Source organism: Dromaius novaehollandiae, chromosome 9 (assembly GCF_036370855.1).
Source record: "Dromaius novaehollandiae isolate bDroNov1 chromosome 9, bDroNov1.hap1, whole genome shotgun sequence".
NCBI lineage: Eukaryota > Metazoa > Chordata > Aves > Casuariiformes > Dromaiidae > Dromaius > Dromaius novaehollandiae.
Window position 1 is genome coordinate 25,383,981 of NC_088106.1, and position 69,695 is coordinate 25,453,675.

Here is a 69,695-nt window from a genome sequence, read left to right on the forward strand (position 1 = left end):
TTTGATTCTACTTCTATCAAGTTCCTATCTCACTGAGTGCATTTTCTTTAGAATTCTTTAGTACAATTACCTCTAACATTACTCCTGACAATGCTTAGTTTCAAGAAAACGTTATCCAGTCTCTAAAATAGAAATTTCAAGTATTCAGGTGGAGTGCCTGATTCTCAAATGTCTGATGTTTTCAATCATTCTGCGCCCCCCAAATTTTAATTTCACATTTTCAGTAATCTGAGGGCATTGTTCACAAACAGTCCACACAGAGTAATGTTTGCCCAAAATTATTTGAAGAATCATTTTCTTTAACAAATAAGCTTGCAGTCATTTAATAAGCATCATCTTTATCACATTGTCCAAGTTATTAACAGAAATACTGAAGATACTGAACCCCGAAAGAATGAACCTTTCCTGTATGACTGAGACTGATTAGTATCTCAGTGGGTACTGGTGTGTTGCTCAGTCATCATATAGAAGTTTCATATTGATTATGTCTCCTTAGCTTGCTTATGAGAATTTCTTTAGAGATAGCATTAGAAGTCTACTCCCCCCTCCTACATCCTGTCCCTAAGTACTGTCAGTCAGTCCCTGAAGAAAGTTGGATTACTGTGATTCCAGTCATTTTCAGACAAATCTGTGTGGGTTGTTACTTACCACTGCGTTGTCTTCTAGGTGCTTGAAAACAGATTTTTGATTGTTGATTCCAGTATTTTTCCAAGTATTGAAGCAAGTCTTAGTGCTCACAGTTTCCAAGCGCCTCTTTTTCCACTTCGCTTAGAGACAGGCACTGTGCTTTTCTTTTCCTGTCTTCTGAAGAAAATTCCTCTATTCTCCACAGGTTTTCTGAAGGAATTGCCAGCAGCTCTAGGACTGTTTCAGACAACTTCTGTAATTCAAAGGATAATGGAAGAGCCTGTCCTTAACACTGCTTAAGAGAGAGTGCCTTAGTCAGTCCAGACCCATTGTTGTCACTGCTCCACGTGCTCCCAGTTTCTCCTATTGAGTGAGGATTTTCCATTTCTTATGGACTAATTAAAGATTAATTGGGCTTAACGGTGAGCAGGAGCTTGTGGCTAAGCTGGTAGCAAAGTTACTGACCTATGAAACGGAGCATCAACGTTTTACAGTATTACCTTTGCTGATTTTTTTGCAACACGGCAGGCTGATGGGTTTCTTTTTGAAACTCAGATCTGAGCTTATCTGGTGCTAGTTGGTTTAGACAAGTCTGTGTGTTAGCACAGACTGGGGGGGGATGGATTAAGAACATGTTTATCCATGAAAGCTTCATAGGTAGGAACATTCTCATCAGAAAGTCTGTAACTTACTGTAAGTGTAGGTGTAGCTTTAATAGTGAGGAAATGATAGATGCCAGAACAGCAAACCAATCTTTTTAATTTAGCTACAGTACAAAAGAATGAGGCAAGTTCAGGTCCCTGTTTCAACAAGGACTTTTACAGCATTTATCACAGTTACTCTTCTAATCAATACGAACCAAATAATGTTACTGGTATGAAACCAATTTTGCTTATGTTTGTTTTCTAGATCATTATTCATGTTAGATATAAGTTACTGTTTTGTGGATGCATAAGAGAAGAGTAAGAAGGCTTAGTGCAATAAAGAGCAGTAGGTCCGACATCTGCCATATGTTTAATTTGTAGTTGGATAGTTTCTTGCCATTTTTTCCTAGATATTTTGATTGCAAGAGTAAATTTATGCATATCGCTAAAGCTGGAAATCTGTCTTGCAACACTAAACGTTTCATCTTACCTTTTGATCTTTACAAGAAATAATCATCAGGCTATGTTAAAAACAATGCTCTACAATCAATGCTTCTATCAAATTACTGAAAAGTTAAGAGAAAGATTAAAATATGAATTACTTTACCTGAATCCCAGCAGGCAGATCAGCAGTACTGCTTCAGTCAAGGTTAGTCTATAGAATTTGTCTACAGATGATACCCTACCAAGAACTCTTACTATATGGCATAAACTTTTACCACATCCTTTTTTTCTTCTTATTTTTTTTTCCTATTACAAAACACTCTGCCTGTGTTTCTTTATATAGACCAGTGAAGGTGAAAGAGTGTAAAGGTTTGAATCCTCAGCTGCTTCCAGTCAGTAGCTGATGTGGGGGGAGAGCAGTTTGTCTCCAAAGCCTGGGTTAGTTTTGGATTGGTCTTTACGTAGTGTGAAGCAGCTGAGAGCTTTTACTGGCTGGTAGTGGCTACTGTCACATTGCAGATTATTCCATGTGCTGGAGAGGAGCTGGGCAGGTGGAAAGTTTTAGGAGTGACTGTCATAGAAATAGGACTTCTTCCCCCCGTTTTTTCCCAATTTGCATACTGGAGATCAGCACTTTGGTACTCAGATGCTTCTGAAAGATGCAGATACTCACATGAGTGCAGCTGTTAAACTATTTAAAGGATGTGTCAGTTTTAGCCAGTTCAGGTGTTGGATTTTGTAGCTGCAAGTTGGCAAACAAAAGCTGATTGGCAAGAGGTATGAGGTGTCTGGAGCACAAAACTGTTGTCTTGTATCTTTGTACTGTGAGTCCCGTAGTAGCCAGGACACACTTCTTGAAATGAGCAAGCCCTCTAACTCACAAGATACACATTGCATTTTCAACAGTTTGCTGCCAATAGCTTTGTCCTAACAGAGCTTGATGCTCTTTCTCTGCTCTGGGAGGGACTGCCTAATGTACAGCATTTTGGAAAGATCATTATGCTTGCAAAGAGCGAACAGGAGGAACATGGAGAGTTAATTCACCATTGTCTTTGGTAGATGGTGGACAAGGGTGGAACATACAAAGGGATCGAAGCTGCTGACCTCTTCACATCCTGGCCAGTTGTGGCTTGGTGGGGACCGATGTCAAACAGATGCTCAAGATTACATAAATTAGCATAATTTTACTAAAAAAAAGTTAACTGCAGTTTGATGAGAATGTGACATTCTCTTAAATAATAATGCTATCTCCAAGCTACCAAACTGGCAGAAGGAAAAAACTAAGTTCAGGTTCATTTGTATATGCCACGTGGACACTTTGTATGAATGAGAGCAAACAAACTCTCTTCTGACCCTGGCTAGAGTGTGAAACTTGCCTCCTAGTGCTGAGAACCACTCTTTAATGTGGTGGTAAAAGCTGACTGCTCTTACCTTACACGCTGCAACCCTTCACTGAGGCAGTAAATACAGAAAAAAAACCCAAACCCCAACTCAATCTCTAAGTGATATTTTTCAAATTGCCACCTGGCTTTGGAGGTAAATTAGTCTTCAGAGAGAAGTTCTGCTCTTCTTGCAGAAGGCATAGTGCCAACATTCATACCGCAGGACTTGGAGAAGAGATGAAAAGAATCATAGTTTCTCAGCACATTTTTTTTCTACCTGTCTCATCTGAAAATGAGATTTGCCTAGAAAAAAAAGAAAAGCGGAACCCAAAGAAAGTTTAGGTGAGCCTTGTAACAAAATCACGTGGCAGAGGAAATGAAGCCACCATGATTCATATAATTTGGGAAACGGGTTATGGAATTGGGAGGTTTCAGGGGCTTTTTGACTTCTGTCTTAGAGCTGTGGGCTAGTTAGAGTCTCAGCAATGGATTTTAATGGTTCTGGGATCATGAAAGAAATCTGAGAGTATGACTAAATATTAGCAGAAAACAAATACCCTACGATTGTGTGTGACCTTTGAATGAATTATTCCTTATCACAGGACAGCTGAAATCAGGTTGCTTCTTTAGTCCTCTCTCCACAAGCGTATTTCAGATTTAGCTTAAAGATAAATTTTAATGTTCAGAACTGCCCTCATTCCTAACACTAGGGTTCATTGAGCCTATGCCATTCCTCATGACTGTGTGAACTTCCCACCTAGCGTCGCTTGGTGCAGCAGAGCTAAAAATCGGCACTTCTACAAGCATCAACCACATGTTTGCTAAGTTGGCAATTTGCATGTGAGTTGTGTTGGTTCACTGCTTGTAGGTAAGCATGAAATTTGCTGGTATGCAGATACGTTGCTCTTTTGCAGGCTGGCCCTTCACTGTTTCAAATTAGGACAGCTTTAGTCTAGGGCATAGTTAATGAGGCCAAGTTGAAAATGACTCACCACCCACCTGCAGAGAGATTATCGGCTGAGAAATTAGGGCTTGCTTCCCTCTCTTTGGTGGCTGCTTTTGTAATTTCTCACAGCAGGTGCTATGCGTGAATATGTTCAGCAGTAAATATTTCTGAGACCTTTGTGCTTCCAGTCCCTTTATCATCCAATACTCCTGCTTAATAAATGCTGAATTCCAGAGTATCAAACAGCTGCAATGCTCTGGGGTTTTTGGCGGAAGGAGATGGCATGGTTTTGTTTGTTTCAGTGTATCTTTTTAATTAACCACAGAAACATGCTTAATGTATATTGTTTGCCCTACCTAGAGACAACAGTCTGATCAGTACATTTGGTTTTCCTTTCACCATTATTGTGTGCCAGCTAGCAAACATATAGAGGGTGGTGGGAAAGGAAGAACTAAACTAAACTTTGAGTAACTAAAAGGAAGTATATGAGCAAACAACTTACAATGCTTTGGCAAAAATGAGGTATCCTTTGTATATGCCTGCTGAATTTTCTCCATCTTGAATCCTGTATGTGCAATAAATGCTGTTGGTCATTAAGTTAGGCAGCAGCAGTCAGCACTTGACATTTTCAAGGAATCAAAATCTGTTTCAGAGGAAACACACTCATACAGTGATAAACCACATTGATTTGCATTACAGCAGCATGAATTCTGCTGTTATTCTCTTTTACTGAAAAATATATCAAAGCAGCCCAGCAGTTCAGCTTTTACAAATGTCTAAAATATGTGTTTACTTGTATATAATGGCCAGAATGGAATAAGCTGGGTTTTGAATGTAGAATTAGGATACTCTAGTGCAAATGAATCAAATTTGAAAGACAGGATCTGATGTGATTTTCTGTCACTGTGAGGAATGTCTGACTTGTTATTCTCCCACACAGCTATAAAACATAATCTCAGATAATGAGACTTGATTATCCAGAGCGAGAAGAGTCAGGAAAAGACACTGCTCAGTCAAGAGCTAGGAGATGAGTGAAAAAAACTGCTGTCTTCATCCTTGTAAAGAGTGCTGGCTGCAGTGGACAAGTAGGGGGCTAATGAGGCCAGACCTGAGTCTGAGCCTACCTCAAAAATGCCTTCTATTTTATGCTCTGACTGGTTGCTCATTCTTTTGTGTGTCTTTAAAGGTTTCAAAAACTGGATGGTTGAACTCAGCTAAGCTAAGAAGTTGTCTTATTCTAAACAGGCTACTGCAACTTGCTACCACAAAAGGGATGGCCTCCCTTTTTTAAGAGGGCAGACTGCTAAGGACTTCTTGTAACACCAGCTTATCAGCAGTGTACTTCTGCAAAGGAGACCTACCCAAAGAGAGAGGGATGACACCACTTTCCCAGAAGACATACCTCAATGCTCTTTCTGTCCAAATAACAGGTAAATTAAGGAACAAGTTCAATTTTCAGTAGTGAGTTAGAAATTGTTGTTTGTACTTGGATTGGAATACAAACACTGTTTACTTTACCTGAAACCTTTTCAGTTCATGCTAGCACTATGTGGACTGCTCAGCACTGTATTCCTCGCCCTCATAAGCTGAATGCTCTTCAGCAAAGACTGGTCTACAGTGAGCTGTATTAACTGTGCAGTTGGGAATTTCATATGGGTAGAGAGATGTATTTTGGTTTATGTAGCTACTCTTCTGCAGTGACTGCAGGAGAACGCAAAACTGGAAATCAGGAAACCTGGCAACTGCAGTATTTTAAGGAGAACAGCCCCATGCAGCCTTTCTAGGATGAGACAGAGATCTTTAAAGACAGCCCAGTTACCCAGGAGAGTGAAACAAGTGCAGTTGTTCTTGGAGCTGGCCAGCTATGAGTGTAGATTTATTCCTGACTTCATCTAACAGATCTTACAAAGAAAATATTGCACGCTGAGAGACAAGGTAATTGTCAATCTGTTAAGCAGCCATTCTGGCACCTGGTTTGGTTGGGTGAGCAGAACTCTGGGAGCAATATTTTTAGGGTATAGAATATCTTCAGCTGCATCTCCTCTGGAAAATTCACCAATGGGACACAAAGCATGCAGTATGGCATCTCTCTTGTAACTTCAGAGGCCTACAAGCCTCAGCTGAGCTGAAATGATCTCATTCACCATAGTTCATCTCATCCAAAGGTAAGCATCTAAAATATGTGCAATGAATTGCACTCCAGAGGTACTTGTTCTTCTCGGTTGCCTATAAAGGGCTCTAGATGACTAGCTTTACCCTTCAACGCTGCCAATAGGAAGACCCTGTCCTAAACTACTGAAAGAGCTCTTGGTAATGATGGAGATTACTAAGGTGCTGTAAGGGAGGACCCTGCTCGCTTTTATGTGTTGCTACAGTCAAACATATTCTGTGGGCAACAGTAGCTGGGATCTTAGCAACTGGAGAAAAATTTCTTTTCTGGAAATCATTTACTGTGATGGGGGAAAGACTCAACTGATGGGCCCAGTTGATAGTGGATGCCACCTGATTTAGCGTGATGGACTTTCTTTGCCCATGACATGCTGCTCTTCCTACCTACCCTTCAGACCCAGCACCGGTCTTCCAGAAGCCAGAGGGCTGGATAGACACTTGTTTGTCTGGTGCCCATGAGGACGTGGGTTGGGGGGCTAGTCTCTCCCTGCTCCGAGGCAGTGCTGTGCAAAGCTAGCACAGAAGAGGACCTTGTGCCTAGTCAAGAGCATGTCTGTTCATGGACAGACCGTAGGCTATTTCTTTCCTTGTGTGTTCCTATGCAGGGGTAGCAAGCCGAACTCTGAGTTCAGTTTTAATGAAACTACATAAGAATAGACATAGAGCTTCCTGCATGATTATGTCTAGCAGTCTGCCACCGTTGCATTCGCTGTTTGAACTGAAGAGGGTGACTGGTCAGTTTACAGGGTTTGTGGTTGCTCTGTGCAGAGGGAGTGATGCTGGTGAAACACAGCCCACTGCAGATGCAGTCTACCAAAACTCATGCAATTCTTACAGGTGTTTCCATGTGGTGTGTCAGGACTTTGTCTCTCAGGAGCCTCCTGGAAAGGGAAAAATGTGAAGCTGCTGAGTTGCTCTCTGTAAATAGAGAAAAGATTTCATTTAATACAGAAGTCATGCTCACTAAACAGTGTGACTACCAAAGGAAATGGTAGGTGTGTGCAGTGAACTGACGTTTCAAAGGAAACCACCAGCTTAATTTCACAGCCATCCAGAAAAGAGATTTAATGGTTACTAGCATGAGGATACAAACCTGGGACCTAAGCAGAGAGACCCCACAGTTCCTTAGCAGGCTTCCGAGCCATTCAGGCTTCTGTTGGTTATAGTGTCATACTGCAAAGAAATAGGATATTTCTTTGCTCGGTCATGCCACTCCAGTGGCAATGTATGGTTATTGCACGATATTCTTTTTCCTTACGTGTGGAGTGGTCAGATCCTGGAGTAATGTTATGTTCTCCTGTTCACACCATATACCAAATACTCTGACAAATGGTGCATCTAGAGTATTTTTTTCTTGGAGAACCTTTTTTTCCTATCCTTTGCATTGCATTTGGTAATAAAACACCTAATGAAAATTATATCCTTTGCATTTTCATTTTACCAAATATTACCTCAGCACTGTTGACTCAAACATCGCTGACAGAAGTCAACAGCCATCCATGCAGTCCAGTAATTACTGCTAATTATTCCTATCCCTAGTTGAGTGTCAGGCCCAAGCCATCATTCATTTTGTTCTGTCATTTCTCGAAGCCAAATCTTACTTTTGTTTCCCCTATGGCAGAGGGCCGACTTGTGTCTTCTAAGCTATTCTGTCCACGAGTATAGAAAATTGGTCTTGAAAAAAATTAAAAAGAATAGAAAAGAAATAATAGAATAGTAAAGAATAAAAGCTGATAAAATCTTCTTCCTTCTCTAGTGTCATGAAGAAATCCACCTCCCCAATCCTGTTCAGCTCTTGCGGGTGTCTAGATAAGGACTTTTAGCAGACTGCTGCATCTATAGGAAGCCTGGAACAAGCATGTTGTGTGGTGCCATGTGGTGGCAGCTGGTTAGAAATGGGTTCGTGGCTAATCCTGGGGCTGCAGCTGGAGCAGGGTGATAGATCCCATAGCCCCAGGTCGCGCACTGGAAGGCACCATGGTGCCAGTGCAGATGTAGCTTTTGGGGGTTGCTAGGGCTCACTTTGGTGCAGCGCTACAGCCTGGCTCCTGCTGCGGGACACCACACACCCTGCCAGGCAGGGGAACACTGTGCAGGAAAGAGGCAGCAGCCGCGCTGCACTCTCAGGCCCTGTACAGTCATTCCTGTACCTTCTCGCAGACAGTCCTGCACAAAGGAGTGGGAGCTGCCTCGTCTGCAGGGTTTATGCACTCTTAACGCTATGTCTTTCTGAATAGCCCATTTCTGTCAAATGGCTTGCACTGAAGAAGAGCTGACTTTTATGGAAAATTGCCTTTTATTCCGTTTCCTTTAGCCTTTCCTCATCCTTCTCTCCTCAGTGTAGGGACTGATTAGAGTCAAATGAAAACCACAGGCTGGCCTAAAAATAGCACTTCCAAGAGCTGAGATGTGCCCTAGGTGATTGCAGGCAAGGTGAAGGTTCCTGTTTCACACTTCTGAAGTTTCTTGCAGGGAGGCCGCCTGGGCGTTTTGCTTTTCAGCATTTTAGAAGTATGTTAATGTTTACTGACAGCCAGCTAGAATTTGAGGATAGAGATAAAATTCACAGAATCACAGAATGGTTGAGGTTGGAAGGGACCTGTGGAGATCATTCAGTCCAACCTCCCTGCTCAAGCAAGCTCACCTACAGCACATTGCCCAGGATTGGGTCCAGATGGCTTTTGAATATCTCCAAGGAAGGAGACTCCACAACCTCTCTGGGCAACCTGTTCCAGTGCTCTGTCACCTGCACAGTAAAGAAGTTTTTCCTCATGTTTAGACAGAACTTCCTGTGTTTCAGTTTGTACCCGTTGCCTCTCGTCAAATCACGGCACCACTGGAAAGAGTCTGGCCCCGTCCTCTTTACACCCTCCCTTCAGATACTTATATGCGTTGATAAGATCCCCCCTCAGTCTTCTCTTCTCCAGGCTGAAGAGTCCCAGCTCTCTCAGCCTTACCTCATATGAGAGATGCTGTAGTCCCTTCATCATCTTAGTAGCCCTTCGCTGGACTCGTTCCGGTAGCTCTGTGTCTCTCTTGTACTGGGGAGCCCAGAACTGGACACAGTCCTCCAGATGCAGCCTCACCAGGGCTGAGTAGAGGGGGAGGATCACCTCCCTTGTCCTGCTGGCAACGCTCCACCTAATGCAGCCCAGGATACCATCAGCCTTCTTGGCCGCAAGGGCACATTGCTGGCTCATGGTCAACTTGTTGTCCACCAGGACCCCCAGGCCCTTCTCTGCAGAGCTGCTTTCCAGCAGGTCAGCCCCCAGCCTGTCCTGGTGCAGGGAGTTATTCTTCCCTTGGTGCAGGACCCTGCACCTCCTCTGTTGAACTTCATGAGGTTCCTCTCTAACCATTTCTTCAGCCTGTCGAGGTCCCTCTGAATGGCAGCACAGCTCTGGTGTATCAGCCACTCCTCCCAGTTTTGTATCATCAGCAGACTTGCTGAGGTTGCACTCTGTCCCTTCATCCAAGTCATTGATGAGTAAGTTCAACAATACTGGGCCCAGTATTGACCCCTGGGGGACCCTGCTAGCTACTGGCCTCCAACCAGACTTTGCACCACTGATCACAACCCTCTGAGCTCTGCCTTTCAGCCAGTTCTCAGTGCACCTCAGTGTCTGCTCATCTAGCCTGTGCTGCCTGAGCTTGCGTATGAGGATGTTATGGGAGACAGTGTCAAAAACCTTACTGAAGTCAAGGTAGACAACATGCACTGCTCAGTTTGTGGCATCAGCTTTTGCCCTGCTGGAGGGAAACATGCAGGAACATTTAATTTCCAGTCTCTGAAGAAACTCTATTAGAAATGCAGAGATAGTACCGAACATTCTTCTAAGCCTCTATCCCATATAAAAGAGCTGCCACTGAAACAACCCGCAGTCACTTTGCAATTGTTGTGAAGGTGGTGGGATCTGTCACTGTCTGTACCTCAAGTCTGGAGGGACTTAATGGTCAAATATTACTTTTCAGATCCTGAGGAAATACAGTTGTCACGTTTTCAGACATACTGACCGCTCCATCCAGTGTGGGAGGGGAACCAAATGAAACCCATGCGCTGAGGCAGTGGCTGATAGCTGTTATCTCCTGAAACCTACAGAAGTGCTGTGGCATGCTCCACTGCACTTCTCATGAATTATAGCCTAGAGATGTCCAGAGTGAAAAGGGTGTAAAAGCATGAGAGATCAAGCCCACCTTGTGATTAATAGTACTGCTGTGGGTCTCTCAGTAGTAATCAGATAGCAGATGGGGACAAGTCTGAGGCATTCAATAGAGTGAAGATTAAAGATAACTTTGTTCTTTGTTATTGTTTGATTGCAGGATCTCATGGCTTCAAGCTGAATGGTGAGTAGAGGAAATGGAAGAGAAAAATACCTTTCTTCTGACAGCAATGCAGGAAAATTTTAACTAATTTAATGGAAGCCTTTATTTCATCTGTCCTCTTCTGTCATTAATTGTGTGTTTTGGAAGTCTAAAATTCCTTATATCTAGAAAGTGGGTATTTATCCCTTTCCTTTCAGGACCACTGAGTGGAACTGGTTGGCTGATTTCAGCACAACAGCAGTGGGTTAAATAGATGTTTGTGTCCTGTCAAGAATATCACTTAGTCTACCTGCATTACTGCAGAATATGCTGCCCTCATTATGCTTAAAAAAAAAAAAAACAAACCCAAGCCCCATGTTATTAACATCCCTTCTTTGGTGTATCCTGTCTGGGGCAATTTGGTCCCTGTAGCAGAGCCAAAGAGTAAGGTCTGAAGCTTCTGACACAGAGCAGCAAGCCTCAAGGGGAAGCCACAACTTGCCACCTCTGTCCTCTCCAGAGGCAAAATGTGCTTTCTGAGGCAGCGCCGCTGCTTGTCACTAGGTCGAAGCACCATGCGGTGTGGCCCGTTGCGTTCAAGTCCGTTCGCTCACAGAGTTCCTACCATGCCTGGCTCCGTCCTTTGGGCATGTTTAATCTGCTGGCTCCAAGGAGAAAGAAGCAGCAAGAGCAGGTGGCTCCCCACACAGCACATCTCCTGTGTTCCTGTGCTTTTGAGAGATGAACAAAAAGGCTTATGAAAGAAGCAAACAATAAATAAGAGGTAAATGGTTTTCCCCAAAGTCTCAGTGGGCCTTAAATGAAAGCTATTGTGGGACTCTTTGGGAAAGAAACAGTAACATAAAATGATGCGAAATGCTTCAGGAATGCATCTGTCATCTTTGCACTCTGAGTCTTTCCCATTTTAGCTTATGTGTTGCCTAAGTTTATGCTACATTTTTATTGTTTTCAGACCAGTGTCTGTTCAGCTGTGCATTCATCAGGCTGCTCCAGCATGTCCCAAAGGGTTGCAAAGGGGCAGGACCAGCTCTGTTTTGGCAGTATGGCCAAAATGAATGTTGCTAACCCAGGGACAAGGGCATTATAGACATTTGAGATGGGGCTTGTTTATCGTACTGATATTGTCTTACCTGGGCCACTGTGGTTAGCATGTCCATGGCTCAAAGGTTTACTTAGCTCTGTATTTTCTTGAGGTTTCTGAGGCATGTAGCATGAAGAGCTCTGCCATAGCCTGAGTGATGGGAGTGCATTTTTTAATGCAAACTCTCCAACCTCTATCCTTTGGTCCTGTGGCTGTAGCTTTGAGAGAACTAGAATTGCTCTCAGCCTTGCTGCTGCTGTTGTGTCTCCTGAGAGGTCCCAGAGTGTGAAAATCCCAATTTTAATCACCAAGTGACTAATGTGGAGATGCAGTGAGTGCTGCTGAGAAATAGAAAGTGTCCAGGAAAAGCTAGTCAAACAAGAAAAAAAAAAATTATCGAATTGCTTACAAGGATCCCTGCATTTGCTTCAAAGACAGGTAGTTTTGAGGTGTTGCCTGTGCTGGTAGAGAAAACACAACCCAACAGTGCCATCTTGGGGTAGTTTATGTATATGCATTGGACAAGAAGCACCATGCTGAGACTTCTCCTTTGTGTGGTTGTCCCTCTCTCTATAAGTATATATTTGTGTGTGTGTATCTGTGTTGTAATGACTTACTAACATTAGTCACTCCTGTTCAGGCAGGTCGCATGCAAGCTTACTCGTTGAGCTTTATTTTGCTCCCATCCCGTCTAATCTGACCTTGCCTACCACTCTTAATTTTAATAAGATAGCCAGACTTTGAGAGAGAAAACTCTGTTTATGTTGCTCAAAAGATGGCTCTTGGACAAACATGCACGAGCTTGAGGCACAGGTGGCACGAGGGCTGTGCTGGGCAGCCTCCCTTCCTGCTGCTGCTATGAGCGCCTTGGGCAGCATGGGTCCAGGTCTCTGCTCAAGCACTTGGCATAGGAGGGAGGCAGGGTCTTAGTCTAACCCCCTCATATACCCATAGCCTGGATCTGTGGGTGAGCCTTTAAAAGCTCTTCTGCAGCTGCCTTTCAGTGGGAGCTGAGTGGCTAGGTAAGGCGTGGGCCATCTTGAATCTGGATTCGAACTGGCGTCCGAAGAGGAAAATTAAGGAGGTGACTTCACTCAGGCTGTAGCTTGTTTCTTCTTTGCACTTATGCAACTGATTATGTGTCCTTCCTATCAACCCGTCATTAGAACTTAAAAAATAACTGGTGGCTCATGGTCTCAAGCTCCTCGATGCTTTGAGATTCGCCCCTGTCTAGATACTCCGGTGTGGCAGAACCTGGGGCAACAGGAGCTGCTGCAGTGTCCTGCTAGTCCAGTCACCTGGTCATGAGCAAATGCACTCCGGTGTGATTTGTTTTACTGAGAGTGGAAATTCATCCTCGTTTGTGCAGAGAGAGGTTGTGGTGTTTGAGCCTAATGGTAGCTAGCTACTTGTTTCCCTGTGGTGTATAATGTTAGTTTAGCTGAATCGATACGGTTGTCTTTGCTCTGGCTGTGTGCTGCAGTTGAGTGTCTTTGCACACCCGTTAGAATGAATGAAAGGCTTCAGAAATAAAGCCAGAGTTCATCTGAGTATAAGCATGCCACTTACAGTGATAGACTTCCAGCTTTCAGCTGCAAACCAAGCACTAGAGATTTATTTGAAGTGCTGAAAAGGTCTGTTACCTTTAGCACAGGTGCATTCCTATAAGCAGGCTGATAGAAAAACCTCATACCATGAAAGGGATCAAGAAGGCAATTTGCAGGAAAGTGCAAAACCCCTAACAAACGAAAAGAACCTTTCAAATTATCTGATGCTAGAATGGCAGAAGCTATCACAGAATCAGGCATAGACTTTTCTGAACAAAGCACAAAGCTTAGATTTTCAAAAGAACTTAGAGAACAGAAGTTTTGGCAGCCAGCTTCACCAAGTTGTTGAAGTATCAGTCTGAGATGAGAACTTTTAAATTTCCTTGGGCAGGATCTCTTGTGGGTCTGACAGGCAGTCTTTGAAAGATCCAGCAATTATCTAAAGCCCAGGTTGTTCCAGCCTGCTCGCTGGTGAGGGCTGCTTGCTGTGTTTGTGTGTGTGTGTGTGTGTGTGTGTGCACGTGCGCATGCGCACGCCAGCCAGGATGTTTTGCACTGTGAAATGTATTTTTATTTCTTTGTGTCCAGCTGCAGGAGCACTGGTCTGCGTTAGGCACGGGAGTCTGAACACGAGACTGGCTGCTCCTGGGGATGACTCTTGCCATAGGTAAGGCCTTGTTATGCTGCACTCCTGGGGATGAGGGCCTCTGAGGAGTCTGATAAAGGCCCTAATTTATCATGACAGCTAGTCATCTCCACAAACGACTGCCCCTGGTTTTGGTCCTGCAAACCAGGCTTGTCCTAAGGGCCTGTTTTGTCTGTGAAGGGCTGATCTGGCTGTTTGTGGTAGGAGGGGAATGTGAACTGAATGCAAGTGCCATCCTCTGCTTAAAACCTACCACACTATTATGGTAGGCTGCTCCAAATAAACACTTTCTTCCTATGTCAGGTGGGAAGGATGATTGCGAAAGGCTGTTGTATAGTGTCTTTACTGAGGTGGCCAAGAAACTTATGAAGGTAGGTCATCAGGTAGGAATTTACTTATATCGTTGCCCTGAGTCTTCAAAAATCTTGGGCTCCATTGGGCCTCCTCACTGACCCCAGGGACTACCTTGTTTCCATGCACTATGAATGAAATCTTCTGGTCTTAGCAAAAAGAGACTGTAGATTTTTAGGGTGGTCCTTGATGGACCTATGCTCATCAGCCGTCGATCTACTCAGTAGAAGTCACCCAGCCAAAAATGCCTTCTCCAGCACTTTTGTTGTGATACTGAGCTTAGATTTTCTAGGCCAGATGGAGAAGTTCCTAAGCAAATCATTTCTTTAAATCTAAATCTACAATTCCGGTTGTCCTGGGGCACCCTGATGTAGACTGGCAGCTGGCCAGATTCACAGCTATTTCTCCGATTCCAGTTGGTGGTCAGCCTGTCGTGTCTCCAGCCTTCGCGGTTTGGGCCAAGGTGACTTGTTACCCAGTCGCTAATTAAAGAGAAAAGCATAATTTGATCGTTGTCACATCTAGACACAGGCTTACATGTCATAAGCGTGTGTGATGTACATGCATTTTCACTTGTCTGGCAGCTTCTGACTGGCATGTTTCTTATTTCTGAGTGGTTTTAGCCCTGCCAGATTAGGTCCTGTCAGGCGTCGGGTGAAATGGCAGCCTCTTGCAGGTCTCAGGGTGCCTGGTTCGTGGTGTTACACTGAGCCCATGCGTGGCTCATGGCATTCTGAATTGTTTAATAAAAAATTTCTGAATTGAGGTTAATTTAAAAACAAACTGGGTCGCCTCACAGCTTTGATATTCTGAAGTGCAGCAGCAGTTTTGTTTGTGTTCGCCTAATGCACAGCTCCTCGTTGTGGAGCGTTTTTTGTGTCTCTCTGATCTCATCACAGCTTGAGGTTAGAAACATCTAGATTTTGCAGCCTGTGGGAAGGGGCTTTATCTTTTCACTGCCTTTCAAAGATCTCTGACAATTTACATGGTCCAGAAATTGGTGCCTAAAATAGAGTTCTTGAAAATGTAACAATTACATTGGTATTTTTACACTTCCATGTAGGCTGAACCAAAGACATATTTACTGTTGTCTAGGGAATAGAATAATTCATTGTGCTGCAAAACAAATGGATTTAGTTGATGACTGAATGAACATACTGTTTTCTAACAATATTTCCCTATACTTTGAGTGTTATGAAAATTACGTTCTCTGTTTGCAGCCTCCTATCCTAAGATTTACCTCTATTTACAACATGTTTAGTAGTTGCAGGAATGAGAGAGCCTGCAAGACAATTGAAGTCACATGTAGAATTTGAAACAGTGCTGACAAATTGAAGATATGTCTTGGAAAAGAAAGTTTGCAATAAGGTGTAGGAACATATGCAAAGTTTTACACATATGTAGGAAGAGTCTTTAACACAAATGTGAGATGTGGGTGAACTTGACAGGCTGCAGACCTGAAAAAAGGCATCTGGGGCTTGCAGTAGATTGCAAATGGAAAGTGCCTTAACATTATGCTTTTGTAGAAAAAAGCCAACATGATTATGGGATATGCAAATGTTTAAGGCTTTAGAGTATTCAGTCTTGAGCCTGTATTCAATCATCTCTTAAAAAAAAAAAAAAAAAAAAAAGCAGCAACCCAATCCAAGAGAGGGCTTGGAAAAGCAAGGGCTTGATAGAGAAAGGCAGGTAGCTGGGTTTATTTAGAGTGCAGATGCTGAATTGTGGATGGCATATAACAGATTTTCAAATACATAAATAGCAGCTATGAAGGGGAAGAGAATAAATAGTTTGTTATATCCACTGTAGTTGGGAAAAGAAATAATGGACTGGCACTGCAGTTTGAGATACTCTAGTTAGAAATTAGAATAAACCTTTCTAATACTGAGGGTAGTTAATCCCTACACTGTGGGGTATTATTAAAAGCAGGTTAGACAAACTTCTGCTAGGAATAACATGGGAATACTTGAGCTGGCCTTTCTTTAGATGACTTCTTAAGGTCTCTTCCTGCCTTTTATGCAAGTCTGTGCCTTCACATGCAACAGACTGGGCTGAATTGTAAAGATTTCCTTGAATAATGTAACAGCTGCTTGTGTATCAGCACTGAGGGGTACAGAGATGACACTGAGTAGACAATTAGAGTGTGAATCGTAATCCCAGAGTGGCATGAGCTCTTACCTCTCTGTTGGTCTTCCTTACTTTACTGCAAGTTGACAGTGGCCAGTACGAGTTGATATAATCACTAGATTGCTTTAAACTGTATCTTTAAAGTTTAAACCTAATCTAGCACAATCTTCTCAGCAGTGGCTACAGCTGACTGGAAATCAGCAGTCCTGTAGCCCGTTATACTATATAAAAAGAAACCCAGCAGCAGAGATTTTTAAAGGGGGGAAAAAAGAGAAAAGGATGTGGTAAGAATTAAGGTCATTTTCTACAGATGCTTTTTTGCAACCTATCATCTGTAGATAAGAGTAAACTTCAGTTAAGTGGTCCCTTCTGGTGCAGTAGCTGGAAATGAAGGTAAAGGAGCTTATATTTTAAGTTATATTATAATTTCCAAGAGTTGGCAACAGAGCACTAGTTCTAACTTTCTCTGCCAATTCTGTCTGATAAAAAAACAAAAGGTAATGTCCACTGCATGGTGCTTTGTCTGGCAAAAGAATGTAGATCATTTTTATATCATTTTGTATCATTTGACTAAATGCTGTCTAAATGCCTATAATTCTACAGCCAAAATCACTAGTGCTGTAAAAGAAAAGGGCAAAAATACTATGCTGCTACTGTTAAATAGACAGCAAGCATGGGGCTTACTACTAGCTGTTGGTTAAGTCACTCTTCTTTTATGCATCCACATATTTTTTTTTCTATCATGGATGGTAATCTAGTAAACAAATACAAACAGGTATCTGCTTAACAGGATAAGAAATGCTTAGGAGAACAGCTTATGGTAAATTCTGTGAGATTCTGCTCTGCTGTACTGAAATTCAGTGATTTGAACTTGCCCCGTTGTTATGCTTGAATTGCAAGTAAATTAATCATGACCATGATTAATTTATTTTTCATTATTTTTAACTGTTGTCACTTATCAGCATCTACATACACTTCACTGTCAGATCTAGCCCGTATGAGGAAGTTTTATAGGCACAAGTGTTCATAGGCAAATAGATACTTATTCCATTGCTCCCATTTTCTGTGAGCATCAAGACCTCTCTGAAGCCCTGATGCAGTCAGAGAAACTGGCAGTAGTTTCCTAAAAGAGTTGCCTCTGTGGTACAATGCATTGCCAAGTGCTCAGGGAACTGGGGAATGAACCCACCTTCCATTTTCCAGGGTCGTTCTCCAACAGGAGGTCTGGTTGGGGCAGTTTTGGGTGGATTTGGGGGGCAGAAGAGTGCCATACAGAGCCACAATACCCCCGAGCAACACGGGATGGTGATGAAGCCTTGGGAACTATGGATGGGAGGATGAAATTGCTTAATGAAGGTGCTGGATGCCAATGTTGGTGGAAAGGAGCTGACACTGCTTTTTGCTTCAACGGCACTAGGATGAGGAACTGCCAATGGTGATGACTTCTAATGAGGTAAACAAGGGCTTGTACCCTGAAGTTGCCTGTAGCCAGACTTCCCCCTGTTCTTCTCACATCCATTTTAAGATAGCAGGAATGTAAAAGTATTATGGTAGCAGGAATATATGACTATAGCTTGGAACAAAACCCAAGCTCAACATGTGGCAAACCTGGCAGGCTCTATACTAATCCTAGCAGTAAATTTCATAGCATTTGTGGTATGCTTCATAGCAGTCCACCCTGAGATCTGGCTGCAGTTCCTGCTGAGGAAGGACAACAGAGTGACCTGTTGCCTGAAACAAGGCATTTATCTCTTTGTTCAAGTGCCAGTGGTTTTAGCCAAACTGATGGCCTGGATGTCATCTTTTATTAATTTGCTGCAAAATAATTTTGTGAGAAAACTGATTTCTAGGAGAAAGTCATTGTCTCTAGGTCTTGTGTGTGATGGAAGTGTCTGTTGTGGAAAAACACAGTTTTCTTGGCTATAGTTTGCCTGGTAAGGTTCTGACAAAATCATTGTTATTTCTTGTAAACAAAGGGAAGCTGAGGCAGTAATATAGCAGTCTGTCACTTGAAGGGAGAGAGAAACAGATTATGGAGGGAAGGTGTGATTTGTGTGCATGTGGACGTATGGTTGTTAAAACAAAACAAAACAAAAACAGTTCAATGACGCAATAGAAGAAGCGTAGAAAGAAAGACAAGGGAACATGGTACAGAAATTTAAAGAGACTCTCTCCTTCAACCTTCAAATCCTCTGTTAAAAATGTGCAGCAGGGGCTGGAGCAAACCCACCCACCTTGTCAGAATCCCATTAAAACCGTTGTTTTCTTCTCAACTGCCCTTTTGCTGACACAATGTGAATGTGATCTGTTATGGACCAGGCAAAGTATAATTAATTGTTTAAAACCTTAGACTGATGAATCTCAATCTGCTGACAATGTGGTTAGAGCAGTTGCTCTAACCCTCAGCAGGGCCATGGAGGTTGCACTAATGCTAACTGTGTGGATGAACATCCTAGTTTATGTCACTGCATGCCGGATCTGGCTTCTTCGGCTCACACAACTACTCCACCTGTCTGATGCTGTTCCCCAGTGCCTACATGCTCTCCCTTCATCAGCATACTACAAGAAAGCAGTTGCATTTGTTTTTGATAAGCTTAAGTACATGTGCAGGCCAGGACCTCAATCAACATCGGCAGAGACAGTGCTCATACCAAAGCTCTTCCAGTGGGAACAGCTGCTGCTCTTAGTGCAAAGGGATAATGAATGGCCTGGCACAGGCTGGCTTTGTGTGAAGCGGGGTTCATTCGGATAAAGAAACAGAAAGCACCGTTGGATGCAGAGGATGAAAAATGGCCCTTGGGTGAAGTTAGGTGTGACTATCCATTGCTTGCGGATCTGCATTAGGTGGAATTAGGAAGGAAATAGAGATGGAGTCTTTCTTGGAAGAGGCAGGTGCCAAAATCAGACACAGTCTGTCTACTGCCCCCCTCTGTCTGCCTCCTTAGCTAACAGAGAAGCCAAGGATGTCAGGGAATGCTCTCCTTGCAGATCACAACATCAGTCCCAAACTCCCTGGCACACGCAAAGAAACCCTGGATGAACTGGTTAATGGAGAGTGTATCTCCAGAATAGCTTTGGAGCTGGTAGTATCTTGAGGTAGGCACCCATTTGGTGGAGGAAAGAGAGGGACAGATGGCATGTGAACTTAAAGAAGTTAAGCTAGCTGATATAGCAGGCATCCTGAGAGCACAAAAGATGTTGATATTGGCAGGACATAGTCCCTGAAGACATGAAGAAACATGTGAGGTGCATCCCATCTCCTCTCTGTCCCATGCACATAGAGGAGGACTCGCAGGCTCCTTGCCATACAAAGGTGCCACATTTGCAAAGCGGCTGTGTCTGATTGCCACTTGCATGTTGCAACAGCTGTTTCACAGCCCCAGCAGCTGCTGGTCAGTCCCAGCAGTGGTATCGTGAGTGTGTGAACTCCTGGTCTTGCCCCTTTTACAACTCTCCCCACTTGACCTACCTGCAGTAGTGGCATTCCAGAAAGGTGCCGCACAGAGTGAGAGTGTAAGTCTGTAACATAGTGTACAGTGTGGTACCTGGAGCTGACACGCAGGCTCTCCTCGCTCCACAGTCTTTCTGGCACGAGACACCAGCCCCTGATGTTCCTCAGCTGATGTAAGGCCAGCAGTGGCCAGTGGCAGGGCATCCAGCCAGTGCTGCAGGGGACCAGCTAGAGGAAGAAGTTCATGGGGACCAAGCAGGACTGTCTAGGCAGATGAGTGCCGCCACTGACCAGGCGGGCAGAAGCCTGCAAGAGCACCATGACCCCACGAGTCGTCTCCACTGTGGCTTCCTGAAGAGCCAGGAAAGTGTGTGAGATAAACAACTCTTGGGATGGAGGGGGGAAAGCTGGCAATAATCTGAAAGGTTTACTCCAGGGGAGAAGAGCTGGGAGGTCCTAGAGGCCTAGGCTGTCTCCAGTGGTAGGCCAAAAGGTTGTACCACTGGACTGGTAAGGCGAGGGTGTGAAAGCCTTATCCCAAGGGACTCCAAACCTTTCTTTGGTTTTCTGTTCAAATTCCTGCTGGTCATTTATTTGTTTCTTTGGGCCATTCAGTTTATTGCTGTTACTGTTTTGTGTCTCTAGGGATTTCAGTGGTAGTGTCAGTGAATGTTTGCACAACAGGAGAGATCTGTGTCCCCTCTCCTACCTCTGAGGCCTGTGGTGCTTCCTTCCTTGCAGCATGCGCCCATCAGCCTTCAGCTGTGTTGGCTCAGGCACGTACCTGGAGAGGCACCAGGTCCAGGAGGGACCATGCAGGCACCCATGCAACTCTCTGCGGGGACCACTCCTGGAAGCTGTGTTAACACAAGCCAGAAACTCTGTTTGCAACCTCAGGAGCAGTTTTGTGCTAGCACAGAAGACATTGCAGCCCTGAGAAGCACCTTCTGCTGGTGTTATGTAGAGGCTGGCAGGGAAAGGAGGCTTGTGAGAGAAAAGGGAAGAGGCATTTTCTTTGGGTTTTGATGAAACTTTGGCTCTGGGAAGCCAAGGTCTTGTGCTGCAGTTGTGGAACAGGTAGTTACTTGATTAGGGTTAGGAGCTGTGGACTGGCTTGTTGCTGATTTTGCATGAGTTGGAGACTTGGCGCCAAGCCTAGTGTCAGCATGAGTCCATGGTTTGTGTTTATTTTCAGTGCAACTTTTTTTGCCAGTGTATAGTGCATGTGTGCACACACCTGTATGTTTTTATATATGTATATGTAGTATATCTGCCAGTATTTGTAGAGATATGCCCCCTGTAGAGGGAGCATAGGAGCATGGAGCTCCTATGAAGCATAGAGCTCCTGTAGGTGCACAGAGTGGGCTTGTGGGTGTAGGAGCTGGATTTCAGAAAAAAAACATACTTCAGTCTTTGATGGATTCTGACTGACTCAGGGAAATAGGATAACTGCCCTTTGTCAGATGTTAGTCCCCTGACTAAAAAGTGTTGCGGGGTGTGAATAAAGCTCATAGAAGGCAAGGGATGAGGTGTTCCTCACTGAACCTTGTGCCATTCCAGCTGGTAAGTGGGAGCAATATGGTCACAGGTCAAAGACTCAGATTCGGTCAGATTATAGTCATGCAGAAAGACCAGTTTTGCAATTGGTTCAGAGTTTCAGAAAAGAAGGAGCAAAGATTTATGCTAACTGGTGACTGGCACATGGCAGTCCAAGTTTTATCTGTTTATTTTTACAGCAAGGATGGAATGGACGCACAGACTTACCTGTGCGGTGACTGCTGGGCCAGAGGAGGTACGTGGAAATGCTCAGGGCCAGGTCGAAAGTTGATGTTAGAACAACAGAGTGATCTGGGGGCGAAGGTTCGTGGGATCTTTTCTGGCCCCTTTACCTAAATGGAGCATGAATGGCAGCAATGGCTGTAGCTGATGGTCAGTTTTAGCAAGGTGTGGGTCAGCTGGCAGAATGTATGATGTGATTTGGGTGGGATAAAGTGTACGTTTTTGAAAGAAAAGCACAAAAAGTTTTTCTTTCTTTCTTTCTTTCTTTATTTTATTTATTTATTTATTTATTTATTTTGCTTACCCTTCTCCACTTTAGTAGAAAACAAGCTAAAAACAAGAAGTTACAATTTGTTTTCTTTAATCCGGGTATTAATTTCTGAATGATACTCACTGCTGGTGGGGAAGAGCCAGGGTTAGAGCTAGAGTCAGGGCTGGTGTTTGGGAAAGGAAAGGTTATGCTTGGCGTTTGAAGCTTTTGATGAGGGCTGATGCTGGCACAGGCTGTTGTCAGCAGGGGTCACTGGTTTACAAAGCTGAGCGCTGTGTAATCCGGGATAGTAAAAATGCAAAAGGCACTTTCAATAATTCATGGGAATGCTTTCAGATGAGAACTGTGCTGTGTCAGGCTACAAGCTAGTACAGGCTATAATATTGAAACCTCCTTTTACAGCCCTTGAGAAATGGGCACAATGGCACCGGATGGGCCGGGAGCTGGGAGCGTGCCCCCATGTTGAGCCCGGCAGAGCTGCCGTGGGCAAGCCAGCCCTTGTCTTGGCAGCACAGCGCCGGGCAGCCTGTCTGCTTGTGTCTCTTTTCCCTGCTGACCAACAGCTGCTCCTGGTGCGGCCCAAAGCAAGGTCCGGCGGGCGGGCGGCATTGTGCCCCCAGCCCATGGTGGCCAGGCTGCTGCTAGCCCTGCTCCCTTGCATCTGCAGCACCCTGGCCTGCGGTCAGCCTTGCATCTGCAGCACCCCGGCCCGTGGTCAGGCACATCGCTAGCAGTGTTTTCCTTGTTCAGTTGTGAAGGCAAGAAAGAAAACTGGGGTTTTTTTGGACCTATGGATTGTGAGAAGCAATGGGCAATATCAGGCATGAAATTCAGTTTCAGGTGTTAACCCTACAAAAGTCACTTTAGGTGCATTCAAGTCAGCGAGGTGGCATTGTACCCTGCATGTGGTTTGTTCTTTGAAGTCTCTTGCCACAAAACACCATTGTGGTCCTGCGCTTTAGTGATTCGGATGTCTCACCTGCAACTGAACGTGCCGCTCCGCCTTTCCGCTTCCAGGTGTGCTGGAGATTTTGCTCCAGACAGAGGTCAGGTTTCCCTCTAGTGGTTTGAAATTTTCTATGCATCCCTGTCATACAAAAGCATAAATCGGGCCTTTTAGCGTTTCCCATCAATCTCGAGGATTTGGCACCTGCAAGTGTTGGCCGTGTTGCCCACCCAGAGTGGTATCCCAGCTCCACAGGACATGCCCTGTGGGCACAGCCCTGGTTTGAAGGTGGCCTCTTCCGTTCCCAGTGCCAAGGCTGCACTAAGCTTCAGCAGCTTTGGGGACACACTGCCTACCATGTGAAAGCTACCTGGTGTGTTATACCAGTCCCAACTCTCCTTTCCAGCTAATTTGGATCCAAATACAATTATAAAGTTGTGAATGACTGGCTAGGACAGGAACAGAGAGCAAAGCAGGCAGCCTCATTGTGCAAAAGGCAGAGTACGGCAGCACTCCCAGCACTGTGTGTGGCTCTGCCCTGGCTCAGAAAACCCACAGAAGGACTCGAAAGGAACAGGAGAATGATGGCAAAGAGGTTCTTCTCTTCCAGCTCTGCAATATAATGCAAGGACCCTGCAAAGATGACTTTACCTGGTCCCAGATGCTGTTCAAATCTCTGCTGTTCCTGGGTAGATGTTACCACAGCAGCAGTGGTGACTGAGGCAGCAGAGGACATGCTGTATTTTTCATCCCCACTAGCCTGATAACAACCAGAAAAACCTGTGTGGGGAGACAGCCTGTGTTGGAAGCAGCTGATGTCAGCGCAAAACCTCCTTTCTTGCTGTGCACAGGAGAGGTGATGAGTTCATACACTGGCACTTTTTCTCCAGCTGTCCCTGTACCCCTGCCTTTGTGAGCCCAGAGGCTCACAGAAATTGCTAGTACTGGCTGGCAGAGTTACATCTGAGCCAAAGAGAGAAGCACTTGCTACAAGTGACCGAAGCAGATGTTTTTGAAAGACCCAAACAGAGAGAAGTGTAGGAACGTAACTCCTTCAGACACTTGAAATGGCAGCCTAAGCACAGAGATTAATCATTGTATTGCAAAGGAAACCTACTTTAAAGGAAGTCCCATCTGCAGAATATTTACTAGACCTCCTGGCTCCTGCAGAACATCTTAGAATCAAGAGTTTAAGAAAATAAAGCAGTTTATGTAAAATATGACATATATTAAACTACCCATGCCCACTTTTCAGACATATTAGTCATGGGGAATTCCTAATATGCATCAGAAACTAAATTTACACAGAAGTTACCGTCCACCCCCTCCTTCACATCCCAACTACTGCAATTTCTCCATCATGAAGTGTCTCTCTCCTAGATGCTTACGTGCTTTCTGTTCCTCCTGTTTATGCTGATACCACTGCGCTTACATCCTTCATGTCACACTGCTACTTTTTGTTGCCAGCACTGGGAAGCAAGGAGAAAAAGTCAGTATTTTCTCTCTACGTTGACTGATGTGTTATTTACTTTTTAGCCAGAGATTGAGGGTTGTGTTACAATGTTTCTTCTCAAATCTAAAGATTTTAGAAGTGATAGGAGATGACTTGTTCAGACTTTCTCCTAGCTGTCATCTTAAACGAATCTTTAAATATTTTAGTCTTCCTTCCTTTTTTTTGTTACGGTTTTCTGGTGAATTGACCTTCCCTAAGCTGCCTCAGTCTAGTGTTTGTTATTGTTGTACTGATTGTTTTTTAAGTAAAATCTGCTAGAAATCATTTAATAGTGTCAGCTGCTGTTGATCAGCCATGGGCTGGTCTGGCATAAGATGGAGAAGCAAAGCAAGCCACAGCTATTTCAACGCACAGATTTCTATCCCGGGTGCAGTGTGCTCTGTGGTTCCCCACCTGCAGTTTTTCTACCAGAAAATTGCTGCTTTTAGAGAAAGGCACTGGATTTTCATGACAGCAAGGCTCTGTTTCAATAACAGGCCAGACTGCGTTGAGGGACCAGGGCTGAGGGCTGGCTCTGCAGTTCAGACCCAGAGAAAAAGGAGGTCATTTTTGCTGTAGTTGGAAACACGGCAAAAAATGCCCTGGGAGCGGATGACTGGCCCATGCTGGGGCTGGGTGCTCGGTGCTGTTCAGAGTAACTCAGAGGGGTCCCAGCTCCGGCCACCAAGCGTGCCCCCAGGGGTGCTGAAAGGGCTGTGCTCCTTCCGGGCTCATCTACAGAAGAGGAGTCCCCAGGGCTTGGAAAGGATGTGGTCCGCGTGGCTGCTTGAAACGCTCGTGTGTTGTCTAGGGCACGGGTCTTTCTCTTCCGCATTTGGTGTCGGTGCCTCTGCAGGCCCGAGAGCTTGTCACGCGTGAATCGTCTTCTCTAAGGCCTGTGGGTTGGTTGGCTTATTCTCTGTTTCACATTTTTTTCCCTCACCCTTTCTTTTCTTCTTATTTATTGAAATTATTGTGGTACATGTGCTTCCTCACTGTGAGCTAGGCTAGTCCTTAGGCTGGATTCGGGCTATCACAGGGCTTCTGGAAAGAACTCACCCTGCAGGAATGGGACTGCAGGGCCAGCACTCACCTCGTCTCCTCCAGCCATGTCTTCTTTTATCTCCTTACCCTGGTTATATCTTGCTTTTCCCGCTGGAGGGGTGGACGTGCTGTTCTCCGTGGCTGTGGGCCGGTGGGTCTGACGGTTCTGCCAACGAGCTGAACTCTTGCATGGCCACCCATGGGGAGGCGGGCACAGCGTGCGGGTGGTGTGGGGACGCGACACCGGCCTGCCAGAGACCTCCGGCAACCCTGCCAGCCGCTGGGCTTGGCGGGGTCGCATCAGCTGCGTCACCAGCACCGTGGGGGACGGTCCGCGGTTCGCAGCAACACGCCCATGGGATTTCTCCCTTCTGAGCGTGCTGACCGATGTGCTGTGCCTTTGTGTGGCTGGAATCTCCGGACATGGGCCAAGCACAGCCTGAACCCTGTGACGAGCGCTCTGTGGTGTCCTGCTCAGGAAGCTGCAGCTGAAAGCAGAGCAATTCCTCTTCCACTTGCTCGTACCAAAAAGAAAAAAAAAAGTTAAATAGGGAAATGTTTCAAGGGAAACTACAGTAGGTTGTGAGGGGTTTGTGGGTTTATAACGGAGAAGAAAGTGTCGTAATAAATCCCTGGAAATAAATAACCCTTGGGCCTACTGTCAGAAAGAAAAAAACCTAATATGAATTAATCAGAAAAAGAGAGAATGCTTTGGATTTCGTACCTACTTTCAGTACAGCCAGCTCAGCTGTTTCCTGTAATGAACCTGTAGACAAACTGTCCCCAGCAGCACTGTCTGAAACTGGGGAGTGCCTTTAAATACAAAAACTAGGAAACTACTTCTTAAGACAAAATGCTTTCCTAGTGCGCATGCTCTCTCTCTCTGTCTCTTGCGCTCATCTTTGTCCCTTTTTAGAGAAAGGTATTTTTTGGTATTTTTTGGTATTTTCCCTTTCTGACAGGTGCAGGTGTGAGGTCTGGGGGGCTGTGGGGCGCCCTGTAAGAGCTCCAGCGTGCTGGGTCTGCCGGCACCCTGGCATCAAGCTGCAGGGGTAGGAGGTAGGTGCAGGGTGTGGAGGGGAGCGTAGACTCTCCAGGGGAGCTTTTCAGCCGATTGCAGCGAGAGCCTGCACCAGGGTGTACCGGAGACAGTGGAGAGAGACTGTGGGCACAGGTCAGACCCACCTTCCTGGATCACGCTTTACCGGCAGGGAGGTCTGCCAAGTGCTGGCCTCTGCCAGTGGCAGAAGGAGCTCGGAGGTCCCTGAGGGGAGGAGTGTGTTTTAAACATCAGTGTTGTGGCTGGCCGGGTGATGTATCAGGACTTGAGGAGAGGGGGCTTTAACTGTGACCAGTGAGTTCATATATTCTGAAAACAGGCACAGAGATGAACCAAAAAAAAAAAAAAAAAACCAAAAACAAAAACCCCAAAGACCCTGGAGCAGTGTTGTATTTGAGCTCTCCTGTCCCTTCCTCTAGAGCCCGGAACGCTGCAGCCCATCATCCCTCCAGAAGGCAGAAGGCAAAGACAGAATATCCTCTGGCTGCTCTCTACCCACTGAAGATGGCATCTGCTCTCCCCAGAGGCAGCAAATACCCTGTTCAACTCTGGCCAGCTGGTAAAAGAGAAAACTTAAAGGTATTCTATTAAATTCCAGTATAACTTTCATCATTGCACAGAAGCTGCTGTGGTTTCTGCGACCTGCAAGTGGAAGGCAGGAAGCCAAAGAAATGAAGGTGACACTTTGCAGGGCAGCCCCAGGAATGCTTGGGGACACCCCTGTTTTTGTATGCGGCTCTCAGCTGCCCAGAAACCAGGGTGCAGGAGGCTTGCGTGCGCTCCTGAGCTGGCCGAAATGAGCGGTGGCATTGCGTGAGATCGGCCAACTCACACAACTGCTGGGAGTTTGGGTTTTGTTGAGGGATTTGGTTTTGGCTTTGATGCTACAGAAAATTCTCCCGCCCCCAAAACCATTGCTCAGTGAATATGGAGCAGGTGAGGGCCACGGCCAGGTATCCACAGGTGCCCTCAAGTGCCGCTGGCTCCCGCCTGGGGTTTGTTTACCTGTGGGTTTTGAAGCTAACAAAGAAGCTGGCAGATCACTGCTGGGGTTTCTCATGGACAGGGTCAAAGACGTTGAAGCCTTTTTGTGACTTTACTGTGGGAGAGGGGAGCAAGGATGGCCAACCCCTGCGCCTCGCTCGTGCATGCACTTCTCACACAGACTAGCTCCTCAAGTCACAGTAACCCAGTGACATCTGCAAGCTCTAATTCAGAAACTAAAAGACATAGGAACGGCTCTGTATCGAGCTGATGATAAGCCACCCTAATTTTCATTTCCCAGCAGTGCCCTCTTTCTGTCTTTAATGGAAGCATCTTTGAAGTATGTCACGCTGGGTGACAGCTTTCACGCTCCCCCCCGCCTGACATTCTGCTGAACTCTCGTTCTTTGGTCAGCTGCCTGGGCTGTGTGCTCGGCACCAGAGTTCAGCCTTGGTGTGACAGCAACAGCAAGCAGAAAGCCCCCAGTGAAAGAATGTGCGTGAGACATTACCAGACTGCTGTGAGCAACGGCATGAAGGTCTGAGGGAGTTTTGCACGTGCTCCTTCACTGCATGTGTGCTCATTCCCCCTTGTGCAGCCACCTTCGTGTGCTGCAAGAGCTCCACACATGCTTTCAAATGATTTTTTTTGTGAAAAGTCCATTCAGTGCTTGTGAGAAGGATTACACTGGCCGTGTCCAGCCTTGTCGTTAGTTCATAGAATTAGAGTTAGTATACTATAGGAAATGTAAGAAGTTTCTTATTGCCTGTGTCCCACAGCTGCTAGGGACTTGGCCAGCGCTGTGGCCTGAGGGGGTTAGGACTCAAGTCGGGCACAATGTAGGCTATTAGATACCTGGGTTGGCCAGTCTGTGGGATGCAAGCTCCAGCCTTCCTCCCCTCCTCATAGCAGCACTGCCAGGACTTGGCAAGTGTGAGGGTTAGCATTATCCAGACTTGGGTCCAAAGAAAGCTGGAAAGTCTGGAAGGCAGAGCTCATCTTAGGCTAAGAAAGTTAACTTGCAAATATTTAAAAGCTTGGTCAATGTGGTGAGATTACTGTGTTTTTGCTGTGAGATCGAAGCAAGCCAGGCAAAACTCCACCTTGATGGTTATCATCTGCTGTTGCAGAGTGCTGGCTCACTTTCAGACAGTAGTGACGTCCCCCCTGTGTGGAAGGGAGGAGATGGAGGAATCGGTGCCTTGTTAGCAAATGCTCAGATCATCCTTCTCTCTTGGATGTTGTGAAGCCTACCAGATATGTCAGGAGATAGTAGTTTGCTGCTGCCTCCTCACTGCTTAATGCAGTATTTAGCTTTTCTCTGTATGATGTGGGAGAGCTTGGCCATCTGAGTTAGTAAGCCAAAGGACAGTTCTATCAAATCAACCTCAAAGCTCCAGGTGGAAAAAAAATGCAAACAAGCAGAACTGCCTAGTAGGGTCTCCTCATCATGCCCTTGGTCCCTGTGTCATATATTATGCAGCCAAATCCCTGATTATCCACAACTGCACCTTGGTAGACCCCACTCCCTGGCTCAAATGGTCAGGAACTTAGGTTTTGGTCCTACGTCAGAAGGATGGTTCGTTATACCTTTTTGTGAGTGAAACATGCTCCCCTGCCTCTTTACCCTCACTCTCCTCATTTCACAGCAGCTCTTGGGTTGCTGCTAGGTGCATTCGTGCTTGCAGAGCAGCATCCCGTCGCCCTGGGCACCTGCCCAGATCCAGTCCACGGTGGCCGGGGCTCCCCCTGGCCTCAGTTGCAGCCCTGCCCAGTGCTGGCTGGCACTGAAGAAGCATAGCCCTCTGCAATGCAATGCCTCTGAGGCTCTCTGAAGGCTGCAGTAAGGGCCTGAGGACTGCCTGCTATATGGAGGGTTTGGTGTGAGGTTTGTATGGTCAGGAAGCTGGGCCATCTTTGGCCAAGTGGTCGTGGCATTTATTTCTAGGTGAATGCGTTGCTATGGGAAGGCACTACCTCAGGGTGAGCAAAGTTAGCAGAATCTGTGCAAAAAAGGTTTGCTGTAGGAAGCTTGGTGCCCCCTCCACCCCATTTAATTAGTGGTTACTGGAGGAGAAACAGTGTTTTCCTGCTACATCTAAAATAGCTCTTTGTTTTGTGTAGTGCTTTTACCGATGCCAGTGAGGCTGGAGGTGCAGAAGAGATGTGCTGGCAATCAGGCTGATCTTCTCACAAATCACTGCTCCCTCAGGGCACAAATCCCACATAGGGCAGGAAATTTTAAAGGCATCCAAATCTAATTTGGGAGCAGTCATCAAATTAATATGCCAAAGGTATCTTATGCATATGTTACTATAGAAATGGAGACGTATCAGCAGATGCGGCTGGGAAAGGTGACTGGGCTTCACTCTGCCAAGCTGAGCTGTATGAAATCACTGCCAAGACCCATGCCGTACCTCAGGCTGAAGGATAGAGAGAAGAGAGACCCATCTCTGTATGCAAAGCGCTGTTTGTTGCTTCCTTGATCATTTCAAAGAAAATGTAAGGGTAGAGGAGGGAAGAAACCAGCTTCCTTTAGAAAGCTTTTTTTTTCTTTTATTTTTGTAATCAAAGCCACTTCTTTTCCCACTCCTCATTGTGTTGTGAGCAAAGAGCAGATGCTACTCTCATAATTTGATTATGACAGAGCATTTTTTTCTGAGTCTTTGGCAGGCAAGAAGCCTGCATCTCACTTCCCCAGAGATGCCATCAGGGCCTTGCTCCTACCTCGGTGGCATGTGGTGTTCACTGTGGGACAGCGTGCCCTATGGCCAGGCAGTCTCTGCCCCCGTGGGGGCATAAAGCAGCTCTGCTCTTTTGCTGCTTGTAGCATCATGTCTTCTTGAGTGACTTCCTCATTTCTGCATGGGCCTCCTTACCCCTTGAATGAGCGAATTCACTCATAGCAGCCAGGCTTGAATCTGTGAAGCTATCCAGATCCCTCCTTCTGCGCCCAGCCAGTGTCGCAACGGGGGCTGGCACTGGCACCCGCGGCTTGCTCGCTGGCCCTCTGCATGGGGCTGGGAAACCCAGCGTGGGGTAGGAAAATGTGGGCGGACGTGTGTGTCTAATTTGTGATTCCCATCCCTGCTAGACATGAGTGCTGTTTGAATGTAATTACCTAGGTGGCTAGCTAGCTGTTTTGCCTACTAGCTGCTTGCGGGTAAGTACATCGTGGGACAGCATGCGCTGCTCTGCCTTTGAAAATCCCAGTCTGGGTAGCAGCTTGTACCCCCTATCCTTTCTTGGACAGCGTGAGAGATGAGCTGTCCCACTCAGAGACAGACAGCAAACTGGGCCTGATAATGACCCACAACCTTTTCCATTTAACTCATTAAGAGACTACTCTGTGCCAGTAAAAGGGCTTTATTTATATTGAATACTTTGTAATACCTTGCTGATTCTTTAGGCAAGTCTTTACCTTATGACACTGAAGAGACCCCTAATACATAGTTCTCATCATCCCCCCCAACTTTTTGGATAGTAATGGTAATGCCATTCGACTCAAATGATTTCAGGGTAAAGTTTTTGTACAGTACAATTTCAAATTCTTCAGACCTTGTATTGCAGTTGATGACAAATTTCCAGCTATTACATGGTATGAATGATGCTGTAAACTTGGCTAAAGCAGGATAAATGTGCCTCCGCTACTGTGATTGAGCATTTATTACCTGCCAAAGACCCCCAAAATTTGCAAGTTATAGAAACATCCGCCTTTTTTTTCTGCAATGGTTTCAGTTTGAGGATTTTTTTCTTGTTTGATATTTGGAAGAAAGAATCTCTGTTTCTCTGTCAGCTGCATAAAAACTCTCCAAAGTGAAACAAAAAAGCTGTGCCACTGGCTGTACTTGCTTTGGTTTTCAGTGAAAATGAGAGACCCTTTTTACAGTAAAAAACTATCGTTTTACTCAAATTTGCATAAGGCAGAGAATTATCTGTGGCCACCTAGATCATTGCATCAGGATCTGGACTGGTATGGTTGATAGAATCAGTGCCAGTTTTCGTGTGTCTGAATCATTCCCATTAGCAGAAAGTCCCTCCATCACACTCTTTACGTTGTGTATGCAGAGACTGAAAGTGTGAAAACCTGCTGTTAAGTCCCAGTTGAACCTGGAAATAGAAAGTATAAAGCATGTATTGCATGTATTTTGCACTAATGTGTTAGGCATGGGAGCTGAGTTTCAGCTACTTCACTGGCTTCAGATCTGGACTTTGCTAGCTTGGGAGATGCTTCTTTAAATTCCTTGTTTACAAAGTAATAACAAATGGCATCCAGGCAGCAGTTCATGTTTGCAAGGATTGAGGCGAGGTGAACAAAATTGTTAACCCTTTGTATTGCAGAGCAGCTGGAGCTGGTGGAGTCCATTATAAAGCGAAGGAGATGCCCAAGGTAAAGAGGCAAAAAGCATAGGATGAACACAGCCATATTTGTAGAAACAATGTAGACAGCCTTCTTGATTAACTTTTCTTGGTGACGGTTTTCATTTTTCTTTCTCGTGAGTTCTGCAATGACTTGTATGGAGCAAAAGCTCAAGATAATCAGTGGTATGAAAAACCCTCCAATAATAGCACATAATGTGATCACTGAGGGCTCTATGGAAAACTTCTCAAAGCAAAGTTCACCTTGCTCTCGAGCCTCTAATTTTTTAATGAGGGATATCATGCAGATGATGACTATCCAAAGAAATCCAGAGGCAAGAGCTGCCTTCAGTGGAGACCTCAGCATCTTGGCTTTCAAAGGATACTTGATTGTGAGATATCTGTCAGCTGCTACAACAGTGATTACACTGATGCTCATTAAACGGTTGATGAAATAGGCACCTTCCAGAAACAGACACCATCTATCCACCTTCAGTCGATAGAAATGGGAGAGTATTTTAAAAGGCAAAGTAAAGAGCAGTAGGCAGTCAGCCAGAGCTAAGTTGGACATGTACACTCTAGTTTCTGTCCACTTGCCGAGTTTGCAGCAGAACACCCACAGCGCCAGTGCATTCAGCACACTGCCCGAAAGGAAAACCGGGATGTAAACACAGAGCTGGACAAGCGGAAAGTTTTCATAGGCTGTGATATTGCAGCTGGTGTGGTTCATTTTGGAGGTATTAAGAGTCACGGTTCCTGGAAAAGCAGATTAAAGCTATTAGAATCTAGACTCTTGACTGTACTGGTGAGTATTTCAGATGCCTCATGGGCCTCAGTGCTTCATGGACAGTGAAGACTATTGGCAGAGACCTTCTCTGCAGGGCAGTACTGTTTGCAGGGTTATCCAGTGGGAAGGGGAAGGAGAGGGACATGGCCTGAGTCAGTCATGGAGGAGAGAAAAGTGCGGACTATTACTGGGTCACTTGCAGAGGCAGAGACTCCTGATGGCTGGCTGCAGTGAAAAAAGCCTGGGTCTTTGTTTTGGACCCAACTCAGATCAGCAAGAAGCAGGTATCCTGCAGCTGGGAGCTACGTGAGCTATTTTAGCCAATCTTCCCAGTAGTGGAAAGGGGATGTCTAAACCCAGCTCTTATCCCTCTCTTTCTAGTGGTGCTTTAGTAGTGCTCAGGAGAAGCCAGCCAGGATCCTAACAACTCAACGTGCTCCAGGAGATGTGCTGCAAAGGAATAGCTGTCCTCCCCTTCAGTCCCGAGCTCTGTCTAAGCATCTCTCCGTACTAGAATAAGGCCAATTATTAGTAGATCTCTTATGATTATTAGCTATCATTTAATCTTATTCTTAGTGGTAGCATTTAGTGCAGCAAGACTCAGAGTACTGCGAGCTGTACCCGACCGTTCAAGGATTGTGAAAGTCAGTCTGTCTCAGAACTATTAGAGCAATCTGCCAAATTCCAAGAAAAAAACAACTGCATGGCAAGAAATGTGATCAGTAGGCATGTGAAATAAAATGGTGAGCTGTGTCTGATCCAGGGGGTGGTTTTCTCATCCTACATCTAAGGGCAATATTGCTGTTTACCCTGCTGCTTCTGCTTGTTCCTGTAGGGATATGTTCTAGGTGCAATTTTTCAAGGACAGGAGAGCTCTGTGAGGACTGAGATCTCTGCAGAGTTTTCCTGCAAGGGGGGAATGGCTCTATGTGTGCAGCTTCCCCAGGCTCTAAAGCATCCTGAGCAAGCAATCCCTAGGGCAGTGCTAAGGAGTCTATCCCATGGCTGCAGCTCTTGGGCAGCCTTGAAAATCATGTTACCAGAGAATCATGCCATGACACCACCTCTCAGGAGGCAAAAAAATGTACTTCAGCCTATGTCTGCAGCAGCTCTGTGCTTTGGTCCCCACATGTTTTGGATAGGAGGAACGAATTATAAGCCTGGAAGAAACCAGTATAGATCATAACCAGACAACAGGGAGACTTAGCAAAGGCTAAGACAGCTCTTAAGCAGTGTAAACCAACACCAGAACATGCCTACTGTGGCTCATCAAATTGAGCCTTTGAAAATAAGCTGGATCCAGCCTTCTATCTGTTCCTCCACCGCCATTTCAGTATCCCACTGTGGGCAGGGAAAGGCAATGCCTCGCAGAGCTAGAATAACCCGATCAGCAAATCGCCACGAGGAATTACCTGCTTGCTTGCTGTCCTCTGAGAGACTAAATGTTCCTCCAGACCCGCTTCAGTCTGTCACACAGGCACGGATGAATCCTCCAAGTGATGCTCCCTGGCATGTGACCAGGAAATTGTTTAGTGATGACCATTTCTTTGTAGTTGTGGCAGCAGCGAAGCTAGCTGAAAAAGAGCATCCGCCCCTCCTCAATGCATTTCCCCAGGGCTGAGCTTCTTCCATAACCACTGCCATGGTTTGTACCACCCCCTATTGATTGGGGAGCCTTAAGTAGCCTTGCTGGAGAGGTGAAATGCTTGTCTGCCATGCATATTTGCAGCGGTTTATCTGGTGATCGAACAACTTTGATTTTTTTCTTTTGATTTATTTTCCAGTGCCTTATACTTCACTGGGTAATCGCCGTTGACCTTCCTTGCCAGCCAAACTGTGTATGTTGTTTGGCACCAAATCTTTGCCTCAAAGAGCTCCCTGAGATCCTCTGCCATCTTGGCTGCCCTGCGCGCTGGGTCCGGAGCTAAGTGTGCTGCCTGCTATCAGCACACCGAGCCGCAGGGCACAGGCAGCCCTGCTGGGCCCCAGGTCCTCTTCGCAGAGCTGTTGGAGAAGTGAGGGCCGTGGTTTGCAGGCAGTTTAGCGTCGTTCATAACTGAGTTTCAATCTGAATCACAGTAGTTTTCTCATCTTCCATAGTACCCATAAGCTAGCAATTCTGAGAAAATGTGGGACCCGTGACCCTGTGACCTTGTGAATTCTTGACTTTAGTCGCTCTCCGTGCCACCTCACGTGTTTGTCATCACTTAGCAAATGCTCTCTGGGCTTCAAATGCCTGCTGGTCAGAGGCTCCTCCAGAATCTCCAGGTAAGGAACCATCTTCACATTTTTCTGCCTTCCTCATTGACAGATTATTTAGGCTTTTACCAGTGTTGTTGCTCACATTAAATAGCTCTCTCTAAAAAGTTCTTCCAGACTATGCTGCCATCTGATCTCGCTTTCCCACAGCTTTTTTTTTTTTTGGCTATCCTCTCCTACCTAAGGTCTCAAAGGTCCTTGCTCTGTATGAGTTTGATCTTGAGCATGGTGGACCATGGCTCCGGAGGAGGCCTTGCCAGTGCCCTGTACAAGGGCACTTCCCATTGCCGTGGTGAGTCTCTTAAAGCGAAGCACGGTGGCATCAGCGCAGGAGCTCAGCTGATGGCCCTGCAGGTCTAGGTGCAAAAAAACATCTTTTGTAACAGAACTGTCGGCATCACTCAAAGTGTGGGCTGGGTTTATGCTTTTCTTTGCTCTCTACCTTTTGTCTACCTTTTTCTGTTCAAAAAGGCTGATGCCTTCCCTCCCCTTAGCCTTCCATTGCAACCCATTCGTAAAGAAGAGCTCGAAAGAGTTGGCCAACGTGCTCCATAGATCCTACTTTTAGTACCTTGCAGTGCTGTCTTGGGCAAACACATGTCCACTTTCCATTTTCCAGTTCATCTTAGAGCAGCTTTAAGAGTGTCAGTGTGTCATCTTTCTGCACATTGCAGCCGGGCCGTTGAGATTACCTCCTGGCCAGTATATAGTCAGTACAGTGCTGAGCTTAAATACCTCTCCTGATGTTTTCAGAGACTACTTTCACCATTCTTGTGGCTTCATATTGGCTTATAGGTAGTTACTGATCTGTCAGTACACTCAGATGCTTGACAGCCACCTACCATTATTTCCATGTCACAATTCTTATTAGTACTTAAGTTTTCAAAGTCATCCAGTTCCTAGATTTTGACAGAATCACCACTGTGCAGAAAGCACTTCTCTGCTTTCTATCATCTTTAAGTGCTCCATATGCACTTCTAATGTCTATGCCAAGGCCATTGCTACCAACATTAACCACGACCTGAGTCAAAATCGAGCCTGGAGGTTGCTCAGCTCGTAGCATCTGTCCAGCGCGATGCATCCTGTTCACAGCTAGGTGCTGTACCCCAGCTCAGGGGTGCTACATCTCCCTGTCGGCCCAGTGAGACTTCAACAGAGGGACAAACGCAGTGTCCCCAGTTGCAAAGCATGGAGCTGTTATCAGCAGGTTTACCAGGATGCATGAGAATAACTCAATATCTGGTACGGGTAGGCAAAACTATGATTAATTGGTATTTGATGAGAACTTACATGTCTCTGTAGGGGAGTCCAGGCTCTGGTGTTGTTTTTTGGGTTCATGTCTGGTTCCTTGATGCTGCTAGGTCAGGATCCTCTTTCTTGTGTTTTCTCCGCCCCGACTCCTCACCAGTCACCTTCTATAGGCTCTGGTGGCTGCTCGCAGCCCATTTCCTCCATCCAATCACAGGTTTTATCATATCTGCCACGGACAGTTGATGCTCATTTGGTATTTCCTCCTGCTGTTGCAGTTTTCAGCCTGCCTTAGCCTTGTGAGCATTGTGGCAGATGACACTTTCACTGTTGCAGAGTTAGCTTTTTCTTACTCGCTTGCCTGGCAGCTCTCTGGAGGGGATTGTTTTGTGGCCTCCAAGACCATCTGAGTAACAGTGACTGTACAAAGTGCATTACAGCTCACGGGGTGCTGCAAAGGACCGTTGGGGAATCTGCACTTTTAGCCAGTCCCCTCTGTAACTGCTCTCCCATCCTCCACAGCTCCCTCCTTACAAGGACGTCACCTGTAGAGCAGTAATTCAGAGGCCTTGCTGACGCCAATGCCTATCACACTTCTCCTGGAAAAGCAGTTTTCTTAGTGAAAGAAGCCAGTGAGGCAAAATACTCCTGGAAACTAAAGCACCAGTTACTTTTGCCTTTTTATTCATTCTTACTTGTTTAATTTACTTCAGACTTGTAAAATTTTGAAATTTCCAGATCTGAGTGTAGCAGAGTTGTGACTGGCCAGACCATTCCCTTTCTGCCCCTTCTGAGAGAAGGTACCACATTTGCTGGTCTCTGCCCTCCACCCCTATCCTGGCTGACTTCCTTAAAAACCTTGTTTTCTGGCATGAAGTTTCCTGTGCCTGTTCCTCTAAAATTCTGGGCTTCTCAAGTTCCTCATCCTTACTGAAAGCCATGGCAAAGTAGTGAGATAGTTCTTAGGGCATACCTGCACAGTGTCATATGCATCAGCAGCAGTATGAGGTAGTCTCAATTCCTTGCTTGTGATTTGTGTGTATTTGTAAGTTTTAGATTTAAGGTTTAGATTTTGTAAGTTTTAGATTTAATGCTAACAGTTTCAGTATCCATCAGCCTGATTTTTGCTTAGAGCCACTTGACCTTCGCATGTCTTGATCTTGAAGACTAATTTCTGTACTGCACAATCATTCTATTCTTTCCTTTCCTTGTAAGCTCTACCTGATGCCCTGCTTAAGGTTTTCTCAGCCAAAGAGAGCCCTTCCCGCAAGTCTTTCCCATGCTGCTGGCACAGACCATGGACAGCTGTAACACCTTGGGTTGGACGGGCTCCTGGCCGCCCTCTACTCCTAGGGAAGGTCCCTGTCTGCTCTGCAGCCCCGAGACCGCATCCTGCTCGCGCTGGAGGCCGCAGAGCAGGAGGCTGAGCCAGACTGCCGGCACCGCTCGCTTTGGTCTGGTTTCTGATGAGCATCGCTCAGAGAGCCATGTGGTAGCTGCTGGCATGTCTGAGGGTCTCCAGAGAGGCGAGAGAGGTATTGGCATCCTGCCCACACATGCAAGGGAGGTGCGAGGCACCGTGTTGCCCTGTGGTGTTTTGGGGCTCCGCAGTGCCTCTGCTCTGTGTGCGTTTTTTTTCCTGGCGTTCTCATGGGAAGAAGTGATGTTGTAACAACAGATCTTGACCAAAACGAAACTATGGGTCTGAAAGCAGAACGCATTAGTCCTATTTTAGGATGGAAAGCCTGCGAAATGGCAGTTTTAGTCCAATTTGCACGAACTTTAAACTGTGAGCAAATCCTAGCAGCTAAGACTGTTTCCCCTTTTCCTTTCTTCCAGCTTGATCCTCTTTCACAAAGCCTCAGCGCTGCCGGGGGAACTGAACTGTGACAGAGAAAGCACAGCCAGGGTTGTCTGTGCTTTAGCCAACACCAGGGTAAGGGCCTGCAGCAGCAGCCCCAAAGTGATCACCCCGGGCATTGCTGTGCAAGCAGACTAGGAGGGAGTGGCAAGGCTTAAACTTCATTTAACTTTCGCTCCCTTGTGTGCTTGCAGAGACCCTTGGAAACAGTTGGGCAATGCTTGTGTTTGGAGTGATTGTGCTGCACCGAGAAAACAAGAACTCGGAGATGCTTCCAAAAGCTGAAAACAGCACCTGACTTGCTAAAATGCAGAATTGCACAATATCTGTCCTTCGGTCCGTGGGGAGAGGAGCAGTGGTGGACCCAAATCCTATGGTGAGAATTCAGATTTCAGGCCTGCCAGAATGCCTGCAAATGCCAAGGTACTATTTAATGCCAGCCACTACCCTCCCTGCTCGGAGGGAACACAAATGCTGAAACAGATGGCCAGTTCCTTAGAAATAAGGTTCTAGATTACTGTGTAGGCTTTTGGTTGTTTTTTTTTTTCTCAAGCCTGAATGTTGACTGCAGCAGCAATTTGCTCACGTAGAGATTAGATCATTGTTAGTACCTCTTTCTTCTAAAGGACAGGGAGATTATATCTGGCTTAAATGTTAACAGAGAATGCAGTGGTTTTGTGGCTTTTGGCCTGAAATAGCTAAGTTTATGCATCTCAGTTTATGCATCTCAGTTTATGCATCTGTAGAGGATACAGGTGTTTAGGTATAGCCAGTTCAAAGCAGTTCGCGGAAAGATGCATGTGTGCAGTACCCTGGAAAACCACTGGATCCTAAGTGAGTGGGGCTCAGAATCCTAAATGTCTATGTGAACTTAGGTGTCAGAATTAGTGGCCATGAGTAGGAGGGTCTAGGTAAAATGGGAATCTAACTGTGCAGACAGGGTGCAAAGCCAGGTGTTGGGTCCGGATCAACCTGCACACAGTAGGGCAGGGTCAGAGCCAGTCAACAATTTGAGACTGCAGCCACCCCAAAGGCCCCTTCTTCCCCCACCCTGCCTCCATTTGGGTGCTTCTGGCTTTTCATTTCCTATTTTGACCCCTTTTCTAGGTTTTGCCAGGAGTGGTAGCCTCTTAGGAATGAGAGAGCAAGGCAGAAGCTCAGAAGCACAGTGGAGGACAATATGGACCCCCACATTTTTCAAATAGGTTTTTAAATTTAATTAAAGAGTGTGTGGTCTCACTGGACCAAACAGGTGTTCAAAAGCTACATGGGACACTGTGATAAGGAGCAGAAAATCCACAAATGAAGTCAAGAGTCCTTCCCCAGCAAGGCATGGTGCAAAGGGCTTTTGCTGACTTCAGTGGACATCCCTTTACAGGGTAAGAGCAGTTTGCATACTTTTCCCACTGCTTCTATTGTGTTTTTCTTCAGGCAAAAGAACATTTATTGTTTGCACAAAAAATACAGTGTCTAGTTATAAGCTTCCGTTCACTTTAGATTTTACAAGAAGTTTAACAAAGTGCCAGCTCTGCCTGTTGGGGGTGCGGACAGACTGGGGCTACTGATTACCACTATCCTTAGCCAGAATCAAGGGCTGGGGAATGGGAAAGATGTGTGGATGACCGTGTGGTAATCCTTACGGCTTGCTATTCCAGTGCTGTATGGTGGCTGGTAGTTTACTGTGGTCCAGATGCCCTCCCAGTTACTGGGAGCACTCAGGGAGATGAGGTGTTGTTCGGACTAAAGAAAGGTGTCAGAAATGAGTCCTAAATGTGATCATAACTTGGCATGGAAACCAGATCATAATTTTTGTTAAAGGCAGTACAAATATCATCATGATAGTTCTTCAGATTATCAGGAGTTTCTTGCTCAGCTTTCAGCTGCAGTATAAATATCCTATTGTGAGGCAGATCTTATATCACAGTGGCTAAGCGTCAGCTCTCAAAATCTCCAGTATATCTTAAGCATTGATAATAGAGGACTCTGATGTACAGTGGTAATAAATGAATATTTTCTTAAAGATGTATTACCATGAGATAGCTTTATTTTTGCTCCTGAAAGAATGTTTGATTTTGTTTGGCTTTTGCAGCATTTAGTACAAATTTCAAAAAAAATTTCTTAATGACAGCAGGGAGTGTGAAGTATTGTCTTTTTTATGAAACTTTCCCTTTTACAACAAGCAGAAGGAACACTTAATTTTTTGAATTTAGAACATGAATGGTGGAAGTCTTCAGTATACTTCCTACAAGCAAAAAACAATAATTTCATACAGCTCTATATGCAGGAAGCTTGGTTATATGTAATAATGTTAGCTATAGATTTTTTAGCACAGCTGTTTATTTTAATACATTACCTAGCCTGTGATCCTTCCTTGATTGAAAAAAGGACAGACTTGGGTAACAAGAAAGGGCTCTGAAATTCCTTTGTTGCAAAACAGTAGCAAATGGCATCCCAACAGCAGTTAGTATTTACCATAAGTGAGGCCACATGCACAAAAGTGTTAATGATGTGTATTTCAGAGCAGCCAACCTTGTTGGAGTCTCTTGTGAATCAGAGAAGGTGCCCCATGTTAACATGGAGAAAACATTATAAACACAACAAGGGTTTGGAAATAATGTTGTTAGCTTTCTGAGTTAACTGTACAGCATGTGAACACACCTTCGTCTTTTTCACAAGCTTCATAATAATCTGTATGGTGCAAGCACTCGTTATAACCAATGGGATAAAACATTTCAGAAGGGGATCCCAGGACCAGAAGTGTTTTTGATGGCCCTTTGGACTGTTTTCAGAAAGAGAAGTCTTTTTTCTTATTGAACACCATTTGCCTAAACACGTAAGTGATGCTTGTCGTGAAGATCGACAGCACAGTACAAACGAGAACAGAGGCTAAAGGGGACATTAAGCCTTTTGCTCTCAGAGGCTAGTTAATTGCAAAGTATTTGTTAACAGCCATGAGGGTGACGACACAGATACTTGCGACTTTGCTTAGGTAATAGATGGTTTTTAAGATCAAGCAATATTTGTCTTGCATCTTTTCCTGTCTTTGAAAAGAGACTTTGAAGGGCAAAACGAAGAGCAAACAAGTCTGTAATGATTAAGCTGGTCCTGTACACCCTTGTCTCTGTCCATTTGCTCTGCTTGCAGTGAAATACCCATAAAGCCAGAACATTAAATAATAGTCCAAAGAAGAAAACTGGGACATAAATGGTTTGCTTAATGAAATGGTTTACTTGAGAAATTTCATCCATTTTTGTGCTGCTCTTGCTCCCTGCAGCTTCCACCATGATGGGACTTCTGCAAAAGGAAAGTGACACGAAGCAGATCAGATCTAATCGTTCTTCTGGATGGTGAGTACTTTCTGTGACGGGAATTGTCTTTTCTTAACATTGTTGGCCAGTGTTTAGACAGTGGTTTTCAGCATGTGCTGGTAGCAAATGGGTAGAAAGACATACTTTTAAGCACAGGCCACAGTTAGGCTGCAGTGATTCCTTGCCCCAGGATATTGTAGTTTATAAGTTTTACAGGCATTTAGAGCAACTGAAAGCAATGAAAGGAAAAAATCACAGAAAAGTGCTGAAGAGAAAAAAACCCACTACCTGACTCCAGATGCCTCCAAGCTACAAGGCCCTGGCTGCCAGGAACATATTCAAAGGAAGTATCACTGCATGACTGCCGCTTAGTACATCTTTGCTGGAGAAGCAAATTGCTGGTGGTTTATTACTGGAGACAAGTTACAGACCTTTGTGTTGGCCCCTGCGGTTAGTCTAATGGTCTCTCTCCAGAGAGCTTGATTTCAGCATTTATGTGAATTTGAATAACAGATTGACTCCGATTGTATCTGATGTTGGTTTGACTGTCTTTATCCTACTTAGATTTGCAGGGCTGAAACACTAACCATCCTGAGATATTGCCTCAAATCCATGATCTGCTACTAACAGGGGAGAACGGTATTTTATAACCTCTGACTCACTTATGCTGCTCAGATGCTCTGTGAAGCTAGTGATTTCATGGAAAGATTAACAGTAGCACCTGGAGATCCCATCTAAATCTGACACATTATTTGTACTTGATGTTGCCCTGCCCATTAGAGCTGAAAATCCTGTTTTCTATTTCTTTTCTAAGCTATTCTCATCACCATTGAGCAAAGCCACAAGATCATTTCCTACTTCATTATTTAGAGCTTTGCCACCTGTACATCTGGAATAAACTGTTCTCGTCCTGCATGTGTCCTCTGATAGTCGTCTTAAAGGGCCAATATGTGCTACTAGAAGGATATTATATAAAAACACCCTGAATTACAGAGTAAGTCTGGTGATTGTCCCATGTTATTTTTTTCGGTGTTTGACTGTTAATGATAGACTGTTTTAGCCCATGTCCTACCTGAGGTTGTGGTATTGCTAATGCATACCATATCCTCAAGCATGTCATCTGCTGCTGAACTGTGAAATAAAGGACTGACATGCCCAGTCTCCACAGGTAAAGGTATATAGCTTGCATAAAATGACGCCAGCATTTGTGTCCTTGTTCCCTGGCAATGCTGGGCCAGCTCATGACCAGGTCCTGCACTCCAGCAAATGCCATGGGATGATACCAAGGGCCCTGCACATGAGACCTGACAGAGAAGTCCTCCTCAGCGATTGTGTTTGGACAAAAGTCACACCTAGGTGGTTTGTAAATGACCTTCTCTGCTGCCTTCCAACCTGGCTGCACTTGGCCTTTGGAAGAATTCAGGTTTGATTTCTCGTGAGGGAAATCCAGGTGTTTCCCTCGAGCTCTGCAGGGTGAATTTGCTCTGCTTGTGCTGCCTCTGCCGGGCTGCTGGCCTGGAAAAGGGTCCAGCCTCAGGGCTGGGGATGATGGTGGGAGCAGAAGGTTCACAGTTCAGTGCTCAAAACAAAATCATAGGGGAAGGCTGGAGCTGGTAGGCTTAAAGCTGCTCCTTACCCTCCCCCTCAAATCTGGGTCTGTCGTGTATTAGTTTTATGCGGTTTTGGAGCACACTGAGTAAATGCAGCCATCTGTTTCACAGGCCATGTGGGTAGGCCAAGGCTTTGTTGCTTTTTAAAGCCAGTCTGCAGTTTCTTATTACTTTCTGTGAACAGTAACTAGAAAGGTGCCCTGGCAGTGGGGGGAGAGTAAACCCTTGGGGCCAGAAGAGCGATGCTAGCCCCAAACCCTGCTGGTGCGTGTTTGGGCAGAGGATGGCAGGGCAGGAGGACCTGGGGCTTTTGGAAAAGCAGCCACAGAGGTAAGCTGTGCCGCCACCACCATGGTGGCTAGTTTTGGTAGTCCTCTTTGAATGCCCACAATCTTTTCACAGGGCAAGAGGGGCGATGAGGGTGGTAAGACAGGGATGGCCGAAGGGTGGTGGGATCCTTCCCAGGGTGGTCTGCATGCAGGGCAGCACTCTGAGCAGTGCCAAGGTGACGCAGGACCCACCATGGAGGGTGCTGGGGCCTGGGATGTACCTTCACCCACACCTGCAGCACCGCAGGGCAGGCAAAGGATGGCTCCCACCTGGGAGAGCACGCCTCAGGGCCTGGGAAGGGCAGACATCCATGCCCCCTCTCTGCCCCAGGCACTTGGCATCTCCCACCTGCGCGGTGGCGTTTATGCAGTGTGGATGGAGATGGTCGTGGGCCCGCAAACGCAGTGACAGCTGCAGACACCTTGCTCTAATAGCCTCCACCCTACTGGGGTTTCCCGTCATGGACGCAGGGGAACCACAATGAAACACGGCATAGGAGACCCAGAAAATCGATGCAAATGGTGGCGTGTGTGTGAAACAAATATGTGTGTGGCCACCATCTCTTGACTTTATCAAATCAAAATCCTATAACTGACTTTTCCCTTTATTCTCAGTGTAGCTTAACAGTAGCTTAAAAATACCAGCAAAAGTGTGTGCATATGTCTGTCTCTCTATATGTAGTATTTGAAGTATATGTTAATAAATACTAGCTAAGAGGGGAAAATTTGGCATTGCAGAAACAGCAGTTGGTGTAACTAAAGCATAAACAGATGTAAATGTTACCTGCTAGTCTGCTGTCACCAAATATAGAAGAAATGACTTTAAGGTACCAAATATAGAAGAAATGACTTTAAGGTGAGTCCTTCCTCCAGGTGATGCTACAAGGGATTCACAGCAACCAACCAGCGGCTGGTTACTCTTCAGTTTCAGCAATTAGACGCTAACCCTTGCCTCAGACCAGGTTTATATGTAGTTCACTTCCTTCCGCTGCACCGGGAGCTCACTTTGTGTTACGTTGTGGCTTAACTGTTTTGAGCTGCTCTGCTGTCGCTTCCCTGCAGGGAGGGAAGTGATTCTTGGTGCAGAGTCAGCAAGCACAGATATTATAAAGGATTTAAGTACTCAGAAAACCAGGCTTTAAAATAGGTGCCTGGTCTGGGGTCCGCCTAGGATAGATCAAGGCTCCCCATGTAATGCATGAAAAGAGTTAAATGCCTCAAAATGAGCTCTGTGACAGGGTACTTGCCCCTACCATGAGCCCGGTGCGCTCAGTTGGGCAGTGAGCCAGCAGGGATGCATGGGACACAGCCTTCTGCCAGGGCAGGGAGCCTGGGAGCCCCGCTCATGGAGGCATCTTCTGGGAAGCCACTCTGGGCCCAGGGAAGCAATCGTGATGACAGCCCAAGATCAGGGTCAAAGCTGCGGGCCTCACTCCTTCTACTGTCCTCCCAGGCATCCAAAAGGCACTGCCACAAGCCCCAATCTGAAGGAATGCTTCGTCACGCAGGGTGGCTCCAAGAAACCCTCAGCTGTGGGTCTGCCCAGTCTCTGCCTTACCCCACCAGTAAATATCCACGAGCGCTGTTCCTAGATAGCGAGGGTGGGACTGGAGATGCGTCTGCTTGCGTTGCTCACTGATGTCTTCCTCTAACAGCAGTGAAGCTGGCACAGCCCAGGCAGAAACAACCACCTCTCACCAGACAGGACACGAGATTCGACCCCTTTCAAGAACAGCAACAATCTTGTCACCAGGGTTTACAGTGACCAGCTGAGTCAGAGCAGGTCTTCACAGCCTTATACTTGCTAGGTACAATGCTATGTGGTGCTACTAAATATTTGTTGTATGGTCGATAATACTGGGCATAGCTTGTTTTTTTTGTTTTTTTTTTTTCCGTGCAGTAATGCCCTTATTTATACTCACAATGATTTTAGTCTTAGAAATGTCAGAGCATTGCCCCAGGCTAATACAAATGTTACGTGGCAGGAATGGGCAATATTCTCATACCATTTTCTGACTCCGGCAGTTTATTCAGCACACAGAAATAGCTAAATTCTGATGGCATCAGAAATATATTGGTTGGCAAGAAACTACCACTGCACAGGCAAATCCTTTAATGTGAGCAGTACAGATCTATTAGGCTTTGCATTGTAGTACAGTGGCATTTTTTTTAAAAAAATATGACCGTATATATTAAAGTACTAGAAATGGATTTGTGCATTGCTGAAAGGGAGCTCAGTTCCTCTTGTTTACCTGCCTGCATATGTTATACATATGAATGAGTGCATGACCAAAACAACAACCTTATCTACTTTCCATGCCATGTGAATCTCCCTCTTGAAGAGGAAACACTTGAACCTGATCTGAGATACAACTATCTGAGACAATAGCCAGAGCTGTATTCAATCACCGAGGTCAGAAGAACAAAAGTAAAGTCAGCAACGGCCCCCCTTTGAGGATATTGATTCTTTTTGCAGTTATGCCCATACCCACAAAGATTACAGATATTGTAGGTGGTCCCATTCCCTCAAAACTTCAGCAAGACAGTGGCTCTTAAGAATGGGATGGGATCGACACTGATGGTGTGCTACAGCTTTCTTATGTCATGACTTGATCTGTGGGTTGCTGTGACTCTTCACTTTGATTCATCCTAGACCTCAAGAAAATACAAGGCAGGGGCAGAGAGGAAGTTTCCTGAAATTCCTTGGCTGCAAAGTAATAGCAAAAAGCATCCAAACAGCAGTTAGCATTTGCTAAACATGCAAAGATATGAATAGAGACTCTAACATTTGGGATCAGAGAACAGGCTCCGGCAACGTCCACTGCAAACCCCAAGAGCAGTACAGTGTAGAGAGGTAAAAAGCATATAATGAACACACACAGATTCACAGAAACAATGTGGAGCGCTTTCTGGATTAACTTTGTCTCATGAGGACTTGTGGACATCTTCTTTTTGAGACATTTGATGACTTCCACTGAACAAAAAATCACAATCCCCAAGGGAATAAAATACCCAAAGAAAAGGGAGAGTAATGTTGAATATTTAGGCTGAACAGTTCTTTTCTGAAAGCAAAATTGTTCCTGCCCTTCTTCAAACGCTGGATGGAAGTAGGCATATATAAAGAGTGTTATCCATAGAAGTCCACAGATAGACGCTGATTTCAGCGGGGATCTAAGAGTCTTTGCTTTTAGAGGGAACTTTATTGCAATGTATCGGTCGATTGCAATCATCGTGATGATGAGGATGCTCATAGGCATGTTTGTAAAATATATACACTGTATGGTGAAACAAAGCTTGCCTGTGGGGTGCTGTTGCTGGTGAAAATATATCAGGAAAGGCAGAGCGAAGAGCAGGAAACAGTCAGCGACCATCAGGTTCATTATGTATACTCTGGTCTCGGTCCAACTCTTCAGTTTGCAGCAGAAGATCCAGAGGGCAATTGTGTTCAGCAGGACTCCGAAGGTGAGAACCGGGATGTAGATAATCAGCTGAAAAAGCAGGACGCCATCCGGCATCGTGTCATTGCTTTGGGAGCAGTTCACCATGCTGAGCTGTCACTGCAAGAGGAGGACACAGAGGTGTAAGATGGAGCGAGCAGACAGTTCGTCCAGCACTGAGTCTTGCTGGTGCTTAGACCTCATACTTGCTGTGTCCTGGTTTTCCTTCTTTTTTAAAAAAATCTCTAGATGCCCCAAACTGTCAAGGGACACGTGCATCCTCCTGTATAACCTTTTCTAGTTTGTGGCCTCATGCCCAGACCTCTCCCTCAGCTACTGCTCTGCCTCAGGCAGCAGCTTTGGTAGTGACCAACCCCCTCTTTTCCATGACAAGGTAGGAGCCCTGGCAAGCCCTCTTGGTTGCTTGCCATCGCAATTCGTTGCTCACCCATTTAAGTGGCATGATTGCATCATGAGCAGCTAATCATAAAAACCGAGGGGCTGGGGAGCAAACTCCTCATGCAGATATTGCTTGGTTAATACCATGTCTCAAATCATGGGCCTGGCTTTCCTTTCCTGCAGCCTCAGTTTGCAAAACTATGGTTATAGGAAAGAGTCTCGAAAGGAGAATGATTGTTCTGTGGTCCCTTATCTTTGCCACTGCTAAGGTAATCATAGATCCACTAGTTCTCTCCTTTTAGCATCAGCCCGATGGGTTCACACCTCATTTTTATCCTTAGCCAGCATGCATATCTCCCCCGCTTTGCCCTCAAAAGACCTTTGCCATGCTGCCAAAGCTGCCCCTTGGCACTTTTCTGGTTTCTTCCTTACAGCTGTGCAGTGCTGGGGCTGGTGAAGGGTGGGACATCCGCCCCTTCATTGGGACAGGTGGAGTGCATGGCCTTGGCGGTGCCCAGGGAAATAGCCCCCAACATGATGCCCTTGCAGCAGCCTGCCCGACAGTGAGGGAGGCTTAATGGGGGCCATGGCCAGCTTGTCCTGGTCACGCACAGGCCTCCGTCCTGTCCGGTCACAGGGTAAATCAGATGGCCTTACTCATAGGAGGGCTGTGGAAATGCCTCGGTGGGGCTTAGGAAATGCGAGCTAGCAGATGCGTGCCTGATGTGGGCAGGCTGGCCCAGGGGGCAGGGGGTGGCAGTGAAGCCCGGGTCCCTGCTGCCAGGGGCTCGCCCGCTCGGTGCTCCGGCAGGAAAAAGGCCTCAAAAGGGAAAAGAGAAAATGAAAACAGGTGCCCAGTCTCTACCTGCAAATGTGGGAAGCCAAAATGTTGCCAGAGCAAAAAAACCTGAATCCAAGAATTTGGATGGCCTCCTGGTATTTCTTTAAATATCTGAGAGCATTGGCCTACAGCAATGAGGCTGAGATGAATCAGACTGCAGCTCATTAGGAAGTGTTTACAGTAAGACAGGGAAAGAAAACTCCCGGATTCTTACAATCCCTTATAAATACATTACCTTATAAGTCAGTGGCTTCTAAGCATCCATATCTAAACTGCAGAAAAACTGTCTGACTGTGTGAATGAGGTGACGTGTTTTTAGTGCCTGGGATAGTGAGTCAGATCCAGCAGCTGTGGAGAAAAGCTCAGCACCTGCCCTGGCATCAGAGCTCTTGGGGTATTCCTGGCATACAGGGGTAAGGCAATTTTTAGGGTGGAATTTAGAGGAGGAACTAATAGAAAGCCAGAGCCCTGCCTCTTCTGACCTTTTAGCCTTACTGGTCCTTAGCTTTACTGTAGCATCACGTAAACCGACAGCCTTTCTCTGCCAGCCTACCACTGTCAATACTCAGTGCAAAAGTCAGTCTGTACATTTATGTCGCTCTCCCTGCGCTTGTTGGAGAGGAGCAGCCGGGCCCCGTGGGTGTTGCTGGGCGTCCCAGCGCTCGGGTCCCGCAGCCCTCGGCAGTCGCCCTCCGGGAATGCTGCGCGCGCAGAGGATGCCGCGAGTGCCGAGGCCCCGGCCGGCCGCGTGCCCAGGAGCAGGAGCAGGGGTGCGTAACCGAAGGAGGACGGAAACCCCTCCAGGGACTGGTGCAGTTGCAAAGCAGCGTGGCATGACATGTGAGAGTGGCAGGAAAGCGAAGCGTCTGTGCAGCTGCGGCTCGACTGGTGCTGAAAGATAGACAGACTTCAGCTGCCAAGTGAAGAAACGCGCCGGGATGGAGTGAGCAGAGCACGCTGCCATGCACAGCTGCGGAAAGAAATGAAAGTTACCTGCTTCTGGCCGGCCGCTGTGTGAGGGGTGTCTTCCTCTGGAGAAGCTGCAGGGCTGACTGGCGAGTCGGAGGGAAAGCCCGCCAGAGCTGGAGCCGCGTCGCGCAGAGCACGGCTGCCGGGTGAGCCTGTTGCTGGCAGCTCTGGTAGCACGGATATAAAGCAATGAACTGCTGTTCCCCAAAAGTGCTTCATTTATTGGCTCCTTTTTTGGGACTGATGAATCTTTGGTGCCCTCTGTTGTTTCTCTCACGTTAGCTCAATGCTTTGCCATAATTTTTCCACCCAGCCTGCGCTCCACCCTGCCTCACACGAGCACAGAATTAAAATTTAATATTTTCAATGGTGGGAAAGCAAATCATTTCTAAAATAAAACCCATAATCGTTGCAAATTGCTGTTCTGGCAGTGAAAGGTTCGCCCACGAGCACACCAGACCGCACAGCCTTGGGTGCAGCCGCAGGGCGCAAAGGCGGCGCGGGGACCCGCTGGCCTTTCTGGGCAGGCACGCTGTGTTGAGCGCCCCTGAGCAGACCGGGCCAGCCCAGGGATGGAAAAAAAAGCAACGTGTTTCTCTTTGGCCTCTTTGCAAGATGGATAGTAAGGGCGGCAGGTGCGATGGGTCCGCTCGTCTTCCACGAAACGGCTGGGTACGTCTAGCGCCTCTCGCTGACGTCGTCATGCAGAAGCTGCATCAAAGGACACTCCCTGCTAACCAGGGATGCAGAAGGGGTAACAGTGGTGGTGGTGGGGGTGTGTGTGCACTGTAGCCTTAGTTGAGGTGGTCAGTGCCTGTAAAATCCTGTTTAATAACAAGCCAGTGTCCCCTTGGTGTTTTTATAGTTGCTTTGATGGCCTTTGTTGTTCATTTCTCTGTCTCCGAAGGCTTCCACATGCAGCGACTGCAGTCCTTTTAATGCCAGTTAGCTTAAGGAGGTTTGCACCGGTCTGCATGGATGTGCAGACGGGTTCGGGGAGAGCCCGCTAACAGCACAGCTCCACCCAGCCGGCACCCTGCCCTGCGCACGCTCACAGCGTGGCTCCAGCCTCGGTGACTCAGGCAGCCCGGCCATGGGGCAGCCCGTCGGAGCCATTGCTTTCTCTTTTTTGGGTTGTTTGGAGAAGAACCATTTAACCTGGTTTGTTATTTTTAAATCAACTTATAAAATACTTCTGCAGCTAGCAAGAAGGTGCAGAGCCTCCAATATGGTTTTCTCCTCTGTCGCTGTTGGTCTTTAGCATCTATCAGTCCTGCGGAGGAGAAATGTCGCAGGGGTCTGACTTGCTAAAATCCATTTGTCTATGGCACAGCAAAGGTTATATCCAGAAGTGATAGCCCCGACAAATTTCCTTTGTCTCTAGCCATCTGCAAGCCCATAGCCCACCTCCCTTCTGCCTGTAAGGACAGCGTCGATTCCTTAGGAGAATCTTTCCCCAAAATGCCGAGGGCCTGAGCTAGTGTGTAAGAGTGCCTGGCCCTGGCACCGCTTCGGTGTTTTAAAGGCCAGCGGTAGAAGAGTGGACGCTCAGCGTGCACAGCCCAGTTTCCCCTAGATAGCTGGCAAGGAGTGGGGTGTCCACGGCCACGAGCTGCAATGGAGTGCGGCTGGGGACACCTTCGCCCCTGCCGGAGCAGGGCCAGGTCCTCCGGGCCAGCGCGGCCACAGCAAGCACATGCCACTTTCTGGGGGCCGTGGCCTGGAGGAAGATGGGCCTAGTGAGGCACCCAGCAACCTCCATGATTTCATGCCATCGAACCATAATGTGACCAGAGGACAGGAAGGATGGCCCACACTACTGCCATCAGCCCTGCAGCTTTCATACTGGTTATTCTATTACAAGACTATGAGATGTTCAGGTTAGGGACTCTGTGACTCCCTCTGTGATTAGCAGAAGCTCCCAAACTGGGTCTGCTGCCCTCCCAGAGACCCGGCCCTCCTCCAGAGGAGTAGGTAATGGGCAGCAGAATGATGATGTTCCAGACGATATTTGGAGACTGGAGCTGTCAGGTTGAATTTCTAGGGCAAGTACCTACACAATCACTTTCCTACCCATCCCTATTGTGCTCTTTTTGAGCCCTGTCCTCACTCAGCACTTCCAGGCTTTCCATGATCAGCAGTGCGAGCAGTGGCAGACACAGCCAAGCTTCTCTAAAAGATATTTATTGTCGCTCCATGTGGAGCTAGCAAGTGCACGTGGCCCTGTTGGGCAACCGAGGAGCCCTTATGGGAATGCGAGGTTGAAGAATGTGTCTCTGACTCCCTCAGGATCTTTCCAGATAGGTAACGTCTTCTGAGCTTGTCGCTCCCACGCCAATGGCTGCAGGTTAGCAGCAGGTGGTCAGCTCTGTGATGGTAGATCTAGGTCGCAAAAGTACAAGAGGGTAGGGAAGGCTCTGGACATAATCTGACTACTGGAACTCCATAAGCAGTCTTAAAGCATTGCCTGGGAAGAGATTGGAGGCTATTTTATAGATTTTTCAATATTTAGAAGGAAAATTAGCCCAGCCCTACACAGGGCCTGCAGAGCAGAGCTTGAATAACGTGGCGGGGAGGAGCTTTTATAGATTGCTGGCTCAGTAAACAAATGCATTTCACCTATGAAAATGTTTGGTGCCTGAATGTGGGCAGGCTGTGGCAATAGATACCCTGACCCTGAGCTGCCACTGGGAAGGGGAGATTGGGGACCCAGCCTTGTGCCACAGCATAAACCCAGGGGACAGCAATGCCCCAGCTAGCGGGAGGCCAGAAGGGGCTAACGAAGGCCCTCCTCAGTCCCCACAGGTGTGAGTAAGCAGCTTTCAGAGGCAGCTGCTGTAAGAAGGTGGGCTGGGGCCCGAGGAGTTCAGTAGGGCAGCAGGAGAAGGCTTGGGAGGAACTGCAAGCTCTGCAAGGTAGCTGTTGGTGTGGGGCAGTAGGTGACACCCCAGGCTGGGTCTGTGCAGCTGCTGGGTGTGTGACCTGGGGTGCCTTGCCTGGTCCTGCTGGGTGAAGGTGGGCTCTCGCCTGAGGTTAGGTGAGCCAGGGACAAGGAGCTGGAGGACTGTGTTTGGTGTGTGCTTGGCCTGTCAGGTAAGCTGGTGGGAAATATGGAGCTTCTGGATCTGCTGAGAAGAGAGACCCATGGGGTGGACAGTGCAGCCCGCTCCTGTGTGCGTGCAGTTGGCAGGTGAGACAGCCTCTAAAGAGGGTGTTTCTTGTGTTTCTTGGTTGGCATCCTGTAGTGATCTGGTTCAAGATGAGGGCATAAACAAGTGATGATGGGAGATCAAGTTCCCAGAGCTGCTGCTGTTTCTGAGACTTTCTCAGAAGGTGTTGAACTGCTGAGAGCCCTCTCCTGCATAGTCTCCCTCACAAAAGAGGGCAGTGACAGCACAAGGGAATTTTTTGGCCTTGGACCTCTGAGCTGTGGCATTGGAACCCTCAGCCTCCAAATGCAAGCCCTAGATAAGTAAGCCACAAGCTATTTCCACAAACTTTGTGGAGTCACCTGGGCTCTGTAAATGCTTTCTTGGATGCTGTTTCAGACCTAGGCTGCCTCTTCCTGCACTGCCTCAAAACCTTGTTGGCCCTTGGGGTTGTCGTGGTGATGTGTGCTTGAACAGGTCTCTTGGTGAGCTCTGAGTGAAGAAGGCTCTGCTTCCCCTGCCTTGAGGCAGCCCTCCCTACGTAGGCGTCTGAGCTATCACAGAATCAATGCACCAGGTAGACCTCGCCCAAAACTTGTGGGGAATCCACAGGGTCTATCCAAACTCTTCTGCGGTCAGAAAACAGGTCTCTTGCCTTGAGCTAATCCTTTTCTTCCAAAGAGGTTTTTGGGATATGATGCTCTTGGCTCCTGGGTGCTCCACATCAGGAGAAGGGTCATGGGGTGGGAGCTCTCCCAGCAGAGCATATCTGCTCTCCCAAGTCTGTCGGGTGCCCGCTGTGGGGCAGAGTCAGTGGTCCAAACCTGGAGCCACTTGTTTGGGGTGATCTGAGGAGCGGGGCATGGTCTACCCAGTTACTGGAAATGCTGGTGAAGAAGCCTGTGCCTCTACAGGAAGAGAGCTTGTCTCCAACAGTGTACTAAAGACTAGAGCAAATACTCTGCATATCCAGGTATACTTGATCAAAGTTTTCCTTCACACAGTTGTTCTTGAAATATTTTAAAACATTGTTTCATTTTTACAAGCTTCTAATGTTTGAAACAGGTGTTTTCTGCTGGATCACTATCTTCTCGTGGGCATGCACCTAGATAGTAACTGGGCCTCTCAGATTCTTCCTCTCCTGACAGTATGGTATCTTTGTCTGCTTGCTGTGCTCCAAAGTAATCAAAATATTTTAAGTAATGACCTATTCCTGTTTACCGTCACTAAGGTTTCTTACGGGAAAGGTCATCCAACGTCTTCATGTTCTGCCTTCTAAGGAGCCAATGTTTAATGAAGGCTCTAAAAATGTCCCTGAGTGTGCCCCTCTGTGGCACTGGAGAAGCCTTGCTTTCATCTCAAAGGTGTTGCTTCACATCTGTCTGTCCAGCTGACTTGAAGGGCAAGAGGAGTCAGGAGAGCCTAGGCTGTTTTGTAGGCTGGTGTACTCAGTAATACGCTGGTACCATGTGAAACCATCCCCACTGCCTCCCCCCACCCCAAGGAAGATGATAAAAGGAAGCTGAGTTAGTTTAATACTGCAAACAATCTGAAATACACAATGAGGTAAAACATGATATGTTGTAATATGGGTTGACATTAAGGGCCAGTGGACTGGTTACAAAATGAAATACAATAGGGAGATACACTCAAGTGACCTGTCTTCCTATAGGAGTAAAGTGTGGAAGGGAAGGGAGACATGTTAATGAACAGAGATTACATGCCTGCTTTTACACATCTGTAGATAACAACTCACTTCTTTAATAGAAATATAGAATATAGTGTAGAACTCGGTTAGTAGTGAGATAACCCAACAAAGCTCTCCCTGGAGAAAGAGAGAGTAATAGTTATCCCAGTGACACTGAAGCTGTATCTTGTCTTGACATTGCATGGTGGGTGTTTTGTTTGTGTGGTTTTTTCTTATCTTCCTTTAGCAAGTCTGTATCTGAGAAGTGTGGATTTGATTTGTTTTTGTCAGTGCTGGGTTTGGACAGAAGGGCCTCTTGGAATTCCTTGGTCACAAAATAATAGCAAATGCTATCCAGGCAGCAGTTAGATGTGGCAATGCACCTCGTCACAGAAGACAAGTTCCTCATAACCCGAATCACGGAACAGGTAACCCCAATGCTTTCCATTATGAACCTGGTAAGTACCCCAAGGTAGGCTGGGAGAAAACATATTAAAAATACAGCCATATTTGTATAAATAATATAAATAGCTTTGTGGATTAATTTCTCCTCCAGCGAACTTGTGTTCAGCCTTCTCTTCAAGTTCCTGATGATTGCAATGGAACAAAAGGTCAAGGTGGCTAATGGAAGAGTAAAAACAAAGAAAAGTGAAAGCAGGGTCAAAATAGTTGGTGTGGCACTATCCTTCTGAAAGCAGAACGTGGCCTGTCTCTGCTGAAGTTGTAAGGCGGTGCTGATTATCACAGCGACCCAAAGAAGTCCACAGAGAAGTGCAGCCTTCAATGGAGACCTGAAGGCCTTAGCTTTCAGGGGGTGCTTTATAGCAATGTATCGATCGAGAGAAATAAATGAAATGATGTAGATGCTTACTACCATGTTGATAATATACATTGCCTCTGTAAACTGGCAGAGTTCATCTCGGACTGACTTATTCCAGAGTAAATAGGCCATGAATGGCAAGGTGCAGATAATGGAGCAATCTGCAAAGACTAAATTGATTACGTACACCCTGGTTTCTGTCCACTTCTTTACTTTGTAGAAGAACACCCACAGGGCAAGGGCATTAAATATTGCTCCAAAAAAGAAAATGATGACATAAAGAGTAAATTCAAGGAGATAAACGTGGTAGTAGAGCTCTAAACTTGTGAGACTGCAGTTGCTAGATGCATTCGTTGTCATGATGTGTGGATGCTGTGTGATGTTCTGAGACCTGAAATGGGAAAAGACATGGTAAGACTTTGCTCCTACTTCTCAATAGCTGCAGGACTCCTTATAAAAAGGTGTGTAAATGAAACTTTACTCTGTTCTAAATGTGAACTTGACTCTACAAAGACGGCTTTTGCAGTCAGCCTGTAATTGGGATGCATCAAACTCTAAACTGAGCTTATATTATTGTAAATATTTTAGGGTGCAATAGTACATAGCAGGGACTCTCTATTTAATAGAGGAGCCTTGAATGGAGAGGTGGGGCAATAGCACTCGTGGGAGGGATTCCTGTGCTACAATCACCAAAGATAGTCAGGGTATTTTCTGGCAATGTGAACACTAACTCCTTAAGTCAGTCTCTGCCAGTTAGGGAAAATGAGCTCAATTTTGAGCTAGGCAAGAATTTTAGTGACTAAAAGCCCAGCACAATCAATGAGCAAAACCTCTGATGCTAGTGATGGCTTGGGAGATAGGGGGGTAGGTCCATGCAGGGTTGTGAGGGCATAGTAGATGTTACTTGGCAGACATCCTGATGCTGACGCTAGCTGGGTATGTTGGAGTCTTTGGGATGCCTTGGGGACCTGCTTCAAGCTGAGGAAAATGGACCTGAGCCTGAATTCCTGCAGCCTGTTGGCATACTCAAAATCCAGAGTAAGGGTGTGAATAAGAGGTGTGCTGCTCTCCACCCTTGTGTGTGTGCGTAACTGATTTTTAGGCCCACTATTCTAGGACAGAGTAAAAGCTTGTAGGTGTAAAGCAGAAAGACAAGCCTGACAAAAGGAAAACCTGTGCAAAACAAGAGCTGAAGCTAAGGGCTGCTCTAGATGGTTCCTGCTCAAAGTAGGCATCCTGCCACCCTGTGAAACCTTAGAAGTAGGTACTGAGCCTCTGTGGCACTAGCTACTGGTGTTTCACAAGAGTATTGGCTGTGTGAAGGGTAAAAACTAGTTAAAACTAATTAAACTAATTAAAATGAGCCTTTAAAAGGCTGCATCCTGTGGAAAGCAGCTTTATGTAATGTGTGTGTGGGAGAGTTCTCTGAAGTGATGATTCTGTACCTGTACCACTGAATTTTGGAAAGAATTTTGTAACTTCTTAATTTAGAATAATTTACCACTCTAACGCAGTAAAGTGGTGAAGAATCTAGTAAAATCCTACAGCTTTCAGAAATGTAGGGGGGATACCATACCAGAACAAATCTAGTAAAGCACTTATCTGCCTCTACAAACATGTGGATCTTGTAGTCAGAAGATGAGTGAACTACACAAGAAATAAAATTTTTGTTCTGAAGTAACTGATAAACATATGAATAACTTTATTTATGAGGGAGGAGGTGGGGAATGCAAGTGTCGTGTTAGTGATCTGTTCATGCTCAAAGCTCCTGTGTAGAGCCCCTGTCTGACTCTTGTGCCCACAGGACTAGACTTTCTCAGCAGAGGTTTACTGCTTGCCTCCCTTGAGGAGGCTGATATCACCTGGATCTCCGGTACGGAAAAACCTCTAATGACAGTAAGTAGCAGCAGGAAAATCCCTTCATCAACGGATGGGACTGCCGTGTTGTGGTATACTCTCTAATTGCATGTAGGGCAGACGTCTCTGCTGGTGAGGTGGCTCTGGCAGCCCCTGCTCTGCAATGCCAGCAGCACCCATGGCGTGCAAGTATGGGGCAGGCAAAGCATGCCGGTGTACTCAGCGGTGCAGCACAGGTCTCTGCTCTGGCTGATGCCAGCTTTGGGGCTGGAGGCATGGCCCAAATCCAGCAGCAGTGATCTGCCTGGTGCTGGGGCTCTGCCTGCAGCTCGGAGCTTGCAAGTGCTTCAGGGCACCAGGCAGGTCAAAGACGGGGGAGAGGAAATGAGTGGAGGATTTTAAAGCAGGCCAAAATGCAAATAGGATATGGCTAAGCCCTAAACATCTTCACATAGATGCTGTTTGATAAGCTAGTATATCCTGTGGCTGCTGTACATGCTGAATGTGGGGCAGATGAGATGGCTGCAGAGGGGCTAGGCAGCAAAGTTACAAGTATGAGAAAAGGATGGCAGATGGCTATAAAACAGCATCTCACTGCTTCTGGAGGAATGGGAGCAGACAGGAGCTTGAAGGGCAAGGTCCCCAGTACTGTGGAACATGTCCTTTCCCCTGCCATTGACTGAGGAAAGCTGATGAGCTGTCCCTCACCATGGGAAGCTGGAGCCTGCCAGCTGCTTAGGGAGGTCAGGACTATGCTTGTTTTCCTCCAGCAACTCAAGAGGTAGCAAGCTCCTTCCAGACCTTTAAAAGGGAGCTTGGAGGAAGGGAAGTGAGATAGAGGCTGAAGAGATGGCTTGGTGCTATAGCATCGTGGTAGCAAATAACCCCTGTGTTTCCCAGCAGGATGGCCATGGGGGAATCTGTCTGCATCTGCACCCGCGTAGAGGGATGTGTGCAGCCCTGCCGAAGGGAGAGCCTTGCCTGTGAAATACTCCTGCCTTGGAGGGAGTTCCTCGGAGGTGAGCAGGTACCAGAGGAGCAAAGGGGGAGTGTGATGGAAGAAATGGCCCAGGACAGCACAGGAGCCAAGGTGGTTTGTCAGGTGAGTCAGAAGGGACCTGGAGCCAAGTAAAGGGAGACAAAGATGAAACACAGGAAGGGAAGGAAAGAGTGCAGCATGTCATCTTCTGTGCCACTGCCCTTGTGGGAGAAGGGGATATAAACACAACTGCCTCCAGGACAGCAATGTGAATTTGACCAGCCTTCCTTATCAGCTGGATGGGTAGTTGTCAGCAGAGACTTCAAATTTCTCTACAGCAGTGAGTAGACTTGGACAGGGCAGTAATTCAGAGGGGTGTTGTTCCCTGCTCTGGTGAGGAGTATGGTAGCCTTACAGCTGACAGTCTGGACTTTAAACTAACATCTCTCCTCTCTGGTTAGGCTCCAGGTGGCAGGTAGAACTGGGAGAGAAGCATGTCCAGACAGAGCGGATGGATAAGCTACTTCTGTAGAGGGAGAGCACTTAGGTGAGAGCTTAGCCACAGCGCTGAAATCGGGGTCTTCTCTCTGCTTCCAGGTAGCATAGTTATCTGTCTGGAAACTGCCTGATCTAACCTTCCTGCTGTTCACTGCCTTTAATGGCAAGTGGCAACTCTTTCAAACACAATGTCCTAAAGCAAAGCAATTTTTTTTCCTAACTCTTATTTTTCAGGATTATCAACCACTGCATCTGTTGAATATTCAAGGATTGGGCATGAGACTTCTAATAGTGATGGAAGAACATGCTGAAATCTGTAGTTTGCTGTCCAAGAATAACCCTGCAAATAAACCTTAACTCTGTACTCCAACTCTAGTCAGAGTATATGCATGGAGCAGTTAGCAAAAATGCTTGCAGTAGGCAAGAAAGGCTTTATTGTACTCTGGAAGCTTCTGTTTAATTTAAAATATTTTTGCTGCCTCCTCCCAAGACAGAAAAATTGGTCCCTTCTTTTCCCACCCCCTTCCCTCAGTGACTGACCAACTGCTTGTGAAAAGCCCCAATAGGCCTAAGAAAAGGAAGAGGTAGAGCTGAAAGGTAAGTCAAACTAAGGAAAACAGTAATGTAGGCACCCCACAGAATTTCTTTAAAAGACAGTAAAAAGGAACAGTAAGGGTTAACTTAGACAAAAACAGAACCTTCTGGAATTGCTCATTTCTCACCTTGGGGTTAACTTGGTTTCCAGCTCACAGTTATTGTTAGGAAGTAATATGCTGTGTCCTTCCAGATAAGGTGTCCAGAGAATGCCTTGGAGTAAGAGCAGCGGCTGAACGGTTCGGAGGTGATGAACTAATGAATGGAACTCTGCATCACTGGTCCTGCCGGCTTAAAGAAACGAGATGTCTAAGCCTCCTCTATCTGGTTCCAGGAGTCGGGCAGATGAGACATCTATCTGAGCAGTAACCTGTGGTTAGCAAGTGAGAATGAAACAAAGTGAGGTTACCTGTTGGTTTAATGCCACAACATCAGTAGTGGATCCCACTGAAGGCAGGGCATCCAGGGAGCGTGTGGCCTCATATCCCAGTCAGGAGGAGCAGGGGAACTTGGTGACAGAGCTTGTGTGGCTGGAGGAAGGGCGTGGGGTGCAGGAGCTGTGCCCCTTGTTGACGGCTCAGCAGTATTTGAAGCTTCCTTCTATGGCGCCGCCTCCTCCTCCCGTGCAGATGTTACTCAGCTTGTCTTGGTCAGAAGACTCTGACGTGCCAAAGTACTTCCCAGTGAGATCTAGTGCCTTGTCACTTGGCAGTAGCTGAAAGAGTGCTTTCTGGCTAGCAATAAAAATTGGATTTGAAATGCCGTGCTGGGAACCTGAGGTAGGAAAGGCTAGGAGGATGTGATATGCGATTAAATTACCCTGTGCAGATAGAAGGAGATAAAATGGCTAAGGCTGTAGGTGCAGGGGCCCTTCGGCTGGAGGCTGACCAAAACATGAAGTGACTTATGTTCGTGCATAGCTGGGCTGAGAGCAGCAGACAGGAGCAACACGAAAAGGTAGGCTTTCTGCAACTAGACTAGTTTCGTGAGTGGGAGGTGAGGTAGAAAAGTCATCCCTTCTCCAATGGAAACAGCAGCGCCCAAATGGCCCATTAGTACAGACCAAGGCCCACCCAAACCCTCGTATTGGGTTTGGTGCCTGTGGCAGGGCCAGTCAGCAGGAGTGAAGCAAGAGAAGGCCACCGTGGGGACAACTGCAGGCCAGTGCTTGGCCTTGGGGCCTGATCTCTGGGTGTTTGTGTGCAGGTATAGCCAAAGCACCCGAGAATGTCAGGCTTAACTGGAGACCAGATTTTCAGCCTAGGCCTTTGAGTGTTACAAGGGCAACAAAAAGGGGGCTGTGGGAGCTGTAAGCCCAACGGAGGGATCAGTAGTGGGGTATTTAATTGGTGTTCACTACTGGTGTGAAGTGTCTAGTGGTGAGTTGTATAGCTGTTCATTTATCCTCAATACCTGACCGGCTGTAACACTTTATTCCAGTAATGCTAATGTTGGTTGTATGCTTATAAAACATATATCTGCCCTGGCTCTTAAAATGAACAAGATGTGAGTGAAGAGAAGCCTACTCTCTCCAAAGCTTTGGAGCAGATGCTTGAAGGCATCTGTGTGGTACGTGAAAGAGCAGGGGCAAGATGCCAACGTGGACCAGATGGCCTTGGGTTGGGAGGCACTAGGGCAGCCTCACACAGATGAAGCCCTGGAGTGCGGTTGTCTGGCAGAGCTGTGCTGTGTATAGGTCTGAGAGGCTTTGACAGGAGATCCTAAAGCAGGGGGAAGGGGGAAGACTTGCTTACTGAAGCCCTGTTGCAGAGCAAAACACCTCAGAGCCACCCTATAACCACAGAGGGGCACGGTGCTCGCAGCCCTTAGGAGGCATCCAGGAACCCAGAGCCTGCAAGTCTGTCATGAAGGATGGAGCATCAGTGCCATGAGGTAGGAGCCACCTCAGATGTCTGCACCTGCATGCTGGTAACAGCCTCAGACACCATCTGTGCTTGTGAGGTGCTGCAGGGGAGGAGGACAGGGAAGGCCTGTGATATGAAACACAGCAGTGGCTTTAGATCCAATGTGAAAGGGGGATTGGAGAAAGAATAATGTAGTTGTTTAAGGCCAGAAAAGATGTGTATGGAATAAATGGAGTAAATGGAAAGGCTGTGGGAGCTTTCTGACTGTGATAATTGCACCTGCATTTCCCAAAACAAGGCTGATGCTCAAAGTCTCTTTAGACTGGGAGCCCAGGATGGTGGCCTCAAACAGAATCATAAAAGACTTGAAGTTGGAAGGCAGTTGAGGTTGGAGGTCACCTAGTTCAACTGCACAGCTCAGAGCAGGGTCAGCTAGAGCATGTTGCTTAGGGCTGTGTCCAGTCAGGTTTTGAATATTTCTGAGGATGGAGACTTCACACCCTCTGGGCAACCTGTTCCGGTGTTTGAGCACCCTCACTGTGATGTGTGTGTAACTTTTTTCTTACATTTATGTGTAACTTCCTGTGTTTCAGCTTGTGCCCATTGCCTCTTATTCTTTCACTGGACACCACTGAAGTATTTGGTTCTCTTCTTTACACCTTCCCACCAGCTATTCATACACATGGATAAGGTACCCCTGCAACTTCTGTTCTAGGCTGAACAGTCCCAGTTCTCTCAGCCTCTCCTTGTTTGTAAGGTGCTCCAAGCCCTTAATTACTTTCATGGCCCTTGACTGAACCTGCTTCAGTAAATCCATGTCTGTCTTGTACTGAGGAGCCCAGTACTGGGCACAGCACTCAAGATGGGTCTCACCAATGCTGAGTAGAGGGCAAGGATCATCTCCATTGACTTGCTGGTAACACTCTTCCTAATGCAGCCCAAGATGCTGTTGGCTTTGTCTGGATGGACACACTGATGGCTCATGTTCAGCTTGTCCACCAGGAACCCCTGGTCCTGCTCTGCAGCTCCTTGCCCGTGCCTGCACTGGTACATGGGGTTATGCCTCTCCATGGGCAGGACTTCTGCACTTCCCCTTGCTCAACTTCATGAGGTTTCTCTTGGCCCATTTCTCCAGCCTGTCAAGGTCCCTCTGAATGGTAGCATGCTTGCCTGGTGTATCAACCAATTTGTTTCATCACAAGCTTCCTGAGGGTGCACTCTGTCCTGCTGACCAGGTCTTCAATGATGTTCAACAACATTGGCCTCAGCATTGATCCCTGGGGGGCACCAATAGTGATGGGCCTCCAGTGGGACTTCATGCTGCTGATCACAATCTTTTGATCCCAGCAGGTGAGCTAGTTTTCCATCCATTTAACTGTCCATTTATCTAGTCCGTACTTCCTCAGTTTGTGTATGAGGATGTTATGGTAAGACAGTGTTGAAAGCCTTGCTAAAGTCAAGTTAAACAGCCACTGCTCTCCCCTCATCCACAGAGTCAGTTGTCTCCTTTTAGAAGGCTATCAAGTTAGTTAAGCATAACTTCCTCTTTGTAAATCCATGCTGACTACTTCTCATCACCTTGTCCTTCACATGTCACTTCCAGGAATCTTTGCTTCATTACCTTCCTAGGGATCAATGTGATGCTAAACTGTCTGTTTCCTGGATCTGCCTTCTTGAAGACTGGGGTTATGCTGGCTTTCTTTCAGTCCTTGGGGACCCCCCCCCCCCCCCCCGCCCCCGAGTCACCATGACTTTTCAAAGATAATGGAGCATGTCCTCACACGGACAGCTGCCAGCTCCCTCAGCTGCTGAGGGGGAATCCCCTCAGGGCCTGGGGACCTGTACATGTCCAGTCTCTTTAAGTGCCCCTTAACCTGATCCTTCTCTGCCATGGGTAAGCTGTCCTTGCCACTTCCAGACTTTGCCACTGGTCGCAGAGCCTGGGGGTTGCTGAAGGCAGGTCTTACCAGTAAAGACCAAGGCAAAGAAGCCACTAAGTAGCTAAGCCTTTTCGATGATGTCCTTTGTCACCAGGTCCCTATTCCCATTCAACAGCAGGCCCACACTTTGCCTAGTCTACTTTCTGCTGCTGCTGCTGTATTTGCAAAAGCCTTTCTTGTTGGAGCTGAATATGGCAAGAGCCATGAAGTGCAAATGGCTTTGGCTTTCCTAATGCCATGCCTGCATGGTCCTACAGTTTCTCTATATATGCCTCCTGGGTTACTTGACTCTGTTTCCTTTTCTTGTATACTTCCTTTTTATGTTTGAGGCCTATCACAAGCTCCTTGTTCATCCATGCAGGCCTCCTGCCACTTTGCTTGATTTCCTGTTCATTGGGATGGCCCATTCTTGAGCTTGGAGATGATTCCTGAAGTTCAACCAGCTCTCTAGGACACCTTCTTCTCTCCAGGGCCTTATGTTTTGGGATTCTTCCAAGCAGATGCCTGACTAGGCTGACAGCTGCTCCCCTCAAGCTCAGGGCTGTGCCTCTTCCTCTCTTTTTTTCTTTCTTTTTTTTTTTTTTTTTTTTTTGGGGGGGGGGGGGAAGGGCTTCTCCCTTCATGCAGGATCATGACTGCCCCTATCTCATGGTTCACATCCCAAGCCTTTCCTGCTTGTAAATATGAGCTCGTCTCTCCTCATCAGTCTTTTGATGATCTTTGTTAGGCAGTTGTCATCAATGCACTCGAACCTCTTAGCTTGTGCCCAGCTGTCCTTCTAGCAGATGCCAGGTTAGTTAAAAAGCCCACCATGAGGACTAGAGCTTGTAAACATGAGCCTTTTCTCAGTTGTCTGAAGATAGCTTGTCTACTTCTTCCTGATCAGGCTGACCAGAAAGGACACTCGCCATAGTGTCACTAATGTTGGTGTGCTCTACTCCTGACCCATAAGTGCTCATCTGGCTCATCGCATTCCCCAGCCAGAGCTTCATGCATTCCTACTGCTCTCTCCTATGGAGGGCAAGTCCCCTTCTTGCTTTCCCAGCTGGTCCTTCCTAAAGGGCCTGTAGCCATCCATGGCAGCACTCTAGTTGTGTGAGCTGTCCCACCATGTCGCTGATCCCGATAAGACTGTACTCCTGCAACTGCGCACAGACCTGTCTTCCTGTTTGTTCCTTGTGCTTTGTGTGTTGGTGTACAGGCACTTCAGTGGGGCACCAAGCATGCCAGCGTCCCAGGAAAAGGAAGAAGAGCTGTCCTCATGTTGTCCTGGTGTATGCATACAGTTGATGTGGTCCCTGTTTAGCCCTGTTCTACTGATTACGTGGTTTCTCATGTTAACATCACCCTGCTCATGTTGCTCACCAAATGTGTCCACTACTGCCTTGTCTGACAGTTTGGTCATAATCTCCCTCCCACATGATTACTACTTGGAAGATCTCCTCGTCAGGTTGGCCAGCCTGGTAACAAGATGCTTTTGCCCCCCTGCCCCCCGCCCCAGCAGTGAAATCCATCCTTCCAAGCAGTCTGCAGTCCCTAAAGAAGGGCTCGGGTGCCCATGTTGCCCTTACACAAACTGTCAGATGTTCAAGTCGGTAGTGCTGCAGGGAAGAATGGCACTTGGATTAGATCAGATCTTCAGCTATGTGCTGCTGCCCCCCAAATCTGGGTGTAGGACAGTACTTATTTTTGTGCCTGGGAGCAGGAGTAGCTTTGGATAGCAATACTTCAAGAAGCTGCAGCAGGCTGAATGTACTGGCAAAGTTAGCAAACTGACAAACTAGGAGAGCAGAAAGATAGTGTATCCAGAGGGGGAGACAAATATTCGAAGCCTGAAATAAGTGGGGAGGGGAGCAAATACCTCTTTGGAGTTGTGAGGTGGTGCTTCAGGCTGGTATATATTTAAGTGTTGGGAAGCATGTCACGATTGGGGGGGGGGGGGGGGAGTGGTAGGCAGTAGCACAGCATGGTGATTTCCCTTCTTGAGGGAGACCTGTTGATGAGTGTGTTTGTGTCCACAGAGCGTGAGAAGAAAGCAGCGAGATGAGTCACCCAAGCACCATCTCTGCAGAAATTCGGCTGCCAGCCCCAGGGGCCAGACTGCTTTGCTGAGAGCCAGACAGTGTGGGTGCTGTGCCAGCATGCAGCTGCACCACAGGTGTGGGCCCTGCTGGGGGGGGGGGGGGGGTGGTTGCTGACCCCCCTCCCCAGGGAGGGTGCTGGACATGCTTCAGCAGGGAAAGGCTGTAAAGAGTAGTTTGTCCCACTCTATTTATGCTGTGCTAGCTACTGAGACAACCATGCTTGCTTTAGGTCACGTCCTAGGAGGTGCCCTCAGTGTGAAGGTGGACATGATGGCTTTGGTTTCTTCTGTCCTTTGTCTTCCAGGGGAATCGGAGCAGTCAGTCTCCGTGTTCACAGTGCAGGTGGTGCCCATGCTCCTCCTGATGTGTGAGCTGGGCGTGGAGCCCTGGCAGGAGTCCTGTTGTGTGTGTGTGTGTGTGTGTGTATGTGTGTGTGTGTGTGTGTGAGGCCTGGCCTATATGGGGACTCACCATGCTGCTCTTCAGGTGGCTAAGGAGCACAGCAGTCAGGAGGAAGCAGGCCTGTGACCACCTACCATGGTCACAGCAAGCAGTGCCTTGGATGTCTCAGTGCAGGGCTGGGCCCCAAGGAGCTCGTGCAGGACACTGGCCCAGGTCGTGGACTTGGGTTGCTGCTGCCAGTAGGGGACAGAGGTCTCCCTGTGGGCCCCAAGACAGTTTGGGATGGGGGTGGGGGGAGAAATCTCATACATACCAAGTATCGCATACATACCAAGTAATCAGTGGGCAAGTGCTGATTGCAGGGCATCACCTACAAGCATGTCTTAGAAGAGCTCAGCATGTGCCCTTTCCCAGTCCTGTGACAGCGTGAGATGGGGATGGGACTGCAGTCCAAAATCAAGTGCTAAAGTGACAGTTGCTTAGGAAAGGCCAGAGCCTAGCATGACAGATAGGATGACTTAAATTGTTCATGGAGCAAGAACAACCTCAGCAGATGACGGCTGCTGCCATCTGCAGTGTCCCCAAACGGCAGGCCTGCCCCGCAGCATGTTGAAAGCGGGGGCAAGGCAATGTGACCAGCACAGTTGCAGCCTGCGCGCTATCAGCCTGAGAGACGGTGGAGTGCCTCACCAAGGGGCCTCCTTTGGAAAATGGTGCTGAAGTAAAGACAGCCCAGCCATGCCTGCAGCTGGGCATAAAAGTGTCTGATTAAAACTAACGCGGTCTTGTTCCTTTTCAGTGATTGTAGAAGCAGAGTGGCACCCCCAAGTAAGCTGGAAACTATAGTTGGAGGTGGAGATTTAAAAAACCAACAACAGCAAAAAAAACCCTACGCCTTAGCCGAATAAGGCTGAACCCCTCTGCAAGAGAAAGGGAAGCAGCAGAACAAGAGTTTCTGGGCCAGAGAACCAGGCAGGCTCTCTGCAATAGAGGCTCTCTGTTCTTAGTGGGCAGCCCAGCAACACGCACCAAAGTAGGACCCTTTGGGATGGAGGGAGGGATGGTCAGCGCTGCTTCCAGAGTCTGCCACAGCTGCGAGGGGCGGAAGGGATGGCGGCGTGGTGGGGAGGCAGTGCTGTACAGTCCGGGCTGATGCGTGCCAACCTGCAGCAAGTCAAGAGAGGGGGAGAGGAGCAGACTATTGCACAGGCGCCTTGCAGGGGAGGACCTTGCAGCGTGTGGCAGCTGGGAGGCCTTGCCAAACAGCTGCATGGGGGGAAAGGAAGTGTTTGGGTCGGTAAAGGTAGAGCCATCCTTCTGCAAGCATGGTATGTGGACAAGTAGCTGGTTTGCGGAGGAGGACTGGACGCTGCGATGAGTGGCTGGAGTCTGACAGTGAGGGCTGCTGTCCCACAACAGAGCCATGCCTGCATGTTTCAGTTCACCAAGTGGCCTGAGACTCTTGACTGAATATGAGACCTTTCACCTTCTTCACTTGGGTTGATGAGACAGGGCTATAATAGAAAATGGAGGATTAGGGAGAAAAAAAATCCCTTCCAAACATGACAACTTTTGCCTGGATACAGGTATTCAGAGCAGAAAGGAAGATGGAAAAACACTGACTATGTTCTTCTTGAAGCTGAAAACAGGGCCCTGCTACAGTAAGACTGCGAATGTATCGCGAAGATTATCAAACAGACTGAACAACAGCAGAGACAAATGCTTGCCCTCCTGGTGTGTGTGGGGGGAAGAGTCAAGCAGGAAAAAGAAGAGGCAAAGATACAGTGGGAGACAACAACGGAAGAAAAAAAGTGTACAGCTGTCTCTATTGGGGGGGGGGAAACAAATTGTACAAAATGGTATTAAAGATATTGGAAAGCAAAAACCAAAAATTAACTAACCCTTTTATTCAGTGTTTTTACAGTTGTTGCTTTAAGTGTCTTTTTTCACAGAGAAAGAAAATGCAGGATGAAAGGTATGTAATCGAAGCCCCAAAGCTGACCCCCCCCCGAAAAAGCCTGCCCCCGCTGTGTTTCCATGTTACATGTGTCCCATTTCTGTGATATGTATTTGCTCATGTCCCCACTGTCCCACAGGTGTTTGTTATTAGCATGCGATTGATGGAGGCATAACACAAGTTTTGGGAACCATCTCACTTATCTGTGTGGACTTGATCTCTGTTTCCTGAGGTTTCCTTCTTTGTTTGCCACGTGTGTTTTTCTGTCCACTTATTACTCATGTGGCCATTTGTTTTCTGTGTAAAGGGAGGTGGGGAGGGTAGAGAACACCTCCGAAGCGCATCTCACCCCCTGGCAGTCTCTATCACGCTGCCAAGGCGCCTGCTCCAGAGCTGCTCTAGCCCCAGGTACAGTCCCACTTTGGGGAGCAGGTGTCACCTAGGCTGGTGCAGTGGCCAAGTGTAGCAGGCTCCCTACTTTCTTCTGAAGTCTGCTTGAGGGAGCATGCAGGTCCCAAACAGGGCCAGTGCTGGACTTGGACCTCTGCAGGCTGTGTGGCTGGCCATTCCCAGGCCTGTGTCCCAGTGAGAAGCAATCATCTTCCTCTTCCTCCTCCTCCATTCCTTCCTCCTGCATTTTTTCCCACCATGTGCTTGTCTCCTGCAGCTTGCACAGCAGCAAGTTACTCAGGCTGCCCGGCGAAGGGGGCTAACCCCCCTGCTTTGCTCCAGTCGCTGCTGTAGGAGGTCAGGCAGCAGAAAACAAACACTTATACTTTTTTTCTTACTTAGCCTGCATGCATCCCCTTCCATCCCGGCCTATGCCCATGTGCACATGCACCACCAGCCCGTGGCAGAGGAGCAGGGCAGGGCTCCCCCAGCTCGCTTTTGCAGCACATGGCAGTAGACATGGGCTCTTCTTTCTTGCCACCCATCATTGTGGACAGTGGTCTCCCGGAGCACTCCCTTCAGCGGCTGCGTTCCTGGGCCAGGGCCGTGCGACTCCCCGTGTCCAGCTGCGGTGCCCCACAGAGCCCCAGCAGCCCATGGGCCTGCTGCAGCTGCCCTGCGGCATTAGCCCTTGGTAACAGCCCCACTTACTCTTCAGAGGCAAACTAAGATCCAGGTGCTGCTGGGCCTCTGCACAGCCTGTTCCGGTTCACCTGAAAGAAAGGCTGTCCCTAGGAAAAACCACACATACACATACCTCCTCCCACCTCTGACCCTCTAAGTAGCAGCACTGCCTGGTCCTTGGCAGTCCTGCCCAGAGCAGAACCACAGAAGCAATTGCTGAGTTTGGAAAACACCCCTGGAGAGTGCCACGTCCAAACCCTTGCTCAGAGTAGGGTCAGCTAGAGCAGGGTGCTCAGGATCATATCCAGTCAGATTTTGAGTCCTTCCAATATCTTCTCCATACTGAAGAGCCCAGCTCTCTCAGCTGCTCCTCATATGAGAGATGCTCCAAGCCCTTATCATCTTTGTGGCCCTTTGCTGGAGTCACTCCAGTATGTCCCTGTACTGGGGAGCCCAGCACTGGACCCAGCACTCCAGATGGGTCTCACTGGTGCTGAGCAGAGCACTTGCAGGCAGTGCTCCTTCTAATGCAGCCCAGGATACCATTGGCCTTTTTTTTTGCCATGGGGGTGCCTTGCTGGCTCATGGTCAGCTTGTCCACCAGGACCATCTCTTTAATGCTGCCCTGTAGCTAGTCGGCCCCCAGCCTATACTGGTGCATGGGGTTGTTCCCCCCCCCCCCCCTCCCCCGGGGCAGGACTCGGCACTTCTCTTTGTTGGACATCATGAGATTGCTGTCAGCTCATTTCTCCAGCCTGTCAAGGTCCCACTGAATGACTGATAGTGCAATCATCTATTTTATCAACCAGTCCTCCCAGTTTTGTATCATCAGCAAAACTGCCGAAGGTGCACTCTGCCCCACTGTCCGGGTCATAAACTTAGATATTTACAGTATGCTTATGGGCGGGGGGCAGGGGAGAACAAAACAAAAACCAAACCCCTAGCCTATCAGCTATCAGCCGTCTGGGGAAAGGGACGTAGTTTCACACCTTTCAGTACAACAAGCATTTCCCTACCTACTTCCACACCAGTGCTTGCGTGAGTTGCTGGTGCAGTCGGTGCCTGAATGCTCGAGCGGGTCGTCAGGTCAGGTCAAGGCGCTGCCCCAGGAGGGAGCCAAGTGGGGACGAGAAGGAGCTGCTCCCCGGCCATCCGTGACAGTCACACAGCCGCTCACAGCTAGCACGAGGCGACACTAGCTAGTTACTGCATGTGAACGCAGCTCCAGGGTACAGAGGGGTGCAGTGCTGAGCCAGGGTGATGCCAGAGGCCAACGCAAACCCAGGCTCAGCGACTGGTCGCTGCCGCACTGCAACCCTGGGAGCTGGGGGGGGGTGTGTGTGTGTGTGTGGGAACACCTCTTTTAGCTATACTGAGGACACCAGAGAACTGTGTCACTGGGCACCAATGAAAGGAAAGAGCATGTAAGCACACTGCATTAAGAAACCGTTTTAAAAATAACCCCCAAAACACCTTGCCTCAAGGAGGAAGACCCCCATCATTGTAAGCACCATACTCCTCTCAGCAAAGACTGCGGGATGCAGAAGTGTCCTCTGCTCATGGAGCCCAGAGGTGCACTGGATAACGCCCGAGGAAGGCAGGGATGCTAGGGAGGCTCTTTGGCGTCCATTAAAACAGAAGTGCTTGCTAGTATTCTTATAAGTCATCTAATATCAACAGCACCTGCTTGTATTTTCACTGGACTGTTGGGATTTCAGCTACACTAATGGTCACTTCTCAGGTCCATGAACAACCTATCTTCTCTTCTGCCCACAAGATAACTTTAACTATTTCGTTCCAATGCCAACCCATGTCCCCAGTTTGGCCAACTGATACACTGGGAATTGCTGGGCCTAGAGGAAGGGCTTTTGAGTTTCCTGATGAAAGCTGCTCTGCTTCAAATCACTGAAAAAAAAAAAAAAAATCAGTGCCTGAATCCATACAATACTGCCTTCTTTACTATTTATTCTGCAGTAGTCTAGGCTCTATACCATACTCCTATCAGGCATGAAGGCTCTCCTACACTGTTGTTCAATGCATGCCAAAGACTGCAGTCCCAGCTCCTACA

General features: G+C 47.1%; 4 protein-coding genes and 1 long non-coding RNA gene across 7 annotated transcripts in view; 1 reads left to right on the top strand and 4 right to left on the bottom strand.

The window, feature by feature from the left end:
* Window positions 1–1,995, bottom strand: part of GPR55 (G protein-coupled receptor 55) — a 6,907-nt gene extending 4,912 nt beyond the window's left edge. The window contains exons 1-2 of the mRNA XM_026109778.2: window positions 1,879–1,995; window positions 649–880 (exon numbers count right to left, since the gene is read on the bottom strand). The gene's annotated coding sequence lies outside the window, so the exon portion shown is untranslated. The remainder of the gene's footprint in view (window positions 1–648; window positions 881–1,878) is intronic.
* Window positions 1,996–10,529: 8,534 nt separating this feature from the next.
* On the top strand, window positions 10,530–42,051 carry LOC135329226 (uncharacterized). 2 transcript variants are annotated; one of them, XR_010390596.1, is made up of 7 exons: window positions 10,530–10,556; window positions 13,752–13,830; window positions 26,750–26,909; window positions 37,807–37,903; window positions 38,023–38,204; window positions 41,103–41,175; window positions 41,951–42,051. It is a non-coding gene; the product is annotated as an uncharacterized LOC135329226 (long non-coding RNA). The 2 variants fall into 2 exon arrangements; XR_010390595.1 differs by lacking the exon at window positions 10,530–10,556 and having other exon boundaries at window positions 13,738–13,830.
* On the bottom strand, window positions 30,713–36,069 carry LOC112988935 (G-protein coupled receptor 35-like). 2 transcript variants are annotated; one of them, XM_026109781.2, is made up of 2 exons: window positions 36,010–36,069; window positions 30,713–32,429 (listed from the first exon to the last, which is right to left on the bottom strand). In XM_026109781.2, the coding sequence occupies exon 2, from the start codon at window positions 32,401–32,403 to the stop codon at window positions 31,468–31,470; it is 936 nt and encodes a 311-aa protein (XP_025965566.2). In that variant the 5' UTR covers window positions 32,404–32,429; window positions 36,010–36,069; the 3' UTR covers window positions 30,713–31,467. The 2 variants fall into 2 exon arrangements, with proteins under 2 accessions (XP_025965566.2, XP_025965567.2); XM_026109782.2 differs by lacking the exon at window positions 36,010–36,069 and adding an exon at window positions 33,873–34,087.
* Window positions 42,052–45,119: 3,068 nt separating the features above from the next.
* On the bottom strand, window positions 45,120–48,957 carry LOC112988933 (G-protein coupled receptor 35-like). The gene is made up of 2 exons (XM_026109779.2): window positions 48,746–48,957; window positions 45,120–46,632 (listed from the first exon to the last, which is right to left on the bottom strand). Exon 2 carries the CDS (start codon window positions 46,618–46,620, stop codon window positions 45,673–45,675), a length of 948 nt encoding a protein of 315 aa, XP_025965564.2. The 5' UTR covers window positions 46,621–46,632; window positions 48,746–48,957; the 3' UTR covers window positions 45,120–45,672.
* A 4,494-nt stretch (window positions 48,958–53,451) lies between these two features.
* On the bottom strand, window positions 53,452–58,594 carry LOC112988934 (G-protein coupled receptor 35-like). Its single transcript, XM_026109780.2, has 2 exons — window positions 58,434–58,594; window positions 53,452–54,768 (listed from the first exon to the last, which is right to left on the bottom strand). The coding sequence occupies exon 2, from the start codon at window positions 54,735–54,737 to the stop codon at window positions 53,718–53,720; it is 1,020 nt and encodes a 339-aa protein (XP_025965565.2). The 5' UTR covers window positions 54,738–54,768; window positions 58,434–58,594; the 3' UTR covers window positions 53,452–53,717.
* Window positions 58,595–69,695: the final 11,101 nt, after the last annotated feature.

Bases quoted from the DNA above. Each gene is read 5' to 3' on its own strand.
- LOC112988935 (XM_026109781.2), bottom strand. From the start codon at position 32,403: ATGAACCACACCAGCTGCAATATCACAGCCTATGAAAACTTTCCGCTT.
- LOC112988933 (XM_026109779.2), bottom strand. From the start codon at position 46,620: ATGGTGAACTGCTCCCAAAGCAATGACACGATGCCGGATGGCGTCCTG.
- LOC112988934 (XM_026109780.2), bottom strand. From the start codon at position 54,737: ATGACAACGAATGCATCTAGCAACTGCAGTCTCACAAGTTTAGAGCTC.